Genomic DNA, 67,517 nt, shown 5'->3' on the forward strand with positions numbered 1-67,517 from the left:
ACAAAACCCTGCACCTTAAGCTTATACAATTATGTCTGTCAATTTTATCTCGATACAACCATTGAAAATAACATCCTTTATAAAAAGAGGGGAATGGAGATGGGATTAAGATGGCAGAATAGAAGGACTGGAGTGCAACTGCTCTCCTAAAAACAACAACATTTACAACCAAATGCTGAGCAATCCTCAACCAAATGGTCAGGAAACTTTCAAAAAGTTATCCTACTCCAGAAGACAAAGAGGAGGCCACATCAGACTGGAAAGTAACTGGTTCACAGAGAGTCACCTACAGGAGTGAGAGTTCTGAGCTCCACATCAAACTCCCACGTATGGGGATCTGGCACTGGGAGAAAGAGCCACCAGAGCATCTAGCATGAAGGCCAGTGGGGCTTGTGCACAGGAGCTCCATTCTTAAAAGGCGCACACAGACCTTCACATACACTGGGTCCCAGGGCAAAGCAAAGTCTCCATAGGAATCTGGGTCAAACCTGACTGCAGTTCTTGGAGGACTTCCTGGGAAAGCAGGGGTGGATGTGGCTTGTTGTGAGGGAAGGTCATTGGAAGCAAAGTTCTCAGGAATATTCAGCAGCATGCCTTTCTCTGGAGGTGGCCATTTTGGGAAAATCCGACCCCACTCATCAGTGCTGAGAAGCCTCAGGCCAAACAACAATCCAGGTGGGATCACAGCACCACCCATCAGTAACTGGCTGCCTAAAGACCCCACCCCCCAGGCACACAGCTGTCTCTAATCTCACCCAGAGAAAAAGCCCCATCCACCAGAGAGATAGGAATCAGCTCCACCTACCAGTGGGCATCAGTCCTTCCCATCAGGAAGCCTACAGCAAGCCCCCGTACCAATTTCAACCACAAGGGGGGCAGACACCAGAAGTAAGAGAGGCTACAATTTTTACAAGTAAGTTACTTACAAGTAAGAGAGGCTCAAAAAAAAAAAAAAGATGTAAAAAGGTCACCACGCCAAAAACCTATAAAAATGAAAAGACAAAGAACTATAACTCAGATGAGGGAGAAAGAAAAAAGCCCTGAAAAACAGCTAAGGGATCGGGAGATTCTCAGCCTCCAGGAAAAAGACTTTAGACTGTTGATGCTGAAGATGATGCAAGACATTGGAAATAAACTGGAGGCAAAGATGGATAGTTTACAGGAAACCCTGAGCAAAGTACAAGATATAAAACTTAAGCAAGCAGAGATACAAAATACAATAACTGAGATAAAAAAATTCATTAGAAGCAGCCAACAGCAGAATACAGGAGGCAGAAGAACGAATAAGCAAGGTGGAGGACAGATTAGTGGAAATCACAAACGTGGAACAGAAAAGAGAAAAAAGATTGAAAACAAATGAAGAGAGTCTCAGAGAACTCTGGGACAATGTTAAACTCACCAACATTATATTACAGGGGTTCCAGAAGGAGAAGAGAGAGAGAGAAGGGGACAGAAAACATATTCAAAGAGATGATAGCCCAAAACTTCCCTAACATGGGAAAAGAACCCCTCACTCAAATCCAGGAAGCACAAGTACCATATAAAATAAACCCAAGGAGGAACACCTGGAGACACATATGAATAAAACTGACCAAAATTAAAGACAAAGAGAAAATACTGAAAGCAGCTAGAGAAAAGAAACAAATAACATAGAAGAGAACCCCAATAAGTTTATTGGCAGATTTTTCAGCAGAAACTCTACAGGCCAGAAGGGAGTGGCATGATAGACTTAATGTGATGAAAGGAAAAAACCTCCAACCAAGATTACTTTACCCAGCAAGGCTCTCATTCAGATTTGAAGGAGAAATCCAAAGCTTCACAGATAAGCAAAAGCTAAGAGAATTTAGCAACACTAAACCAGCTTTACAACAAATAGTAAAGGAACTTCTCTAGGCACAAAAGAAAAGGCCGCAACCAGAAACAAAAATACCACAAATGACAAGACTCACCAGTAAAGGTAAATATACAGTAAAGATACGAAATCATCCATGCACAATTATGCCACCAAAATCAGAAATCATGAGACATGGAGGGTACAGATGCAGGGCACTGGAGATGCACTTGCAGTTAAGAGACAAACAACTTAAAACAAGCTCGTATATATATATATATATATATATATATAGACTCATATCAAAACTTCAGAGTAACTTCAAACCAAAAATCTATAATTGTTACACAAACAAATAAGAAAAATCAACACAAATACAACACTAAAGATAGTCATCAAACTACACGAGGAGAGAACAAGAGAAGGGAAGAAAAAAGAGCAACAAAACCAAATCCAAAGCAACTAATAAAATGGCGATAAGAACTTACATATCAATAATTACCTTAAATATTACTGGACTAAACGCCCAAACCAAAAGACAGAGACTGGCTGAATGGATACAAAAGCAAGACCCATATATATGCTGTCTTCAGGAGACCCACTTCACTTTGAGGGACACATACAAATTGAAAGTGAGAGGATGGAAGAAAATATTCCATGCTAACGGGAATCAAAAGAAAGCTGGAGTAGCAATTCTAATATCAGACAAAACAGACTTTAAATGAGGAATATTTTGGAGTTCCCATCATGGTTCAGTGGTTAATGAATCCAACTAGGAAACGAAGTTGTGGGTTTGATCCCTGGCCTTGCTCAGTGGGTTATGGATCAGGCATTGCCATGTAGGTCGCAGACGCAGCTCAGATCCCCTGTTGCTGTGGCTCTGGCGTAGGCCCAGCAGCCACAGCTCCAGTTAGATCCCTAGCCTGGGGACCTCCATATGACATGGGTGCCACCCTAGAAAAAGACAAAAAAAAAAAGAGAGACCTGTACTCTGAAAACTATAAGACACTAATGAAAGAAATCAAAGATGACACAAACAGATGGAAAGATATACCATGCTCTTGGATTGGAAGAGTTAATATCAAAAAGACTATACTACCCAAGGTAATCTACAGATTCCATGCAATCCCTATCAAATTACCAAGGACATTTTTCACAGAACTCAAACAAAATATTTTACTTTGTTTGGAAGCACAAAAGACCCAGACTAGCCAAAGACATCCTGAAAAAGAAAAATGGAGCTGGAGGAATCAGGTTCCCTGACTTCAGACCATACTACAAAGCAACAGTCATCAAAACCATATGGTACTGGCACAAAGACAGACATATAGATCAGAGGAACAGGATAGAAAGCCCGGAATTAGGAGTTCCCAGTTGTGGCTCAGTGGTTAATGAATCCGACTAGGAACCATGAGTTTGCGAGTTCAATCCCTGGCCTTGCTCAGTGGGTTAAGGATCTGGCGTTGCCATGAGCTGTGGTGTAGGTTGCAGACTTGGCTTGGATCTGGCATTGCTGTGGCTCTGGCATAGGCCAGTGGCTATAGCTCAGATTAGACCCCTAGCCTGGGAAACTCCATGTGCCTCGGAGTGGCCCAAGAAATGGCAAAGGCAAAAAAAAAAAAAAAAAAAAAAAAAAGAAAGCCCGGAATTAAACTGATGCACCTACAGCCAACTAATCTATGACAAAGAGGCAAGGATATACAATGGAGAAAGGACAGTTTGTTCAATAAGTGGTGCTGGGAAAACTGGACAGCCACATGGAAAAGAATGAAATTAGAACACTCTCTAACACCATACACAAAAATAAACTCAAAATGGATTAAAGACCTAGATATAAGACCAGATACTATAAAGCTCTTAGAGGAAAACATAGGCCAAACACTCTCTGACATCAACGACAGCAACATCTCCTCAGATCCACCCCTTAGAGTAATGATGGTAAAAGCAAAAACAAACAAATGGGACTTCATTAAACTTAAAAGTTTCTACACAGCAAAGGAAACCCTAAACAAAACAAAAAGGCAACCCACAGAATGGGAGAAAATCGTTGCAACTGAATCAACTGACAAGGGATTCATCTCCAAAATTTATGAACACCTCCTACTGCTCAATACCAAAAAAACAAATAACCCCATGATAAAATGGGCAAAAGGTCTAAACAGATGATTCTCCACAGAAAACATACAGATGGCCAAAAAACACATGAAAAGATGTTCAGCATCACTCATCATTAGAGAAATGCAAGTCAAAACCACTATGAGGTACCACCTTACACCAGCCAGAATGGCCATCATCCAAAAGTCTACAAACAATAAGTGCTGGAGAGGGTGTGGAGGAAAAGGAACCCTAGTACACTGTTGGTGGGATTGTACATTGGTGTAACCACTGTGGAAAACAGTATGGAGATGCCTCAGAAAACTAGAAATAGAACTCCCATTTGATTCAGCAATCCCACTCCTGGGCATCTATCCAGAGAAAACCATGGCTGGAAAAGACACATGTACTCCAGTGTTCATTGCAGCACTCTTTGCAACAGCCAAGACATGGAAACAACCTAAATGTCTATCAGCAGAGGAGTTTATCCAGAAGATGTAGTACATATACACAATGGAATATTACTCAGCCATTAAAAGGAAAAAAATAACGGCATTTGCAGCAACAGGGATGGACCTAGAAATTCTCATGCTAAGTGAAGTCAGCCATACAATGAGACACCAACATCAAATGCTTTTACTGACATGTGGAATCTGAAAAAAGGACAGACTGAACTTCTTTGCAGAATAGATACCGATTCACAGACTTTGAAAAACTTATGGTTTCCAAAGGAGAGAGTTCTGGGGTTGAGGGGGATGGACTGGGGTTGTTGGATGGAAATCCTATAAAATTAGATTGTGATGATCATTCTACAACTATAAATGTAATAAATTCATGGAGTAATTTAAAAAAAGAAAAAAGAGAGAGGGGAATTACGTAGTGATAATGAGGTCAACTCTCCAAGATGTAATGACCCTAAGTGTTTAAAAAGAGCCCGTCCCTCCCCCCCCCCCCGCCCCGCGGAGTCACCTGAGGCTCCTCTCCAAGGGGAGGGCCCGTTAGCTCCTTTGGCTTGCTTGTCCCCATAGCAACGGGGAGGGGCCTGGGGGAGGGGCCTGGGCGCGGGTCCTGCCTGGAGGCAGCTGTGGCCTGCAAGGTTGGGGCAGGCGGCCCGTTCCTCTGGGCATCTCTGGGCATCCGAGCAGGCGGACCGCGAGGCGGTCGTCCAGCTGAGCTCCTGGGCTGCCCATGGGGAGCCCAGAGTTTCCGAGCCCTTCTGGGCTGTCGGACGGGTGTCGGATGACAGAGGTAGCCGCTGGCTCCGAATCCCCCCAGAAGCCTTTGGTAGTCAGGATATTCAACGTGCACAACCGGCCAGAGGAGTCCGAGGAGACTGACGAACAGGACCAGAGAGGCGAGAGGGAGGAGCCTGAAGAGTCCGACGAGATCCTCGAGGGCCACGAACACTACGAGCGCCCCAAGCCCTCCAGACACTGTGCACACTACAAGACCCACAAGCCCTCCAAATCCCAGGCACCCTACGAGCCCCGGAAACCCCAGAGGCCCCACGCTCCGAGTAACCCCCACAAGCCTTACGAAGCCCAGCTGCTTCCTGGAGCTGGCGTGATGGTCTCCCCATCTCTGGTGAACAGATTCCAACCGCGGATTCCGCCCTCTTCCCTGAGCGGTAGGTATTGGGGTCCCTCTGGGACACTGACCTGGGGGCTCTCATGGGGAGCATGTGCCTGAGAGGCCCGTTTTGTTTTCAGGGGAGATAACACTTGTGCCATTGATCAGCTGCTTTACAGTGCTTTATCTTGGGACCTGAGGAGACTCTGATGGGACATCGAGAGTCTGGTCATGAAACAATTTCCTCACCCTGCCCTCACTCCACCTGGTCCCTGTTAATCACTGTCTCTTCTTGTCGAGGCCCCGCTTCAGCCTTCTCTGCAGGCTGTCATTGCAGTTGCCGCTTTGAACATATCTTCATGGCAGCACTTAAGGTTTTGTTTTCTATCACTGTCTCTCTCCAGCCCAGGGACCAGGTCCTTAACGGGAGGCTATTTTTTCAGTGTTTGGCACACGGTGGCGCTCACTAAATGCTATTGCATTGTTGGAGTTGCAATAACACAACACATTGAATGAGAATTCAGGGAGTACATTTATTGAATGTGTGCTGTATGCTCAGTCTTCACCAAGTTCATGAGAAAACGGCATTGATGGGACTTGGGTCTAAACAACCTCTGCTCTGACAACACTAGCTCACTTAAGACCTCTCATTGATGACCCCAGCCAGAAGTGTTTCTTATCCATACTGGGCTTCCCATCCCTTGGCTGACCACGTGTTATCTCGTGTCCTCCTTGACTGGTCTGTCTGAGCCGAGGCTCTGTCATTTCAGTTGCTCACTTAACAACATCCTCTACCACCAGACCAGCTGTTTGGTTACTTCCCACGCCTCAGCACTGGCTAAACCTACCCCGCCCCCCAACCCGATGCTGGCATCTGAGCAGCTGATTCTTCCTGGAGCAAATCACACAATCATCCCGTTTTTTTTCAATTTCTGTTTCATGACCACAGATCTCCTCTGGTCACGTGGCACTGCCCAGCAAGCCACTTTATTCACCTCATACAGTTAACTCTAACTCTAAGATGACTAAATGCTTTCTTTTCACTCCTCCAGCCTTCACACCTTTGGCCCTAAACAGCTGAAGCCTTTGCCTCATGCTTGAGAAAACAGACGTGATGTCACGAACTGTCTTGTTTTCTTAGCACCTTCCTCGAATCCGCGCCCCTGGCTGCCTCCTCTCTTGTGTCTCAGCAAATCGTGCCTCTCTCTGAAAAGCATTTTCCTCCACCTGTGCTCTGCACTCCACTCCTGTCCTTGTCTCCTGAGAACTCTTTTTCTTTTGTCTTTTCTAGGGCCACACCCACAACATATGGAAGTTCCCAGGCTAGGGGCCCAGTCGGACCTGTAGCCACCGGCCTACGCCACAACCACAGCAGCGTAGATCCGGGCCTCCTCTGTGACCTACACCACAGCTCATGGCAACGCTGGATCCTTAACCCACTGAGTGAGGCCAGGGATCGAACCCACAACTTCATGGTTCCTAGTCGGATTTGTTAACCACTGAGCCATGATGGAAACTCTGTCTCCTGAGAATTTTGTTGGTATAGTCACCCCCTATCTCTCCGAAAGCATCAGTTTCACCCTTTCTAATGACTCTGATCTATGAGCAGACACACAATCTCTAGAATCTTCCATCTGGAAATAACCCTTGACCCAGTGTCTTGCTCAGACCCCTCCTCCCACCATCAGCATGCTTTATCTGCACATCACTGCCGAGCTTGTCATAGAGTTGTCTGCCCTCTCTGCTATCCACCTACTCAGGCTTCCTTTTTCTCTGCTCCTGATATGGTGCTGGTCTCCTGCCCGCTGTCCACCACTGACCTTGCTGTCGTGTCCTGGATGGAGATTTCAGGGTCCATATGGATGATCCCCTTGGCTTCTTAGTTCTTTGATGTCCCCACTTTGAATAAGGGGATCCTTCACCCTGTTCCAGCCCCCCACCACACCAGCCTTGGATAATGTCTGTTACTGTACCGTTCCCAAGACCTCTATTTCAGCTACATTCGTCTCTAGCCATGACCTTTCTTTCCAGCTCGCTTACAATTCCTTGTAGTCCCAGTTCTTCAGCTTCGAAGGGACGCGGAATCCGTTGATGCTGTCACCCTTTTATTATGTATCACTCGCTTCTTTCTGTCCTATCTCCCCTTACCTGACAGTCCACGGCCCACCTGTAGATTCAGCCCCTTGCAGGTGTTCTTAGCTCCCTGTCTCCCCCTCTGTGATTCGTGCCTAGTTAAATCCAATCCTTATCTGCACTTGAAAACCACATGATGGCAAGAGAAAACAAACAGCCGTGTTGACTAATCTTTAAATCCGTGACCTTGAACTTCATTGTACTTGCAGTGCTCTCCGTGCTGCTTGGCGATCGTACTGTATTTCCCTCATCTATTTGTTTTCTAACATGGAACCTGTGAAACTGCCAGGATCTACACATATCAACTCGACCTTTTCTCCTGTTAGTAATGGACAGACTATCTCTGTTCTTAACCAAAAAAGCCATTCTCTCAACCTGTGTGTTGGATCCCGTCCCACTTAACTTTAAGCTCTTTGCTCCTAAAATCAGGCCCCCCTCTCTCCTGCAATATTTTATCTTGCTCTTTACTGGGTCCTTCCATCAGCACAAGGACATGCAGCAGTAACTCCTATGTTGAAAAACCCAAACCTTCCCTTAACCCTGTGTACCCCTTCAGGTACCACTCCTGTCTCCTCCTTTTTGGAGAAAAATTCCTCAGAATAGTTGTTTACAAGTCATTATCTCCATTTCCTCTCTTCCATACTTTGAGAACCCATTTAAGCTTTCAGCCCTCTGCTCTGCTGAGTGCTCTTATTGAGGTCACAGTGACCTCTGCCCTGACAGCTCAATGGCTCTTTCTTCATCCTCATTGTCCTCATTTGACATCTTCCTTCCCTCCTTCTGGGAAAGCCTAACGTGACTCCTGGGATCCCACTGCCTTCATTGTCGTCCTGCCTCATCAGCGGTTCCCGACTCAGTTTCCTTTGCTTCTCTTCCCAGCCTCTACCCCAAAGTGGGCAATGGCTCAATTCTCTCAGATTCTTTAGAACGCTCCACATTTCCAGGATGATGTCGCTAGCTCTGTGGCTTTAACTGTATGCTGATGACTTCCCAGGTTATCCTCAGCCTCAGTTTCTCCCTTTAGCTCCAGAGTTTTGTAATCACCTGTCCCTTTAACATCTCTACTTGAATCATCTCATAGGCATGTAAAGTTTAACGTATCCATAACTGAACACTTACTTCTGCACCCAAACTCGCTCTTCCTCCATTGGTCCCTGCTATAGAAAATGGTGTCCCCATTCATCCAGGTGCTCAGATCAGAAACCTTGGAGTCATTCTTGACACCTGTTTTCCCCTTAAACTTTGCCTCTAAAACCTTAGAAAACCCTAATTTTGAAAGCTGTCATAATGATGACCACTTTTTAACATCTAACCCATCATCATGTCAGCAAGCCACTGCCCTCCCCCACTTGGCTGCTTTGGTGGCCTCCACTCTTGCCCGGGTGCCCTCCCCATGCCCTGCTCCCATCAGCTTGTGGCTAGTATAGCTGTCACAGGCCTCCTGTAGAATGCACACCGTACACACCTCCCATGCCCTCACCTCTCCTGAGGTTGGTAATGTAAAGTCCTAAGCAGGCTACCAGATCACTAGATCTAGTCCTAGTACGGGTACTAGATATACTAATGCTAGTGTGCTAGATCATTCTGTCAAAAAGACACTCTTGGCCTGCTCATGGCTCCCCTGCCCCAATTTTAAGACCGCATCTTTGAGATATAGAAGCTCCTCAGCTAGGGGTCAAATCCGAGCTTTGGTCTATACCACAGTCATGGCAACACTGGATCCAAGCCACGTCTGTGACCTACACTGCAGCTTGTGGCAACACCAGATCCTTAACCTACTGAGTGAGTCTGGGGATGTAACCTGCATCCTCATGGAGACAATGTTGGGTCCTTGACCTGCTGAGCCACAGCAGGAACTCCTGGTCTGCTTGGGTTTTAAACTCCCACACTCATGGACACCTCTGGATATATCGTAGGCATCTCAGATGTAATATACTTTGAGACGGAGGTCTTGATTTTCTTTCTAGTCTTGTTCCTCCCTCAGTCTTCCACCTGAGTGCTTCTGGAAAATAGCATCCAGCTGCTGAAGCAAAAAAAAAAAAAAAAAAAAACCAAACAAACCAAAACCCACCTGTTTCTCTCTGATTCCCTTTTCTTCAGCCTCAAATCCAGTATGTCCAGTGCAGGTTCTGTCCATGTTCTGTCCGGACGACTGCCCGAGTCCATTCACTTACACTGTGACCCCCCTTCCGCCTGTGGTTCACACCTCCCCGGGCTTCTGCAGGAGCTTGCTGCGTGTCTCCTTGATCCTGCTTTTGTTCCCTTCGAGCTCTTTACTCCTCAGCTGGAGTGAGGACTTGAAAGGATCACATATTTCCCATACTACCTGTCCTTCCTGTGGTTTCCCATTGCTTAGCACAAACCCACGCCTTCTGTAGGGCTCTCTGGCTGCACCTGCCACTCTCCTTCCTGTTTGCTCAGCCCCAGTCACACTGGATGCTTCTCTGTTCCCCTGAAAGGCCTTGCCTCGGCTTCACAATCTGCATGTGTGTGTTTCTGTCTCTAAATGCTTAATGTCTTCCCAGGATCATCTCACGATTAATTCCTGTTCAGGTCTCAGTCCATGTTTCCAGAAGACAGGAAAGCCTACCTTTTAGGGGGTCTTCCCTGCCCATATAGCCCTCCCCACCCTGGCCGTTGACAAAGTAGCTTGATTCAAGGGACTCTCTAGCCAAAGTTTTCTAACTCTTCTTTAGAAAAGACTACTTGAAAGCTTCCTGTCTCCTCAGGTTGTCTTCTCAGTTTTCCTTTTTAAAAATTCTGGTAAGTTTTTATGTTAATTCACTAAGCAACATGTATACATTTATATAATACTTACATCAGGTAGTGTAAACATGAGGCCACATTTAGTCAACGTGTCACTACGCCCCTGCTCACTCGACAGTCCGTCAGGTGGAGACATCTACTAAGATGCTCTGCTGTGTCCTGGGAGGGTTAAGATGACTGCGTTGTGGCACTTTGGCTGCGTGCACATTTTAGGATGTAATCATCACGTCCTCACTCCTGTCAGTTTATCGAGCATTTACTGTGTTCAGGGCACAGGCTCTGAGCTGTAGATGAAGCAGACATGGATCCCATCTTTGAAGGACTGTTGGTATGATGGGTCCCTAGCACGTCCCCAGAGACCATATAAAGCAGACCGAGTGCCCTCCAGGACCATCACTTCATTTTTCTGAGTTAAATGCTGACCCTTTTTCTTTTATGGCTTCTATTTTGAATCATAATTAGAAAAGTCTTTTTCTACTTCTAGGTGATGAAAGAATTCCCCATGGGTTTTCTTTTCTTAAACATTTACATCTTAGACCTATTTGGAATTTATCCTGGTGTGTGGTGGGAGTTATAAACTCAGCTTCCTTAGTGCCTGCTTAGTTGCTTGTGCCATCTTGACACTGGTGAAAATGAACAGGAAGCACATATTTGAAAGTAGAGGAAAAAAGTTGCCAAAGCGCAATTTTAGGAACGTGGGAGGAGGCACAGCTTCTTCATTAGCCTGGGGATGTGGTTTTGAGCCCCAGTTTGCAGGGAGGTGCCAGTTCTTGTTCTCGTTGTTGAGGAGGTAGAAGGGATTTTCCCTCTTCCTGCCTCTGCCTTCTCACCTGCAAGCAGAACCCTCTTGTACGCGCTCCCAATTCTTGCGCACAAGACCCTGAGCTAAGGCAGTACGGGACACAGTGCTAGGGAACTGTGCCTAGGAGAGGAGAAAGGAAGGATGAATAGTAGTCATGAGCACAGAGCTAACCTGCCATGTCAGAGGGCCTCTGCTGGCTACACAGTCATGCCTGCTGTAGAACTGGGCTGCTATCTACGGTGGTCTTCAACACCAGCGCACCTGAGACAAGCACCAGGTTTACTTGAGAAAGCCCTGAGGAGGAGTGGAGGTCTTCATACCTTCAGGGAATTCTGCCCTCCGATGCAGAGCAGAGCCTGTGGAGATGCTCCCGAGCTTGTCTCTTCCCAGGTCCCCGTCACCAGGACAGCTGTTCCCTGCAGACACCTTCTCTCTTTCTGTCAAGCTCCAGCTGGCCCCTCTCCTGCTTTTCTGCCCCTAGACCTCTTCTGAGACATGTGCGCTGCCTTTTCTTTTTAGGTTGGTGGGATCTCGCTCGGACCTGAGAGTGCACAGCTCGGACCTGGGCTTTTAGGAGGCAGGGTAGCCGGCAGGTGAATAGTTGTGTAACTCATGTTACACAGCGCCTTGCTTCTGCAGTGGCTGGAATCCCCGTGCTTTGCATGCGTGCTTTTCCCGGCAGGTGGCAGCCTCCTCCGCAGTCGGCCTGGAGCACAGACAAGACCAGCCCTGCTGTTGGTCTTGGTGGTAATCGGAGCAGTGTGGTTGGTGTGCTGGGGAGTAAACACAGACAAAATGTCCTGGTTGTCTCTGCGAGGGAGATGCTGTTCATCATCTCAAAATCCTTTCTCGGCTTCTTCCTGTTGGCTTTGGAAAGAGAGCCAGACTCTCTGAGGGGGCTCATGGTGATGTGAGCCTTGCCCTTTTCCCTCCATCACCGTGACTGCAGTCTTGCTGTGCCTTCCCTCATCCAACCCCCACCTTTATGCTTGCTCATTCCTCGGTCTGAGATGCTCCTGTTCTCTTGTTCCCCTTTCTCCCCATCATCCTGGATCTGTCACCTTCCTGGCTCTCACCTCCACAGGGAGAGGGTCATTTCCTCCCAAGACGCTGCCCCGACTTCTGAAACCAGGTGCCCCTTCCTTATGCGTGTGGTGCATCCCCGTCATGCTAGAGCGTCCTCTTCCTGAAATTGTTCACCTGCTGGTGTTCACCTGAAAGGCAACTGCCCAAGGCTGACACAGGACCTCATCTTAGCCCTTTTCTAGTCCGGAGCTTAGAACAACTAGATGAATTCCACAGAAATCCTTCATATGGACACTGTCTAGACTTACCCAGCTGTTACTGAGCTCACAGAAACCTGCCCATCGAGTATCCTCTATTCAATATTGTCTCTTTTTGCCCCCAAACCACCCTTTGAAATAAGTACTGTTTGTCCCCACTTTGCAGAGGAGGAAACTGAGAGAGAGGAGGTAAGTGGCCTGCCAAAGTTGCACATGCATGCACACGCACACACACACACACACGCACATACACACAGTGTGTGCACACTCACGCACACACTTGCATGCATGCACACACACATGTGCACACTTGCACACACACCACACACGTGCACACAGTAACAGAGCAGAGAGGGCCCAGGCGGTTGCCCACGGTCTGCCCATATCACCCCCCCCCCCGCCCCCACCTCACCCCCACCCCATGCTGTGTGCTGTGGGTGACATAGGCTAGGAGGTGGTAGAGGGAAGGAACTCAGTGCAGTGCTTGGCACGTAGTAGGTGCTCAGTAAACATTTACACCTAGTGGGAGTTCCTGTCATGGCGCAGCAGAAACAAACCTGACTAGGAACCATGAGATTGAGGGTTCAATCCCTGGCCTCGCTTGGTGGGTTAAGGATCCAGCTTTGCTGTGGCTGTGGCATAAGCTGGCGGCTGCAGCTCTGATTAGACCTCTAGCCTGGGAACCTCCATATGCCTCCAGTGTGGCCCTAAAAAGACAGAAAGACCAAAAACAAAAACAAACAAAACATTTACACCTGGTGCGAAGTAACATTGTCTATTCTGTCACCTGTGTGAGAACATTGTATGCTGTGAGGAGAACAGAATCAAGGTGAGTCTTACCACATCCTCTACACACAGGTCTTCCCATTCTTGTATCCCTCTGCAAAGTGTGTTTTTTAGAACTCAGTGTTAATTTTTTCCCTGCAAAATTTGGCTGTGTCTGCAGCATGTGACAGTTCCCAGGCCAGGGATCCATCCTGTGCCACAGCAGTAACAAGGCCGGGTCCTTACCTGCTGAGCCAGCGGGGAACTCCTGCAAAGCATTTTTGTCTTTGGTTTACAGATGAGAAATCTGAGACTCTGTACTTTGTGGACATGTAGTGGTGGGACCAGTGTTCAGATTTCCTATCACTTTGATCCAGAGCCTGTGAAGTGTTGCCGTGGCTCGACAGGTGAGCCCTGGAATGAAAGAGTGAAGGAGGGAGAAGAGAGGTACTGCTGTTACTCCCCAGGAAGATGGAGCCAGGAAGTACATCGTTAGGGTCGGGAGTGGTACTGGACTTGCAGTCAGGAAGGTCTGCCCCTCAGGATGGGCCAGACATGTGAAATCCTGCCCTCACCCCCACAGTGCTGGTACTTGACCACTGCTGTGCCCAGGTCACAGCTCCAGCCTCACCCAGAGATTGTATCTCAAGCACGTACTTGGTAGATGAGGAAGCCTGGTACCAGCTGGAGCACTGAGCCAGGGGGGCATCACAGCTGCATTTCTGTTTCCTTCCTACACTGCACACTCTCTATGCACAGGTCCAGTGCCAAGAGTCTGGATTTTAATACAGCTGCTTAATTTCATAGAGTAAGATGTTGCTAAAGTGAGATTACTATATATTCTTGAATATAAGGAAATTTGGAAAAAAAAAAAAACCTCCAGCCAACTTTTAGGGACGAAGATAAAATAGACAAATGTTTATTTAGAATTATGTTTAGTTATACCTATAAAATTAAATGTTATAAGAGTTCCCACTGTGGTGAAATGGGTTAAGAACCTGACTGCAGCAGCTGGAGTCACTGAGGGAGTGTAGGTTCAATCCCTTCCTGGTACAGTGGGTTAAAGGATCCAGCATTGCTGCAGCTGTGGTGTAGGTTGCAGCTGTGGCTTGGATACAACTCTGGCCTGAGCACTTCCATATGCTGTGGGTGAGGACATAAAAAGAAAGAGGAAGGAAGGAAGGAAAGAAAATTTTTTTTAAATGATGTAATTTAGAATCAGTTTTTCTTTTTTCCTTTTTTTTTTTTGGCTGGACCTGAGGCATGCAGAAGTCCTGTGCCAGGGATCAAACCTGTGCCATAGCTGTAACCAGAGCCACAGCCGTGACAACACCAGGTCCTTAACCTGCTGAGCCATGAGGGAACTCCAACATTTCTATTTGCTAATAAGTTAAAAACAAAATTATCATGATATTATTTATACTGAACACAATTTACAATTATTCTTTAATACTGTCTAATATTTAAGCTTCCTTAATTGTCTCAAGAGTATATTTTTACAGTTGGTTCATTTGAGTAAGCTTCAATAAGGGCCATACATTCTCTTTTGTTATACTTTAACGCTAACCCTGATCCTCTCCCCCTTTGAAAAACACCACTTCTTTGTTAGAATAGTAGGGCAAAACATCCCATATTATGAATTTGATTTGTTCTTTGTGATATATTTAACTTATTCTTCTAGCTTGCATGTTTTTTGCAAAGCATCTATATTAAGAGACTTGGCTTGGATTGAAAATAAAATGTTTTAAGCAATAATTTTTTCCCCTCACCTATGGTATGTGCAAGTTCCTGGGCCAGGGATCGAATCTGTGCCACAGCAGCAACCTGACACACTGCAGTGACAACACCAGATCCTTAACCCGCTGAGCCACCCGGGAGCTCCTGTGATGGCTGTCTGTATCATAACTTCAATTCTTACTGAGTCTAATTTTTGCCTTTTCTTTTGCAGATGTTGATCTCTGTGATTTCATAAGGAAACGGTAAGAATACAGATACAGGACCTTTTCCCAGACATTCCTGAGGGCCAGCCTAGCTGGATGGGCCACTCTGTCCGGGGCATTTGCAGTGAAAGCTTATGTTGGGGGTTTTGAGAAGGTTACTCTGCTTTCCCCTTGTCATAAGACCCTTTTCTAGTGGCAGTTCCTGGGGGAGAGGGAGAAAGGAGAAAGCGGTTGAGATGGAGATGTAAGAGAACTCTACTCACACTCACTTGGTGTCTGCTCAGTGCCTGTGTGTCACAGAGCAGGGCTGAGCCTCAGGGGACTGGGGATTCTGCATTAACAGTCTCACAGCCTCGTGAATAGGTTTGTGAAGCTCCAGGTGAACGCACCCCAAGCCTCTTGCCTCTGATTCAAATACAGCAGCTAATGACATTTCAGGAAAACGCTCTCTATGAAAAAAGTGTGTGTGTGTGTGTGTATACAGTGTACAAACTAGACACCTCCCTACAATAGATACTTACTCCTGGTTTGGCTAAGACGTACTTTGAAGAGAGAATAGAATCATTGAAGAGAAAATACTGAAGTTCAATAGTTTGTATGGATAAGAAGTTAATAATACCAGATTTTACATTTTCCCACTCTTCCCCCACCCCCATGTGGTATGCCAGGTTCTGGGTATCCACTCTTTTTTTTTTTTTTTATGCTTTTTAGGGCCACACCTGAGGCATATGTATGTTCCCAGGGTAGGGGTCTAATCGGGGCTGCAACTGCCAGCCTACACCACAGCCACAGCCATGCTAGATCCAAGCTGTGCCTACAACCTGCACCACAGCTCATGGCAACCCTGGATCCTTAACCCACTGAGTGAGGCCAGGGATCGAACCCGCGACCTCATGGTTCCTAGTCAGATTCATTTCTGCTGCTCCACGACGGGAACTTCTGGGTATCCACTCTTTTAATTAGTGGATTAAAACCATTCTTTTTTTTTTTTTTTTTTTAAATGGCCACACCTGGGAGTTACCATCGTGGCTTAGTGGTAAACAAACCAGACTAGTATCCATGAGGATGTGGGTTTGATCCCTGGCCTCGCTCAGCAGGTTAAGGATCTGGTGTTACCGTGAGCTGTGGTGTAGGTCACAGATGAGGCTTGGATCCTGCATTGCTGTGGCTGTGTGTAGGCTGGTGACTACAGCTTCAATTCTCCCCCCAGCCTTGGAACCTCCATATGCCATGGGTGTGGCCCTCAAAAGACAAAAATAAATAAGAAAATAAATAGCCGCACCCATGGCGCATGGAAGTTCCTGAGCTAGGGATTGAATCTGAACTGCAGCTGCAACCTAAACTGTGTCAATGCTGGATCCTTTAACCCACTGAGCCAGACTGGGGATCAAACCCTTGCCTCCATAGTGACCTGAGCTGCCATAGTTGAATTCTTAACCCACTGTGCCACATCAGGAACTCCTAAAATTATTCATATTAATTATTATTTCACTTATTTTGCATTTTCTGTTTACTATGCTTTCTGGTTGTTTTTGCCTCATTTCTTTCAGGCTGTAAATACTGCTAAATTTTTATGTAAATTTTTAAGTCAATTTTCAAACAAATTTTTTTTCACAAGAATTCTGAGAAGTTGATAGTGTAGATATAATCAACTAAATTTTGCTGAGAGAAAATGAAACTCAGAGAAATTGTGTCACTTTCCCAAGGTATGTGATGGCTGAATAGAAGATCCAGTAGACCTAGAATTTACTGAGTATCCCTGACTGCCCTCTTAAAATACCAAATTACTTCAAATAAGCGTATGCTGAGTGAGCAGACTCTCCTGTCGTTAAATCAACAGTGAGATTGTTTATATCTAGTTAAGTTTTTACACTGTTTTAAATCTGTGAAGAGGGTGTTTTTAAATATATATATTTTGCTGTTGTTATACTATTTCTTGCTTTTCTTCAGTTACCTTGGTGGGATTCTGTGAGGAAATTGTTCTGTCTCTATTACACATCCCTGTCCTAGCCTCTAAAGTCATCTTCTAACAAAGGTGTTGTGCCTGAGATAATTATTTGAATCACCCCTTTAGCTCAGACCTGAAATCATTTCCATAATTGTTGCTATAGAAATGTATTTATTGCTCTGCACCCAAGAGAAGAATTTCCAACCTTTCTTAGCTATTGGCAAATATGGGAGGCTGATTATCAATGAAGATGTGGAACAGCAAAGTAATCCTTATTAAAAAAAAAAATCTTCCTGCAAGAGTGCTAATCCTTCAACCACATCTTTTGTTTGTGCACAGGATCAGGACTAGGCATTGTGAGGTAACGTAACACCTGAGAGGGAGAGAGGAACTCATGGAAAAGATGAAGAGACGTAACTTGAGAATGTAGCTATGGTGACATAACATACATTGAATAAATGAAAAGGAGACAGAGGGCTCCACGCAGAATTAGCAGATGTCAGTGAGATCATTTCCAGTTGAAGTGACAGGTCACTGTATCTACAGCAATCAAGTAGGAAACTGGCAATAGTCTTATATAAAATGATGCATTCAGAGAACATTGTTTAGCTGGTGAAGGGAAGGTGGGGAGGGAAGTCTGGGCTTGGAGGAGATGACGGAAGCCAGAAGCTAAGCTGCTTGCAGAGACTAACACAATAAGACATTTTGTCTTTGCTGTGGCTGGCTCCCTCCTCCACCCAGCTGTGCTCCCTGGAAAGCCGGCTCAGGCAGTCTCCATGGCACAGGCAGTACCTGCAGGGCAGAACCATTCTGTGGTTGAGTAAGCATGTCCACTTTTTTTCTGGCAGTGGACAGTGTCTTCATTGTTTCTAGACAGTAACCCACATGGTCTGGGGTGCATCGCATCAGTTACAAGGCAGATCTCACACATTTCGCCACAAAAGAGTCTTGGCTGTCTCAGCCAAAAGCGCATGTTTGCAAAGATTTTTCGTTGTTGTTGTTCATTATATTTGTTAATTTTGTTTAAGCTAAGGACATGTGTAAGTATTAAGCAGAGTCACCTATAGCATGAAGTAACATGGAAACGATATAGTTCAGAAACAAATTTGGTGATACTTCATGTGAAAATTGAGAGTTTTTCCCATTAAGTGTGCAATTGACCTGGATTCTTTTAGGGACAACATGCTCTTGGTTATATTGTGTATTTGTTGTCTTTGTTTTACTATGTACTATATTTTTAATGATTTTAGAGGTAAAGATTTGGGGTCCACAATATTTTAGAATACTTTGAGCTTTTTAGTACTCTTTAAATCACGTAAAATAGGACATTGATTTTTTTTTCTCCCTCAGATGAGATTTGTTTGAATAGGAGCTATCTAATGTCATATTTTTCAGTATTTTCTTTGAATTAATCAGCTGGTCTTTGTTAGTTCTTTTTCTAGGAAGAGAATTCAAGATCTTTCTAGGCCTAAGAAGCAATGGGGAGCCCCAGACAGGTAAGGCAATATTCTATAGTCTTGTTTGTAATGATGGATTCCTTACATTAAATAGGTAAGTATTATTCTTACCTGTCCTTTAATGCCACACCGCAGGAGTCTCCACCTGTTTGCCCTTCCTACCTGTCCACTAATGCCCCACCCCAGGAGTCTCTGCCTGTCTGCCCTTCTCTCCTGTCCACTAATGCTGCACCCCAGGAGTATCTACCTGTCTGCCCAGCTGGATCACTGAAATAAGATGGTCACTTCAGCTAAGTCCACATAGGGAGGCAAACCCTAGATCAGTGTCCCCAAATTTGTTTGCATGTTGGGGTCACCTGGAAATTTTAAAAACTGACTTAGGCTTGGGGCCCATTCCCAGAAACCCTAACTTACTGGGTCCAGAGTGCAGCCTAGGCTTCCCGAGAGTTAAAAGGTCCCTAGCTGGTTCCAGCAGGCAGACAGGCTGGAGAACCACCTTTCAGGACATGACTTATATACTTCTTTGAAACATTTGTGTCCATCCTCCAAGTTCAGCTTTGTCACTTCCAACATCAGGTCCAGCTGCCTGTAAGCCTTTGCCTAAAGCACACCTGTTCTCCAGGTCTGCAGCAGGCTGGCCCCACTGTCTTTCCACTCATGGTCACAGGATCACCCCCACCCCGGCCCTGTTCTTTTTTGTCTCCTGAGTAAAGCCTGATTTTTTTCACTTTTTTCCTAATGTCCTATTGCTTTTTAACTTTTTTAATACATAGACTTTATTTTTAAAGCAGATTTAGGAGTTCCCTTGTGGTGCAGCAGGTTAAGGATCTGGTGTTGTCAGTGCAGTGGCTTGGGTTGCTGCTCTGGAGTGAGTTCAGTCCCTGGTCCAGGAACTTCCACATGCCATGGGTGCAGCCAAAAAAAAAAAAAAGCAGTTTTAGATTACAACAAAACTGAAATACAGAGAAAGTTTCTATATTACCACCCCTCCCTTAGAGCTCCCTATTAGTAGCATCTTGCATTTGCATAGTACATTTGTACAATTAATAAAGAAATGTTGGAGTTCCCGTCGTGGCGCAGTGGTTAACGAATCCGACTAGGAATCATGAGGTTGCGGGTTCGGTCCCTGCCCTTGCTCAGTGGGTTAACGATCCGGCGTTGCCGTGAGCTGTGGTGTAGGTTGCAGACGCGGCTCGGATCCCGAGTTGCTGTGGCTCTGGCGTAGGCCGGTGGCTACAGCTCCGATTCAACCCCTAGCCTGGGAACCTCCATATGCCTCAGGAGCGGCCCAAGAAATAGCAACAACAACAACAACAACAACAAAAAAGACAAAAGACAAAAAAAAAAAAAAAAAGAAATGTTGACACATTATTATTAACAAAGTCTGTAGTTTACATTAGGGTTCACGTTTTGTGTTGTACAATACTGTGGATCTGGACAAACACATAACATCATGTATTCACACTGCACTGTCACACAGAGTACTTTCATTGCCCTAAAAATGACCCGTGCTTTGCCTAGTCATCCATCTCCCTCTCTTCCTCCTCTCTTCCTCCTGGCAACCACCGATCTTTCAATTGTGGCCATAGTTTTACTTTTTCCACAATGTCATATAATGTTGGAATTGTGCAGTATGTACATTTTCCAGGCAGGCTTCTTCCATTTAGCCTGTGCATTTAGGATTCCCCCGTGTCTCTTCATTGCAGGAGTGTGTTTCTTTTTAGCATTGAGGAGTATGCCATAGTCTGGATGGACCAGCATTTATTTGTCCATTCACTTGCTGAAGGACATGTAGGCTGCTTGTGATTTTTGGTAAATATGAATAAAAATGCTGCATGATGGTGAGCCTCTTAGACAAGCTTATCTGCCTCTGTATCTCATCTTTCATAAAGTGTCTGTTCAGATCTTCTGCCCTCTTTTTAATGAGGGTTGTTTATTTTCTTGTTGTTGAGTTTTAAGAGCTCTTTGTATATTTTGAACACCATACTTTATCAGATGCCATAGACTGAATGCTTGTGTTCCCCAATTCATATGTTGAAATCCTAACCCCTTAATGTGTTGGTACTTGGAGGTGGGGTCTTTGGGAATTGATCAGGTCATGAGGGCGAGACCATCATGGGTGAGATGAGTGCCCTTATGGAGAGGGTCCCAGGGAGCCCGTGTCCCTTCCACCAGGGGGGCACACAGCAGGAAGAAGCCCCTCTATGAGCCAGGAAGTCAGTCCTCAGCAGACACTGAGTCTGCTGGCACCCCAATCTTGGACCTCTCAAACTCCAGAGCCAACAGATGCAAATGTGTGTTGTTTATGAGATGCCTCATCTGTGGTGTTGTAGCACCCCGAATGGACTAAGATTTCAAATATAGTTTAGCAAATATTTCTCTCAGTCTGTGTCTTTTCATTCTTGTAGTTGTATCTTTTGCTGGCTGAACAAAGTTTTTAATTTTAATGAAGTCCAGCTTATTTTTTCTTTCATGGATCTGATGTATTATTTCATGGATTCTGATGTATTATAAAATCCATTGCTAGATCCAAGGTCACATAGATTTTTTTTTCCTGTGTTATCTTCCATAAGTCCTTTAATTTTGCATTTTGTATTTTAATCTATGATACATCTCAAGTTAATTTTTATGAAAGGTGTAAGGTGTGGATCTACTTCTAGGATCTATATTCTGTCCCATTGATCTGTTTGTCTATTTCACCACTATCACACTATCCTGTTACTGCAGCTTTATAGTAAGTCTAGAAATCAGGTGGTGTTAGTCCCCTGATTTTCTTCTCCTTCAATGTTGTGTTGGCTGTTCTAGGTCTTTGCCTCTCCATGTAAACATCAGTTTGTTAATATTCACAAAGTAACTTGTTAGGATTTTAACCTTGTTTGCACTGGATCTGAAGGTCAAGTTTGGAAGAACTGACATCTTAACGTTACTGCTTTTTCCTATCTGTGAACATGAAATGTCCTTCCATTATTTAGGTCTTTTATGTCTTTCATCAGAGTTTTATAGTTCTTTTCATGCAGAGCTTGCATATATTGTTAGATTTAGACCTGTGTATTTTTTTTGGTGAGAATATAAATAGTGTTATTATTTATTTTGGCTACATTTGCACCTGGGCACATGCTATTGATTGAGTCTTGAAAGAGACTCTACCTAAGGAAACTCAGACCAGGCAAGAAAGGGCTAGGAAAAACAAGGAAGAGAATTATTAGAAGAAAAGTGGATCCTATGAGGACATATTCAAAGAATTTGTGGTCGGTCAGACTTTCAGAGAAAGATTCAACACTGACATCTATCTCCAAGGACGTAAAGCAGTCTAAAGAGATAAAAGCAGAGTTCCTGTCGTGGCACAGTGGTTAATGAACCCGACTACTAACCATGAATTGTGGGTTTGATCCCTGGCCCCGCTCAGTGGGTTAAGGATCCAGCGTTGCCTGGAGCTGTGGTGTAGGTCACAGACGCTGCTCGGATCCCATGTTGCTGTGGCTGTGGTGTAAGCCGGCAGCTGCAGCTCTGATTAGACCCTAGCCTGGGAACTTCCCTATGCTGTGACTGTGGCCCTAAAAAGACAAAAAACAAAAAATAAAAAACAAACAAAACAAAAAAGAGATAAAAGCTAAATAAATATTTGTTACAATAGAAGAGATTATAAGGATTTCAGAAAATAACACCCTGGACATAGGCTGATGAAAGTTGCTTTGCGTTGTCTGACTCAGGGAAATTGTGAAGAGATGAGAGATTTAGCTGCTCAGAAAGCAATGACAACACAGAAATCACTGGGAACAAGAGAACCCATTTAGTTCCATTATCTAGAATTCTGGGGTGTGCCTGTGCCAGGCTCTGTTATATCCTGAACCCTTCAGATGGGTATGGTATGAACAAGGATCCTGTGCTCTGTGGTCAGGTCCTTGACAGGGACCACAGAAGATGAAGTTCTTATTTCCTTGCTGTTGCTGGTCATGAAACAGCAGCTGGTAATGCTTCGGTACTACCACAGTAAGTGAAGGACCATGTGTGTAATAAGCTGCTATAACAGGTGGACTGGTCTCCCCGCTTCCTGGTGAACTGCATCCGTATTTTTCTTGACTGGACAGTCTCTGCCCTTTCTCCTCCCTCTGCTCCTCTCTTTCCTTTTTTTTTTTTTGGTCTTTTAGCCATTTCTTGGGCTGCACTGTGGCATATGGAGGTTCCCAGGCTAGGGGTCTAATTGGAGCTGTAGCCACTGGCCTACACCAGAGCCACAGCAACGCCAAATCCACAAGCCATGTCTGTGACCTACACCACAGCTCCAGGCAACGCTGGATCCTTAACCCACTGAGCAAGGCCAGGGATCTTACCTACAACCTCATGGTTCCTAGTCGGATTCGTTAACCACTGAGCCACGGCAGCAACTCCTGCTCCTCTCTAACTTACTTTGAGCAAATCATCTGCCTTTTACATAATCCTCAATACTTTTGGCTTTATTGTGTGTTTTCTAGTTTTTATGGCCCAATTATTTAAGCAGCTAATAACCTCCTGAGTATTCAGTTCCTGGAAGGCATTATAGACTCTATTTTGTGGGTTTGATTTAATTGTGTCTAAATACCTTCTGCTTTGACTCTGAAGTGGTGACGGCAGTTTGTGTGTGTCATACCTGCTCGCTAACCCCGTCCCTTCGCCTCTCCTCACCCACCCAGAGGTGTCCTGCACATCTCTCTTAGGCTGGGGACAGTCTCATGGCCAAACCCTGTTGTCTTTTGCTCTTCAGTTTCCATTCTTTTTGATGTCTAAGTTATATGTGCTGCTTTTTGATGCACCTTATCTTGAAATCTTCCCCTCCTTGACTTCCATTCCATGGCACTCTTACCCACTTTTCTTTCAGAAGTGTGTATTTCCCTGTCACTCTTACCCTGGTGCTTGTCACCTGAGGCCCCCACTTCCTTGTTAGCCTCTTATTCTCCCTGCACTCTTTTCTGTCATCTTTTCCACATCAGCGTCAGGCGAGCGCTCAGTTTTCACCATTAGTTCCTTCATCAGATATTGGTTGAGCACCAGTTGTGTCCACTGCTACACTCTGCCAGGGGGAACCTCCAGCAGATTAAGACCTGATCCCTCCTTTGGAAGAACATATGGTTGGAGAGGCAGTTGTTCTTTGTTAAAATTGTGGAGGTCTTATAAGCCGTAATACGGGGCTGATACTTTATTGTAAAGCTGATGGGAACCTTTGAAGTGTCTTAAACAAGGGAGTGAGCTGATCAAGTTGGAGCTGAGCAAGTGGAAGTGGTGTGGAGGAAGGGTGAGGATAATGGGATCTGGAGAAGGCAGGTAGCAACAGAGGTGATGAGAAGTAGACAGATTTGAGCCATAATTAAGAAACAGAATCAGCAGAATGTAAGGATGGGAATATTAATTGATAAATTAATAAATGGGTTTTTTTTGGTTTTTTTTTGCCTTTTCTTGGGCCGCTCCTGCGGCATATGGAGGTTCCCAGGCTAGGGGTCGAATCGCAGCTATAGCCACTGGCCTACACCAGAGCCACAGCAGCGCAGGATCCGAGCCGCGTCTGCAACCTACACCACAGCTCCAGGCAACGCCGGATCGTTAACCCACTGAGCAAGGTCAGGGATCGAACCTGCAACCTCATGGTTCCCAGTCAGATTCATTAACCACTTCGCCACCACAGGAACTCCTAATAAGTGTTTCTAATAGCGATGCTGTCTGAAGCTTACAGTGTAGAGAAAGGTTATATACAAAAATATAGGCAAGGGAGTTCCTGTTGTGGCTCAGTGGGTTAAGAACCCAACTAGTATCCATGAGGATGTGGGTTCTATCCCTGGCCTCGCTCAGTGGGTTAAGAGTCTGGTGTTGCTGTGGCTGTGGTGTGGGCCAGTGGCTGCAGCTCTGATTTGGCCCCTAGCCTGGGAACTTTCCTATGCTGCAGGTGCAGCCCTAAAAAAAAAGAAAAAAAATATATAGGCAAAATTGGAAGAAGACCTGATTGGGGCCTTTTAAAGAGGTAAACTTAATTGGTTGTCAAAATCAGTTTCGTGAAAAAGTCATGCTACCCAGGTGCGTTTTTTGGACTCCTCAGCCAGCCTCCGAGGCCCCCCTCCCTGTCTAGCACCACAACCTCTTATTTCACAGAATGGCCCCTGCTCTGCCCCAACATGCTTTGTCTAGTACTTGATTATTGCCATTTCTCATGCTGACCCCCGCATGGAAGAGGCCTCATTTCTGGCAGTCTGTGCCTTTGCTTTCTCCCATGAAGCCTTTGCAGGTTCATTCTAGACTGATTTCAGCCAGTATTCATGCCTGTGTCACAGGGCCGTTGAGACTAACTAATTGAATGTATGGAAAACACTCAGCCCAGTGCCAGGCCCACAGAAGGTGTTCCACCAATAGTGACAGTATTCTGTCACTGTTGTATTTTCCAGTGCTTCACCCCAGGTGGGGGCACAGTGTCAGTGACTGGCGTGCCCATTTTATGCCAACCTGACTATAAATTGCAGTGTTAATGACACGGCGACAGAAATAGAACCGTGTCTAACAGGTGCATTTTTGGTCATCACCTTTCCAAGACAGTAGATAAAACAGTCTTGTTCTTTTTTTTTTTTTTTTGTCTTTTTGCCTTTTCTGGGGCTGCTCCCACTGCATGTGGAGATTCCCAGGCTAGGGGTCGAATCGGAGCTGTAGCTGCTCGCCTACGCCAGAGCCACAGCAATGTGGGGTCCGAGCCGCGTCTGCAACCTACACCACAGCTCACGGCAACACCGGATCCTAAACCCACTGAGCAAGGCCAGGGATCGAACCTGCAACCACATGGTTCCTAGTTGGATTCGTTAACCACTATGCTATGACAGGAACTCCAACAAAAGAGTCTTGTTCTTATTGTAACTTCCCTAAGTAGTTTACCTGCTTCTGATGCCTGGACACTGTAAAATTCTATAATAGAGATAGTTGGTTTTTTTTTATTTTTTCCCACTGTATAGCATGGGATCAAGTTATTCTTACATGTATACATTTTTCCCCCACCCTTTGTTCTGTTGCAGTATGAGTATCCAGACATAGTTCTCAGTGCTACTCAGCAGAATCTCCTTGTAAATCTATTCTAAGTTGTATCAGATAACCCCAAGCTCCCGATCCTTCCCACTCCCTCCCTTTCCCATTGGGCAGCCACAAGTCTGTTCTCCAAGTCCATGATTTTCTTTTCTGTGGAGATGTTCATTTGTGCTGGATATTAGATTCCAGTTATAAGTGATATCATATGGTATTTGTCTTCGTCTTTCTGACTCATTTCACTCAGTATGAGATTCTCTAGTTCCATCCATGTTGCTGCAAATGGCATTATGTCATTCTTTTTTATGGCTGAGTAGTATTCCATTATGTATATATACCACATCTTCCTAATCCAATCATAGAGATAGTTCTTAAAGTGAGACGTGAAAGCAGTAGAGAAGCCACCAAGAGCCATTTTTTAAGATGTCAATTAGCAGTAAATTTCTTACCATTGTATTTTTCTGTTTTTAACAGAAAACTGCTTTGGGGAAACCAAGATCCTATCCGCCCTGTTTCCCGGGGTGCTTTGAAGGCTCAACTGACAGAAAGACTGGACAACCTTGCCCAGCCTAAGGAAGTCTCCCACCGACATGTGCCCAACAGGTTATGTGTGTTAGCATGTTGTGTGTTAGCATGTTATATGTTAGCATGTTGTATGTTAGAGGTGGTGTGTTAGAGGTGGTGTGTTAGAGGTGGTGTGTTAGCGGGTGTATGTTAGCAGGTGGTGGGTTAGCAGGTGTGTGTTAGGTGTGTGTTAGCAGGTGGTGGATTAGCAGGTGGTGTGTTAGAGGTGGTATGTTAGCAGGTGGTGTGTTATGAAGGACACAAAATTTATTGAGAACTAGGGATTTTGTATCTGTTTCCAGTCTAATACTACAGTAAAACTTTTCCAGAACAATATCTAGTATTTAGCTACTACAGACTTGAATTGTATCTTACAATGTTTTGGCTTATCAGGATTTTGATTTTTTTTTTTTGTCTTTTTGTCTTTTCAGGGCCACACCCATGGCATATGGAGGTTCCCAGGCTAGGGGTCTAATCAGAGCTGTAGCCACCAGCCTACACCACAGCCACAGCAACGCCACATTCTTAACCCACTGAGCGAGGCCAGGGATCGAACCTGCAACCTCATGGTTCCTAGTCAAATTTGTTTCTGCTCTACCATGGCAGGAACTTCTTGATTTTCTTTAATAAAATGAGGGTCTTATGCAAGGATGTGTACCGTATATAACACTGATGTGGGAGAGCTGATGTATAACATGGAACTCTGAACTGTGTGTATCAGCCATGGGCTGGGTACCCTGAGCCAATCAGGGCATCTAAAGGTAACAACATCGTTAAGGCTTTTGATGCCCACTGCAGATTTGTTTTCAGTGCCTGCATGTGGAATGACTGCACTTTCTCTTGCTTGGCTCTTTGAGGAAAGCTGTGGGGAGCAGGCAGGATGGGTATAGGCAGCGCCTGGAGTTTGTTCAGTGAACGAATCAGGAAATGTGTTTCCAAAGTGTTGTTATCTCTAAATGGCAGGATAATATATCCTTTTTGTTTTTCTCTTTTCAACTTTCCTTCCTCTTACAAATTTTCTATAATAAATATTTATCTCTTTTACAAGGAGAAAAATGCAGTGCACTCTATTTTAAAATAATATTTAAGCACCTGCTATGTTGCTGGAATTATGAGAATTGGGTGTGTGGATGACATAGGAGGGGAGAAGCATATAAAAGCAGTAGCTCTACTTCCTATTAATTTGTGGTATCTATAAGGAGAAAAGATATGCACACATGAAATTTAAAATTAATATACACATTGGTTAATAATAAATTTTACTTGCATAGTGCTTTGTAAATTATAAAAGGACTTCGCACTCTCTTATTTAATCTTCTGAACCATCATGAACTATATTATTTGCTCCCTATTCTAGAACACTCATGCACCTCTGGTTATTGGCAGCCCAAGGCCTAAGTATTATAGTCAGTACATAATAGTCATGGCATTTGGTGGTGGCTGCCCTCACCTGAGAGACTTTTGAATAATTGAGTTCTGTCTCTGGTGTCCTGGAGCCTTTGTCTTCGCATTCCCTGCCCAGGCTTCTACCCTTTGCCCTGTCCTCTGAGCTGCTCACCCCCTCCTTCCTCTCCATCTCTGAGATGCCTGTTGCTCACTTCCCTCTCTTTCTCCAATTCCCAAACTCAGCCGCCAGATCCTGCAAAAGGCAGATCCAGGTAAGTGTTGGAGCTTCTCTGCTTGTTTGAGCTGTGCAAGTAAGTGGCTGTGGCTGAGTCTGTTCGGTCAGGTGGTAGAGCAGGGCTGCACGCTCTCAAGCCCCTTGAAAGCTAGTGTGTGGCGGTGTGGACGAGCTTCAGGTCCAAGTTGCTGCAAGCAGGAGAAGTACAGGCTTCTATTAGCAACCAGCAGGCGGAGGGCTGGATAGACGAAGGCAGACCTGCATCCAAGAAGGTCCTAAAGGAGAGAGGCCTTTGGAAAATCATGGAAGCAGAAGTGGGGCTGATCTGAATGAACACCTTCCCCAGAGGAGCCAGTACCACTTCCTTTCCCACTAATGACTCTACTTTGATAAAGGAAAGATTGAGGGACAGGAGTGATAAGAAGAATATTATTATTAAATCTTAGTAAACACAACCCCATAATGATTAAATAATCTGCATACCATGGTCAAGTAGAATTTATTCCTAAACTCAGAGTTCTTTAACACAAAGAAAAACATCTATGTAACTCACTCTCTTAACTAAAAATATAATAAAAATATTTAAATTGTCTATGTAAATGCTAAAGAAAATATATTCTTCAAAAAACAGCACATTTTCTCTTCAAATAAAGATGAACTTTATTTATTACAGAAAGTTGTCTGTTTTGGAATAGGAGATAGAAGCCAGCTGAAATTTGTTGGCTGTCTCCCTACGTAAAAACTAGCACAGCAGTGAAGGGATAAACTGTGCTCCCTGCTCCCCTCCACCTGGGGGTCAGTGTTAGAAATTCTGTGCTCATCTGAATTCATGCCTGTCTCACTCACTTCTTTTCTCTTCTCCAACTTGCAGGGCTCACTATTTTTGTAGCTGCGGTAGAGAGTCTGTAATCTGGGAGATCCCTCCTCCTGCGCTGCTTTGCCGACCTTCCAAAAGGATCCAGAAGCTAGCAGAGCCCAACAGATTCAAGACAGGGTATCTAATAAATAGGTAGAGTATCTTAGCAAAACATTCTCTGATATCAGCCTTACAAATGTTCTCTTAGGTCAGTCTCCCCAGGCAGTGGAAATAAAAACAAAAAAACCCAATGAGACCTAATCAAACTTAGAAGCTTTTACACAGCTTTATGGTTTCCATAAAAAAAATGAAATGACAGGAGTTCCCGTTATGGCTCAGTGGTAATGAACCCAACTAGTATCCATGAGGACGCAGGTTTGATCCCTGGCCTCACTCAGAGGGTTAAGGATCCGGCATTGCTGTGAGCTATGGTGTAGGTCACAGATGTGGCTCGGATCTGGCGAGGTTGTGGCTGTGGTATAGGCCAGCAGCTGTAGCTCTGATTCAACCCCTAACCTGGGAACCTCCGTATGCTGCAGGTGTGGCCCTAAAAAAAGCCAAAAAAAAATCCTACTGCAGGAGCTCAGGTCCCTGTGGAGGGAGGTTTGATCCCACCCAGCTCAGTGGATTAAAGGATTGGGTGTTGCTGCAGCTGCTACTTGGATTCACTCCCTGACTTGGGAACTTCCATAGGTACCTCAGGTACAGCCATGAAAAAAGTACATGTGAGATGCTAGGTATCATCAGGTGTCTTGGAATTGCACATTAAAACCATGAGACGCTACATCCTACCTGTAGAATGGCAATGATAATACTTAATAAACAGGAAACAACTTGTTTTGGAGAAGATGTGGGGAAACCAAAACCCTCATACATCACACACGGGAATGTCATGGGATGCCGCTTATGAGGACCGCTCTCCAGCTGCTCAAAATGTTCAGCACAGAGTTATCATATGATCAGCATGGAGCCCCCAAACTGAAAACATGTGATCACACAAAAACTTGTGCATGGGTATTCACAGCAGCATTCCACAATAGCCAGAAAGTGGAAGCAACTCACATGTTCACCCATGGGCACATGGTAAACAAAGTGTGGCAATTCCATGTGAGGGAGAACATTCAGCTGTAAGAGGAATGACACAGGGCTACATGGGTCTTTTCTTTTTTTCTTTTTTTTTTGCTTTTTAGGGCTGTACCCGTGGCATATGGAGGTTCCCAGTCTAGGGGTCCAATTGGAGCTGTAGTCGCCGGCCTACCCCACAGCCACAGCAATGCTGGACCTGAGCTGCGTCTGCGACCTACACCACATCTCACGGCAATGCCAGATCCTTAGCCCACTGTGCAAGGCCAGAGATTGAACCTGCGTCCTCATGGATGCTAGTCAGGTTTGTTACCACTGAGCCATTACAGGCACTCCTGATACGTGTATTTTGAAAATATGCCGAATGAAGGAAGCCAGTCACAAAAGGTGACATATTTGTATGACTGTTTATTTGAAATTTCCTGAACAGACAAATCCACGGAGGCATAAGGTCAATTGCTCATTCCTAGAGGTGGGTGGGGTGGGGGAATAGGGGGGGATTGCCCATAGGGATGGCTTCTCTTGAGGGCGTGGGAAACGTTCTGAATTGAGGTAATAGTGATGGTTGCACAATTTTGTGAAAATCCTAGAAACCACTGAATTGTATATTTAAAAGGGTAAATCCTATGGTATGTTAACTATATATCAATTAAAAAAATGAACAGACTACCCCTAGAGGGTAATCATATTTATTTAATAAAAACTTTTTCCTATATTAGGTTTGTAGGTTTGTTTGTTGATAGGTTTCTGTTTCTGGGAAGGAAGATGTGGGGGAAACCACCTCTGAACATCAGCCAGGGTGCTGGGAGCTGTGACCAGCACCGTCTCGGCCTGCCCTGTGTCTGACTGCACTATGGGCTGGGCTGGCCGCCATGGAAGGCTCCTTGGTAGTGACTGGAACTTTTATATCGGCGTTTCAATATGAGGTTTTGGTAGGAAGTAGTGTTTTTTAAACTGCAAGTCTCAACCTGTCAGTGGCGCATGAAATCAATTCCAGGTTTTTTAATGAAATCAAACAAAAATGGGAGTGCATTGCCTGGGGAGAGCATCGTTGCGTGATTGTTTTGTTTCACACGCACAGATTTACATACGTACATTGCATCACAATGTAAAATGTGCTTCTGGAGTGCCTTGGTGGCTCAGCAGATTAAGGATCCGGTGCTGTCACTGCTGGGACATGGGTTCAATTCCTGGCCCTGGAGCTTTTGCATGCTGCAGGCGCTGCCCAAAAAACAACCAACCAACCAACCAAACTGTACTTCTTACTGTGGATCATAGTGAAACAACTTGAGAAACACCAGTCTAGTAGAGAGAGGAATATGTGTTCCTAAGATAGAAACAGTATATGTCATTGATTGGAGGTTGGCTATAGCAGTGAAGACTGCAGTTACTCTTCCTGTCATGATTGTAATATTTCATCTTTCACTTGCATGCAGGCCCTTCAGTGATTACTTGACAAGAGAGTCTCTTCAAATCTCTGGCCCTTCCCCCCGGATATTACGACTCTCAGTAGCCAAAGGCACCAATCCAAACTATGTTCCTCCAAAAAGCGTAAGTGGATCCATGTGACAGAAGCAGTTCCTGGTAAACTCTGTAAAATGTAGCAAGTTTGTAGCTGTAACGTGCCCCCCTCTAGGTGTATATTTTCCTTCTCTTCCGGTTTATTGTCCCCTATCATCAAATGTCTGTCTCCCATGAGCCTAAAGTATCAGCCAGGATTTGATGAGAGAATGGGAACCACTGTGAGTAATACAAAAGGATCCTTGAGTGGCTGTGGGAGCTGGTGGAGAGGCTGTGCAGGGCTGTTAAGGCTATTAAGTGACTTGGGTCTGGTCATAGATCTAAAAACAGTGAGAGCCTAGGGGCTGGTCAGCAGTTTCCTAGAAGGTGTTTCCTTCCGGGGAAGCCATCACAGGCTCTCTAGGCAGGGAAGGCTCAGCAGTGTTCAAGGGTCTGAATTGCCAGCTTCAGTGGAATCTGCCTGTACGTCCACATTCTAATTTTCAGGATCCCTTTCCTTCCCAGTCATTTCCAAGACTTTAATATAGGAGATCATGAAGTTTGGGAATTTAGTTAGCACTGTCATGCACCCACTCACAGAATTATATTTGACTTTGGTTCTCAGAATTTTCAGTCCTATGACCATAGACAATAAGGGTTTCTTTAAGGTTCCTGTCGCAAAGACTTTCTTGTCTTTAACTACCCCTTCAGGTGGGAATTTAAAGGCCTGAGCTGATGGTCTCTTTCCTCAAGTTCTCCAGCCCACTTACTAGCAATGAGCAAAGCCCACTGTACTTGTTTATTTCGCTAAAATGATTTCTGTCAACAGCTGCCTGGTCACCTAAATCTCACTTTCTGTTTAGCCAGCGCCTGCTGTGGACCACCAGTATCTTTTCTTATTTTATTTTTTAACCATTGGCTATAGAGTTATTAATACTTTTACATTTAATCAGTTCAGAAAGCAAATTCCAGATAGTTTAGAACCAATGCAAGCATACTTCAGAGATCTTGTGGGTTTGGTTCTAGACTACCCCAGAAGAGTGAATACCATATAAAAGTTATGATTACACTGCTGTAGTCTGTCAGGTGTACAATAGTATTATGTCTAAAAAAGCAACGTACATACCTTAATTTAATAAATGCTTTACTGGAGTTCCCATTGTGGTGCAGCGGAAATAATTCCGACTAGGAACCATGAGGTTGCGGGTTTGACCCCTGGCCTCTCTCAGTGGGTTAATGATCTGGCGTTGCCTTGAGCTGTGGTGTAGGTCGCAGATGTGGCTCAGATCCCCTGAATTGCTGTGGCCGTGGTGTAGGCTGGCGGCTGTAGCTCCAATTGGACCCCTAGCCTAGGAACCTCCATGTGCCACAAGTGTGGCCCTAAAAAAAAGCAAAATAAATAAATACATAAATATTGCTTTACTGCTAAAAAAAAAAACAAAAACAAAAACAAAAAGAAAAACACTAATCATCATCTGAGCCTTCACTGAGTCAATCTTTTGGCAATAGTAACATCTGAATTGCTGAGCAGCATTATGACTATAATATACTCCTAGTGAAAAAGTCTGAAACACTGTAAGAATCACCCAGATGTGACACAGAGACACAAAGCGAGCAACACACCTTCAATTGGTAAAGCACCGACCCTACACAGGGTAGTAAAACCCAGTGTGTCTGAACAGAGAACTCATCCTTAGAGTTCTGATCTGATTCTCTGTTGCTTTGTACCAAACCACCCCAAACTCAGGGATGGAAAACACCAGCCCTTATCATGCTCCGGGACTTTATGAGCTAGAAGTTCTGACAGGGCAGACTGGTGTGGCTTGTCCGCTTCCTGATGTTGGGGGCTTCAGTTGGGACACTGCTGAATAGCTTGAGTGTCTGAGATGGTAGGGCCGGGAGTCAGCTGAGGGCTTCTTGATGTGTCTTAGCCGGGGCTGCTGGGATGAAATACCAGAGCTCACACAGCGGACATGTATTTCTCCCGGTTCTAGACACCAAGAAAGCCAAGCTCTGATGTCTATGTGTGGTCTTCTTGATGAAGTCCCTTCTTGCTGTGTGCGTGGCACATGACCCCAGTGCAGGTGGGCACAGAGGAGGTTCTGCTCTCTTCCTTGTCTTGAATCACACCACTATGGCGGTCTCACCTTCATGACCTCATATAACCCAGTCACCTCCCCCAACCATCGCTTTGGGGTGTTAGGACTTCAGCATGTGAATTTGGCAGGGGCCAGGCTGGGCGGGTATAATGTCGGGTCCGTAAGGACACCTATTGGTCATGCCTCAGCTGGGATGGCTTCTAGGCTGGCCCCAGCTGGGAAGACCTACTTGGCAGCTGCCTGCCCATGGCCTCTCCTTGTGGCTTAGCCTGCTCAGTATGGCAGTGAGTTCCAGGGAGAGTACCCCGAAATGGACTGTCCTGAGGGGAAGCATTCCCAAAGAATCAGGGAGGCCCAACATTTTTGTCATGATTTAGCCTTGGAAGTCACATTGTGTCACTGCAGTCATGCTCCATTGGTTGATGTAGGTACAAGTCTGGCCAAATTCAAGGGGGTAGGGACACAAATACCACCTCCCAATGAGAGAAGTGGCAAAGAATTTATAGGCACTTAAGAGAAAAAACTTCCACATCCAATGATGTGAGTCTCTTGGTTCCTTGAGCAGGAGTGTGTATGCTCCTGATTTAAATAATTAATAGCCAGTTTTTAAATTTTCAAATTAGAAAATCTCTTTCTTAGGCTTTTTAGCTTGGAAATCTTATGTTATTTATAATTCTAGCAGTTTTTGACAATTACTTTTGAGTCCTAAATAATGTTTGGTTTCCAAACAATTAAATACTTTCAAACACTTTAAACAATATTTATAAATAGATTTCTTTTTCTTTCTTTCTTTTTTCTTGCTCTTTTAGGACCACACCTGTGGCATTTGGAAGTTCCCACGCTAGAGGCTGAATCAGAACCACAGCTGTCAGCCTGCACCACAGCCACAGCAACACTGTATCCTTACCCCACTGAGTGAGGCCAGTGATTAAACCCACATCCTCATGGATACTAGGCAGGTTCTTAACCCATTGAGCCACAACAGGAACTCCTTAAGTTTGATTTATTTTTAAAGTATTTTACTTCAACCATCTACATTAACAAATAAAACCTTCTCAAATGTTAAATAATTATTTTATTTTTTAAATAATTATTTAAAAATCTAATTCAGTAAACTTAGAAATACAGTGAACCTGAAGTTTTTTGTTTTGTTTTGTTTTTGTTTTTGTTTTTGTTTTTACCATTGTAAGAATTGATGTTGACTCAGATTCTTGGATTTTTTAATCACTAGAAATTGATAGGAGGCCAGGTGAGGAATTCAGGCCAGGCTGTACTGGGGCTGGGGCTGCAGCAGGGACAGGTGAGGGGGACAGGACACAGGTGCCCCTGCTTGCTCCTTGCTCCCGCAGGGGAGGCAAACTTGTTCCTTACCTGGGTGAGGGTCGGGGCAGATCAGTGGGTCAGGCTGGAGGGGTGGCTTAGGTGGTCTGCCCTCCCCTGCCACCTCCACCCCGCCCTGCCCCCCGTGGTGTCTTGTGCAGGGACCACATGCAGTCCTCTCTCTGCCTCTGCTCAGCAGGTGGTTTTTTGTATCTTATTGTTCACACTTTGCCCCAACTTTGCATATGCATGTAGTTATTTTTAATTCGCTATTGTCCTTCTGCTGCTCAGGAGACATTTGTCCAGGTGCTGGCATGCCAGTAAACGGTCCCAGGACCCAGCCTATCTCAGAATGACGTAAACTTAAGATTTCAACTTAATGTCAAAATTCTAAGTCAAATAGACATTTCAGTTTGCAGTTGTAAGGTATCATACTTAAGGCCAAATTCTCTTAAAACATGTACCTGCTTTTTATTTTAATAACATACATGTACTTTTTGTTTCAATGGCAATTTCAAATTTACTGAAAATCTGCAAAAATCAACATTTCGGTCTGTTGGCATTGTCATTTTCGCTCCTTTGTGGAGGGGGTGTGTGTGTATGTATTTTCCTCTGAATCATTTATGGGATGTTTCCAGTTGGGGCTGTTTGGAATAAGGTGGCTGTGCATGTTCACATACAAATATTTTTGTGGACCTGTGTTTGAATCTCTCTCGAGTAAACTCCTATAGGAGGGATGTCTGGGTCATAGGTAGCCGTATATTTAGGTTTATGAGAAACTGCTCGGGTATTTTCCAACATAAGTGTACCGTGTTGAATCTCGCCGGCAATGCATAAGTGATCCTGATGCTAGGCAGACTTTCCTATACTGGTTTTGTCCGTGTTTAAATCGTGTTTAAATGTTTAGCCATTTTAGGGAATGAATAGTGGTATCTGGTGGCGGCTTCAATGCACATTCCTGGGTGACTATCAGTGCTGAGCACTGGTCATTTGCTTGTGGGCATTTGTGTACCTTTCGGCATTTAGTGGGTTTTTTTTACATTCTTTAGGATTTTCTGCAGAAAAAATCATGTGTATTAATGAAATGGTTTTCTGACTTATCAAGCTTTTACCTATTTAAGAAATTAGATTGGGGAGTTCCCCGTCATGGCTCAGTGGTTAATGAACCTGACTAGTATCCATGAGGACGTGGGTTTGATCCCTGGCCTCGCTCAGTGGGTTAAGGATCCAGTGATCCTGTGAGCTGCAGCATAGGTTGCAGATGCGGCTCAGACCCAGTGTTGCTGTGACTGTGGTGTAGGCCAACAGCTGCAGCTCTGATTCAACCCCTGGCCCGGGAACTTACATATGCTGCGGGTACAGCCCCAAATATCAAAAAAAAAAAAAAAAGAAAAGAAAAGAAAGAAAGAAAAGAAAAAAGAACTGCTTTTGCAGCATCCCATAGATTTTGTATGGTTGTGTTTTCACTGTCACTTGTCTCAAGGTATTTTTTAATTTCCTTTTTGATTTCCTCATGACTCATTAGTTTTTTAGTAGCATGTTCTTTAGTCTCCAAGTAGTCAGTTTTTTCTCTTTTCTTTTCCTGTGGTTGATTTCTAGTTTCATGCCATTGGGGTAACAGAAGATGCTTGAGATAATTTCTATACTCTTAAATTGGTTAAGGTTCTGTGCCCCAGTATGTGGTCAGTCTTTGAGAATGTTTCTTGTGCACTTGAATGTATATTCTGGGTTTTGGGGATGTAATGTCCTGAAAATATCAGTTAAGTCTAACTGTTCTACTGTATCCTTTAGGACCTCTGTTGCCTTGTTGATTTTCTGGCTAGGGATCTGTCCATTGTTGTAAGTGGGGTGTTCAAGTCTCCTTCTGTTGTATTCCCATCAGTTTCTCCTTTATGTCTTGGTTCCTCATAGTTTCTCGTTCCTTTTAAAAGAAATCTGCATTACTATTGATACCATTCTTAATTCCTGAGTATTTTCTTCACCTCCTCATGAACTTGGTTTCTATTAGACTCCAGAGGTCTGCCTCATTGTTTGCTCCTTCAGGGGAATTCTCCTCTTCTTTTAACTGGGAAGGTTCCTGTGCTTCTTCATTTTGCTTATATTTTTCTTACTCAGTGAGATTAGGGAAAACAATTATTTACTGTATTCTTGGAAGGCTGTTTATATGGGGGAGAGCCCCTGGGTGCCTGCATGGGTTTACAATTTTTTATTTTTTATTTTTATTTGGCATGAGGGCTGTTTTTGATTTGGATACTTGCTGTCGCTTTCCTTCTTGTGTGCAGACTATTACCCCTTACAGTGGGTGTGCAGGTGCACAACCTGTGTCTGCTTCCAGGGTGGGGGCAATGGGCAGCGCCTGTAGGCGGCACCTGGTTGCCAGGTCTTTGACAGTGGTGGGGACCCATGCGGAGGTGGGGGCAGTGCAGTGCCCAGAGTCCTTGGCAGTGACAGTGGCAGGGCACGTGTTGTGGGAGGGGTGGGGGTGGAGGGAAGCGTACTGCTCTCAGTTGCAAGGCCCTCCGCAGTGGAGACCCCTGAGGTGACTGGTGGCCGCAGTGCCTGGTCATAGGTTCTTAGTGTGGGAGGCTGTGGGCACCTCTGGAGTCGAGATGCTGAAGCGATCTTGCCCCTGTCGTCCTAGCTCGTGCACAAGGCTCCCTGCTACTTGAGAGCCCAGGTAAGCCCAGAGAAAGAGGTTCCTATGGAACCCGATAGGAACCTCTCTATGGCAGTTCCACTCTCCTCCCTCACCCTCCCCAGCAGTGGTGCCTTGCTTCCTGAGTGGGCTCAGGCCCCCTTCCAGGCTCCCTTGGCCACGGAGCACTGCTCACTAGCCCCACACAGCCAACCCCATCCTCTTCCAGAGCTGACCTCGGTTTCCCAGGTCTCAGCACCCAGCCCCCACCTGAATATCCAGGCTGTGCTGTCTGAGGCCGTGGTGCCCATGGTCTGTGCAGCTCTCTCTCTGCTTTGGCCTCCTCAGTCCAGCTGCAGCATTTTTTCTCCAGGTCTTGTGGTCCCTCCGTCATCTGGGCTGGTCTCCCCATCAGTGAAGGGGCCTGAGGGTGCAGGTTCCTTTCCTCTCTCACAGCTCCCTCTCTGGAGTGCTGCTCCGTCCTGATTCCTTTTTACCTCTTCTTCCTTTTTCCTTTTTGTTCTCCCAAGTTGTGTGATGGGTTTCTTGCCCCTTGGAAGTCTGAGGTCTTCTGCTGGTGTCCACTGCATGTTCTTTGTGAATCGTTCTCCATAGACTGGGGTTGGTATGTGCAGGAGAAGCTGAGATCCACTCCCAGCTGCTCTGCCGTCTGGGTCTCCCCTCCTTTCTTTATTTCTTCATCAGCCCTGTTTGGGATTAGCAAATTAAATTTATTAATCTTCCCAAAGAGTCAACCTTTGTCATTCCAACTTCACATTTAGTGAGATCACCTTGGTAGTTTATTTATTTATTTTTGTCTTTTTGCCTTTTCTTGAGCCGCTCCCGAGGCATATGGAGGTTCCCAGGCTAGGGGTCGAATCGGAGCTGTAGCCGCTGGCCTACATCAGGGCCACAGCAACGTGTGATCCGAGCCGCATCTGCAACCTATACCACAGCTCATGGCAATGCTGGATCCTTAACCCACTGAGCAAGGCCAGGGACTGAACCCGCAACCTCATGGTTCCTAGTCGGATTCATTAACCACTGTGTCACGACAGGCACTCCTCACCTTGGTAGTTTAAAACTGACCGTGGTGGGAATTTTTATACTATAGAAATTGGCAGCATTACAGAGTAGTCTTTTTCTCTGAGGAGCTAACTGTTGAACATTTACATGCAAACTACCAGTCCTCTCTATTTTCCTGTAGTATTTTTGTGATTTCTTTTTATTTTTAAAATAGCTCATTCCTCAGTCTATTTGAAGTTTATTTTGTAATCTACTCTTGCCCCAGCCCTTATTTATTCACTGTTGCAGTTATCATATACACAAGGTTATTTATTCTAGGGCAATGGTTTTTTAAAATGTGGCCTAGGTATGCATCAAGGTTCCCCAGAAGCTTTTAAGTAATCTGCACTCCAGAATCATACTCGAGTAAAAGGTCCCTTCAATGTGCAGGCGGACCAGTGGATGGTAACGTGATGGAGTGTGAAAAGCTCCTCGACAGTTACAGGACATTGCAGCTAGTATTTTCTAAGAATCTACACTTAGTTAAGTTTTATTTTAGTACTCAAGAATATCCCCAGTTATCTGAAAAGACTCTTAAAATATGCTGTTTTCCAACTACTGTGTGAGACTGGATTTTCTTCATAGACTTCAACTAAGCACGTGACCTCTTAAGCTGGGTATTAAAGAGATTTGCAAAAATGTAAAACATACCAATCTTCTCACATTTTTTGTTTTGGAAAATATAGTTTGTTGTCATAAAGATATTTGTATTACTGTGTAATGTTTTTTTTAGATGAAATTATAGATTTTCTTAAATGTCTCTGGGAGCTCTCAGTCACTTTTTAAGAGAATAAAAAAATGTTCCATATCAAATTTATTCAATTAAAAAATTAAAAAGGGGCTCTAGATCAAAGAAAATTGAGAACCACTGTGCTAGATTATATTTCTGAATTCTCTGTTTGGTTACATTGATCTATTCTTATTCAGGTATGCTTTTGCTTAAATTGTTGTCACTTTAAAAGTATTTTAGAAGAAGGCAGATGAGATATGGCCTTGTTTTTCTTCTCTTGGCCATAACTTCCTGTCTTTCCCACTTCCCACGTCCCTGCTCAGTCCTTCTCCCCTGTTCCGGTTCTTGGCTGGCTGTGCACAGCACCCTCCACGCTGACCTAATCGCAGAGGTGTTTGCCAGACAAGGTTGGCTTCCTTGCTTCTGTCTAGACTTTCCTTCCATCTCCCTCCCTCCACTCTTCCTAACTTTTCTCCTCCCTCCGCTTGTCAGAATCGATCCTTCCTTTGGGGCCCCATCTAATGCTTCTTTATTCATGAAGAGAAACCTTCTTGGATCCTCCCATCCTTCCTTTGTAATTCCTCAAAACTTTATCTGTTCTCTTTTGTGGATATCAAGTGATCAATGATTTGCTTATAGGCTTATGGTTCCTTTGAAGGAAGACTTCTTTAAGGAAAGGTACCAGTTTATTATTCTTTGTTGTATCTTACATAATATAATTGATTAAGAAATATTTGGAGTTCCCTGGTGGTCTAGTTGTTAAGGATCCAGCATTGTCACTGCACTGGCTCGGGTTTGATCCATGACCTGGGAACTTCTTCATGTCATGTGTGCAGCCAAAAAAATTTTTTTAAAAAAACTTGTTTAAGGGGGTTGCCATCATGGTTCAGTGGTTAACGAATCCGACTAGGAACCATGAGGTTGTGGGTTCAATCCTTGGCTTTGCTCAGTGGGGATCTGGCGTTGCCGTGAGCTGTAGTGTAGGTTGCAGATGTGGCTTGGATCCCAATGTTGCTGTGGCTCTGGCGTAGGCCGGTGGCTACAGTTCCGATTCGACCCCTAGCCTGGGAACCTCCATATGCCACAGGAGCGACCCAAGAAAAGGCAAAAAGACAAAAACAAACAAACAAAACCCCCCCCAAAAAACCAAAAATCAAAACAAACAAAAAACTTGTTTAAGGAAGTGAATTAATGAATGATTGTTTTATTTCTTTTGTGATGGTAAGCCTTAATTGAAAGCAGTGGTTGTCATGTATTTCTTTGGTTTCCCAGACCCTGACGGGAGACAACGCTTTGCTCATTGGAACTGCTTGATTAGCATTTCTTAGTTTTATGCAGATACATAGGACCTTTGTTTGAATAAACTTGAACAGACTGCTGAACATCACCATTTCTTGGTTTCTCCGTTAGTGAAGTAGAAATGTAAATGATAGCCCAGATGAGGAATGAATGAATGAATAAGTGTAACTCGAGGTCAGTGCTACTATCGTTATCATCCTTGTTTTAAACAAGAAGAGGTTTGGAGCACACCTGGTGTGTGACTTTTCCACCCACGGTTCAAACCCTGTTTTATATCCAGTTATTGATTCGATTCCCCCTCCACGTCCTGTGGTAGATTTTGAGTTTGGATATAAGTAGTTTCAGTAGGAGACCATGTCATTGGAACCCGTTTCCACAGTTGAGGGGTTAGGAGTATGTTGGGGGCTAGTTCACCACTGGCCATGGGTATGCACTGTTGTCTCCCTCTCGGCCTCTGGTACGTGGTCTTACCTGTTCCAGTTAGAAGAGAGCCGCTTCAGTTCATCTGAAGCGTGGGGATTGTGATCATGTGAACCTTGGTTTCCAGAGGGCAGCAGAATTATGAATGAAGAAGATCTCTCCCAATAGTGTTCTCATGTGCTCAGGCCAAGCCCTCCTGTGGCTGAGTTTGTCATTGTAATGATTAGCATGGCCATTTATCTGTTACTCATTGTGTGTACCTGTCACTCCCTCCCTGTCTTTAGTTTAACAGTAAGTTCCAGAAAAAGCTAGATTGGAATCTAGACAGCCTACTTTGAGAAGGCAGGAAGCTGATCCTTTCAGCTCTGAGCACAGGTACCTTCAAGATTCTTAATCATTTCTGCTGGCCTTAATGAGAAGCCTGGTCCCCACAGCTTTGTCATTTTCATCCAGATAGTGTTTATTGTTGGATGCTGGTAGGGACTGTTTTCTTGTTCTCCCCTAGATTGAAACCAAGATTTCGACATCTGCCCTGAATGCTGTTGCAACTCCAAGAATTGTAGACCTTGCCCAACCCAGGATTAAGATCGAGGGTCTGTGCTTTGAAAGAGAAAGTAATGAAATGCCCATCCGTCCGGTAAGCCATCACTGCCCTGGCCTCCCCAACCCTGACCCTTCCTGCCCTGGCCCCTCCTGCCCTGGCACCATCACTGCGCTGGGTCCTTTCTCACCATCCCCCTTCCCACCCTGTCCCCTTCCTGCCCTTGGCCCCTTCCTGCCCTGACCTCTCCCACCCTGACCCCTCCCACCCCCCTCCCGCCCTGGCCCCTTCTCCCCCCGCCCCCTGCTGGCGCACTCCCGCGTGGCCCTGGCCCCCTCCTGCTGACCTTCTTCTTGTTCTGAGGGTGGGGCTTTACCTCCACAGCATAGACCAAAGTCACTGGAAAAGAGAGCCTGGAAAGCATGGTGTGTGGCAGGAAGGAAGACCTGGCACCCATGTGCAGAGGGCTGGGGTGGGGGGTGAAGAACATGGACTCTGTGTGTGCCAGGTACTGTGTCCAGGACACAAAATAAACAAGTAAGCAGATGAGGTAATGCCAGGGAGTGATGAGTGCCATAAAGAAAATAAAATAGGAAAAAGGGGCACCTGTGGCCGGGTGGGGGAGTAAGCCGCTTTGTGTGTGGCGGTCAGTGAACGCCTGTCCGAGGGAGGGCATTTGAGCCAGACCTGAGCACTGAGAAGGAGGCAGCTGAGTGAGAACGTTCTGGTGAAAGGAAGAGCACACGCCACACACGCCACCGCCCTCCAGTTGGGGCAGCCCTGGATCGAGCCGAGCGAGCCGGGCTGTAAAGATGGCAGCTCTGGTTCCAGGCTGGAGGACCTGTGATCGCAGGTAAGGCAGGTGCTGAGTGGGGACCGGACACACACAGGGCCTGCTGTCTGCCCTGCTCCCTGACACGCGCCCCCACCCGTGGCTGTGACTACCTGGCCCCATTCCCAACGGGGTTTCTAATAAATACCTAAGGATTGTGTTGCTAAAGGAGGTCAGACCAGTTTCACGTTCTTTTTGTCTTTTTAGGGCCACAGCCATGGTATATGGAAGTTCCCTGGCTGGGGGCTGAATTGGAGCCACAGCTGAGGCCTATGGGCAGCTTGTGGTAATGCTGGATATTTAGCCCACTGAATGGGTTTGAACTCAGAGACCATGTTGGGTCCTTAGGTTGCTGAGCCACAACAGGAACTCCAGAAGTCAGACCAACTTCACCCTCATTACAGGAACCTGGGGATTTGATATGGAATGCTGTTAGGAAATTCCCTAGGAAATAAAAAACCCTTGGGAGTTTGCCAAAGGGACTTACCTGGTGACCTGTGGCAAGTCACTTGGTTCTCAGTTTCCTTCATGTGTAAGATGCGAATTAGAGGCAGCCTTTTTATTTGCTAGGATTGTTTAGAAGTTTAAAAAGTTTTTTTTTTTTTTTAAGTGATACTACTGCAGGTAATCATACTCTTAGAACCCAAACTCATCTGTATCAGATGATACAGATTAGGGTCAGTGTTCAGTATAGAACATTTTCAAGGCTGCTGAGTGGTATTTGCTGTCGTCCTAATTCTTTTAATGAGCAGGTTAAGAGAGAGGATAGTAGCTCTATGCCATGGTTCCTGTTTTACCATTAAAGCAACGAGATAGGATAGCCTCCTGGCAGAGGTGGTTTCCAAAGTAAATGCAAAAGGAGTCAGTCAGTCAGTCGGTCAGTCAGTCGGTCAGCCAGTTGGTCATTTAGTCAGTTGATCGGTCAGTCAGTCAGTTGGTCAGTCAGTCCATCATTTAGTCAGTTGATCAGTTAGTCACTCAGTCATTCAGTCAGTCAATCAGTCGGTCAACTGAATATAGGTATTTATTCAGCACCAGTCATGCACCAGCACCAGCCCAGCTTCTGGCAATAAGGCCTTCTCTCAGACAGCTGCATCCTAATGAGGAGAAGCAGATAAGACATGAACTAGCTGGGCTCAGTGAGGTGTAGGTAGGGCCATGAAGAAGATGAAGTAGGTTCGGAGGAGGAGGGTGCTCAGAAAGGGAGCTTGATCTTGGCCAGTCAGGGAGGAGCTCCTTGAGGACGTGATGTTTGAATCTCAAGACCTGAGTTCCTCAGCCATGGCGAGACAAGGAGAGAGCGCTTCACACAGAATCAGCCGGTGCACAGGGCTTGGGTGGGAGGGACTGGGCCAGGGGCTGCCAGTGGCCAGGATCACACCACCAGGGTGGAACAGAGGAAGAGGAGGTGCGTTCTGAGGCCTGCAGCAGATCCTGGGGCCTTCCAGCCCCATGAGGAGCCGGTGGAGAGCCACTGCAAGGTGTCAGAGTCAGGAGTGACAGGGCTGGCTCGGGCCTCAGAACGCACCTCCCCTAGAGTTGTCGGTGACAGGTGTCACAGATACAAGGCACTTGTAGCCCTGGCTCGTGGTGCGCACTCACTGAAATGCCCCTTCCTCCCTCAGCAGCACAGAGACCACTTAGGAGGGTCTGGAGTGGAATCCGGAGCGGGGCGACAGTGACTCTGTTAGGGCTGTCGCTATGAAGGGGAGACGTGGTGAAATTAGGGGCACACTCTGTGTCTTTCCCCTCTAGGTATCCCGTGCTGCCCTGCTAGCCAGCGCGAGCCCTCGGACGCTGGCTCTAGCGAGGGCCAGGCCCCCGCATCGGGATTACCTACTTCCCCGTGATGTCCATTGGCCTGTGTCTCGGGCTGCTCTCCATTCCAAAATATCTCCCAGAATTCAAGAACTAGCGAATCCCAATACAAGGTATGTCAATTGAAGGCTGAGGTGGGACAGGAAAGCCTAGGGTTGCCAAGGAGAGGGAAAAGTTGACCTACTAATTTCAGCGAAAAAAAACTGTAGAAGTGGAAGAAATTTTAAAACTCATCTCCCTTGTTCCATTTATTGGGCTTCTTACTTTAAATATAAGGCTATAGTTAGAAGTGTTAGTGGACTAGTATTGGGCTTGAGACCTAGGTGTCAACTCCGTAACTATGGGTGTGGGATTATTTATCTAACATATATTGTTAAGGGAAACAGGCTACAGGACAGAAACATAGCATGTTGCAATTCGTGTAAGAAAGAAATATATACGTGCCCTGTATTTGCTTCCATCTTGGAGGAGCAGACAAGAAGCTAGTAACATGGTTCTTTGGGGGCCTAGAGAGCTGGAATGGGAGGGAGGCTTATTTTCACTAAATAGGCTTTTGTGTTTTTCAGTGTTCTGGTGTCATACACATGTATGAACCTATTTCAAATAAATCAGAACATATTCAACAAAGAAGAAATTGCCTCTAACTCCTGTTCATTTTTTAGAAGACCCCATAACTTCCTTGGACCTCAATTCATGTTGTTACCTTTGAGGGTTCATGCCTGATCCTCCATTTTATTTTTATTTTGTGGCCACCCCATGGCATATGGAGTTCCCAGGCCAGGGATCAGATGTGGTCCACAACGCTGGGTCCTTTCACCCACAGTGCCAGGTATTGAACTCCCATCCTAGGGCTGTAGAGATGCCACTGATCCCATTGCACCACAGTGAGAACTCCCTGATCCCTCCTTTTCTTGATTTAATTTTTAAGAGATTTTTATTTTTTCTATTGTAGATGATTTTCTTTTGTTTTCTTTTTTCTTTTTTATTTATTTTTTATTTTTTATTTTTTTGCTTTTTAGGGCCCAATCTGTGACATATGGAGGTTCCCAGGCTAGGGGTTGAATCAGAGCTACAGCTGCAAGCCTACGCCACAGCAACAGCAATGCGGGATCCGAGCCGTGTCTGTGACTTACACCACAGCTCACGGCAACGCTGGATCCTTAACCCACTGAGAAAGGCCAGGGATAGAACCCGCAACCTCATGGTTCCTAGTCGGATTTGTTCCTAGTCGCTGCACCATGACAGAAACTCCTATAGTTAATTTTCAATGTTCTGTCAATTTCTGCTGTACAGCGAAGTGACCCAGTCATACACACGTTGTATACATTCTTTGTCTCACATTATCCTCCATCATAAGTGACTAGATATAGTTCCCTGTGCTATACAGCAGAATCTCATTGCTTATCCACTCCAAATGCAGTAGTTTGCATCTACTAATCCCAGACTCCCAGTCCATCCTGCCCCCTCTCCTTCCCCCTCCCCACTGGCAACCACACCTGATCCCCTTTTTAAAGCACCATCAGCAAAACCTAACTGAAGAAGCTGCAGTAGTCTCGAGCTCAAGGAATAGGAAATATGTTTGGTTTTATTAATGAAATATTTGAATATTTTTATAATACGTTTTTCCTTGAAGAAAATGTTCAAAATCAAATGAAATGACAGTCACTCTCTGTACATTGACAAAGGAAAAGAGTAAGATCAAGTTCTAAGATTCTACTCAGGTAGCAAAATTATTATTTGGTGGTCAAGGTTAAGGATGGAAACTTCAAAACATTGATTTCTTTAAGTTCCCCGAGGACTGACTTTCTGGCTTGCTTTAGCATTGCTAAATTATTAACAAATTTCCAGAATTTACTTTCTGTGCAAAGAGGAAAGACTTTGGAATCTGACACATATCCAATCTAGATTTGGCCATAGGTCATTCTTACAACTTTCCTGAGCCTTCATTTCCTTATCACCAGGAGGTTATGATACCTATTTTATGAAAATCCAAATGGGACAGTGCCATGATGCCTAACGCATAGCAGGTGCCTGAAGAGTGTTTGTTCCTCTTTCTTATTTCAGGTTGAATTTTTTTTTTCTCCATTTCAGGAGTCCTATGCACATTATATACTACGATCCAGAAGTCTTTAAGGTCAAGCCAGCTGCCTTGAAAACACAGTGTTCTCCAAGGCTCCAAGAATTGGCAGAACCTCTCAGGCGTTAAATACACAAGCCACGTCAGTCCACCAGCAGTTATGTTTCTAGAAGACATAACAGATGCCTTAGTTCCCTAGTCTGGTTCTGTCCAGCAGTATCCACCCCCGACCCCCACCTCCAACACACAGACCAGGAACACCACTCTGACCTGGAATAGCAATTGCTCCTGTCACCTGCAATCACGTCAGGTCTGGGGCCTCCGACATGTAATAAAACAGAAAACGGCAGCCTGCCTTCTGGTCCTCACGGTCTGCTCACATGCCCCTGGGCTGTCTCACTGCTCAGACGTGAAGAAACACTTTCTTACATTTGCCAGTTTTGCTTTTCCCTGCGAGATCCGAGTTTTCCAGTAGGTGATTTGGCCTTGGCACCCTGAGAACTGAAATCATGATCTGTGTCACTTTTCCCGTGTCCCCTAATTACCGAGAAATAACCTAGAAACAGAAAAGCCTTTGTGGGTGAGTTAAAATGGTTTTTATAATCTGTAGATGAAATCTAGGGAGCTGACTGCCGTGACTTAGCGGGTCTCCTCCACTGATCACTGTTCCCGCCCATGTGCTCAGTGTCATTTATCAATGTCAGAAAAAGCAAGACATTTGCTAAGTGGTCTGAGGCTTTGTCCAGATGCATCTGCCCATAGTTTTTTAATTTATTTTATTCTCTCCATGGATTAGTATTATGCAAATTAAACTCTTATGGCTTATATAGACTTACAGGAAAATGAACTTATTTGAAAACCACTTTTACAGATGAATGAGTTCTCTCTGAGGCCTTTGTGTTAAGGAGATAACTAGTGCCATGAGGAGGCAAGACCATACAGTAGTGCGTTTTTTTTTTGGTGGGGGGGGGTCCTGGTTTTGGGTTTGGGTTTCTTTTTTGTGTGGGGGGGTGGTTAGGTAGGAAAAAAGTTGGGTTTATTGATTAAAATGAAATATGGGGACTCAGTTCTTTTCCTAGATCTGATTAAAATAGGCCAAGTGCTATAGGCTTTTTATTTGTATTTATTTATTTTTGCTTTTTAGGGCTGCACCCACGGCATATGGAGGTTCTCAGGCTAGGGGGTCCAATCAGAACTGTAGCCACAGGCCTACACCACAGCCACAGCAATGCGGGATCCCAGCCGCGTCTGTGACCTACATCACAGCTCATGACAACACCAGATCCTTAGCCCAATGAACAAGGCCAGGGATCGAACCTCAACCTCATGGTTTCCTCTGTGCCATAACGGGAACTCCAGTTATATATATTTTTAAAATACCCTTTTCCATTAAGGTCCCACAGGCCCTTGCGTGTGTTTCTCTGTGCTGTGCACCAGGACCTGGTTGTCTGTCCCCTCTGTGTGTAATCGCTATTGGATTTGAATCCAACAGCCAGGGCTGGTCCCTTTTCACAGTCCACACCCTCCAGCCGGGCCGAGGTAGGAGGTTTGTCTCCGCTCTGGTTGCACAGCAGATGAATTTTCTGTGCTTTTAGAGTAAATCACCTAAATCCCCCACATTGGGCCCGCAGGTCAAAAAGTCCAAGTGGACTTTGTCTGGGATTCAGATAAATTATGAAATTTATAAAACCCAAGCACATTTCTGAGACACCTTCAACGTTTGTAAGTTTGGGGACATGGTGAATGTACCTGTGTAGATGTGCTCCGAGGAGATGAACTTCTGGCAAGATGGCTGGAGGAATGCCAGTGATCACCCTCCTCTAAAATGTGTAATATTGTTATTATCTTAAAATTACAGTTTCTGGAAATGGCCCTTGGGACAAATAGCTAATGAAGAAACATCTATTCAAGGATATCCATCAAAATTCAGTAAGTGGGAGTTCCCGGGTGGCCCCACAGTAAAGGATCTGACATTTTCACTGCTGTGGCACGGTTTCTGTCCCTGGTCTAGGAACTTCTGCATGCTGTGGACACAACCAGAAAAAAAACTGAGTAAAAGCTATGTGAGAGCCTGTGATATTTGAGCCACATTTAAGCAGATTGTTTGTTTCTTGCCTCAATTTCAGTTGTGTTTTTAAATTGCTAAATTATATTTCCCTTCTGCCTGTTTCCTCCCTTTGACTTGGGTACAAGCATCTTAGAGCCTAATGAATGTGACATTCAAATGTGGTGATCCCCCCACCTCCCAACAAGTAACATTCCCAGCATCGTAACTCATCATAGCAGGAAACCAAGACAGGACGGCCACACAACCGTCCTTACCTGCACCACCACCTCAAGTGAGAGACAGCCCATCTGCATCCCTCTTCTGCCTGGTTTCTGGTTAGTTGTATATTTATTTTTCAGCTGTGCCCTCAGCACGTGGGCGTCCCTAGGCCAGGGATCTAATCCAAGCTGCAGCTGTGACCTATGCCACTGCTGCAGCAATGCTGGGTTCTTAACCCACTGGAACGCCTCTGGTATTTAATCTGAGTTTATTTTTACTTTCTCAGTGGAATATACACACTCATTTCGTGCATATTCATATATGTATGTGCCTGTGTTTGTTTTTATTATGTATTTGTGTGTAAATTGAAAACTTCCTAAAGAGTAAAACTTCCAAAAACTACCTTTACAGAAATAGTTAAGGAGGAGTTCCCTTCGTGGCTCAGCGGTTAATGAACCCGACTAGGATCCATGAAGACGTGGGTTTGATCCCTGGCCTTGCTCGGTGGGTTAAGGATCCAGCATTGATGTGATCTGTAGTGTAGGTCACAGACTTGGCTCGGATCCCAGTAGCTGTCGCTCCGGTTCAACCCTTAGCCTGGGAACCTCCATATGCTACAGGCGTGGCCCTAAAAAGAAAAAAAAAATTAGTTGTTATAATTGAATAATCTCATTGAGGAATACTGCAGAGGCCTACGATGAACTACCAAATTTATAATAACCTCACTGAGAAGTTCGGTGATGTTCTCAGCCCTCTTAGCTACCTGTAATTGCTGTAAATGCCCACCTTTCTGCAGCTTTTACCCCCAGGTGATTGTACACCTGCTCCTGTTATAGCCAGTGGTGATATTTAGCTTCCTGTTAGAAGGAGAAAGGTGGAAAATGGGATTCTCTCCTTAGTAGAAAAGTGAAATTTAGGCAACTTAAGATTTTCCATTTTGGGAAGTGATGTCAGTGAGACCCTTCACGGTCCACCGCAGCCATAGCTCACAGCAACACTGGATCCAAGCCATGTCTCTGACCTACACCACAGCTCACGGCAATGCTGGATCCTTAACCCACTGAGCGAGCCCAAGGATCAAACCCAAGTCCTCATGAATGCAGTTGGGTTCTTAACCCTCTGAGCACAACAGGAACTCAGTATTAAAATTTGTGTGAAGAAAATCAACTGCCTTAATGTACCAATATAAATAACTATTTAATAAACATTATCGTTTTTTACAGGGAAGTAAAAAGGAAAGCTTCCCATTGTGAATGGTCTCTTTTGTTGATGGCAGTTCACCGCCAGTTGCAGTGTTGGTGTTTTCGAGAGAGGAGGTGGGCGGGAGTCCTTCTACTCCACCGTCTTTTCTCCTTTTTTCCCCCATGTTAATGGGTGTTTCATTTTACTAAATAGTGAACTGATGAGTAATAATTGACCACTATTTTTTTGGCTGCGCCTCCAACATATGGAAGTTTTTGGGCCAGGGACTGAAACCGAGCCACAGCTGTGACCTGCTCTACAGTTGTGGCAACACTGGATCCTTAACAATAATTGACCACTATCATTCTGGTAGCTGTAATTGAAAAGCAGTAGCAGGAAAGCACCTCACATTTAAGTAGTGATTTTAACTTCTTCGGTTCCCAAATACTACTAGTGTTACCATTAATTACACTCTTACAATGAAGTGATAGAGAAGCCATTATTCTACCTTGTTTTGATTTCTTACTGAAAAACAAAACCAGAAGTTATATACCAAAGTGCTAAACCACGGATCTTCTGGGTGTTGTTTTATTGTATTTAATTGTAGATTTGCTGCTTTTCTTGAACAAAGAAATGTTCTGTACTCTGGAGTTTTATCTGAAAGACTGAGACTAAACATGTTGAATGATCTCCCCAGATTGTTTTAAAAATTAGTAACAATTCTAAATAGCTTCTTTTGGAACCAGAAGGAACAATTAAATATGGATATATATTAAATATAAATACATGTTTTTAAAATTTGACCTCAACTATTTCTTTTTTATTTTTTAATTGAGGCAAAATTGGTATATATCATATGGTAGTTTTGAACTTGAGTTTTGGAATCAGGCAGACCTTGGTTGGTCACTAACCAGTAATGTGATTTTTAAAATTGATTTTTTCTTTTTTTAGGGCCATACCCTTGGCATATGGAAGTTCCCAGGCTCGGGGTCGAATAAGAGCTGCAGCTGCCAGCCTACACCACAGCCATAGCAACACAGGATCTGAGCCGCTTCTGCAACCTACACCACAGCTCACGGCAACACCAGATGCTTAAACCTCATCAAGTATGTACACCTCAGCAGAGAGGAGTTTATAAAATCCCAAACAGTAAGCCCAGAATATAAGCTTAACTAACTCTGTAGGGGAAATGGCTCCACAGTCCTGAGGCTGTTCTGGAAGGGCCTTGCTCACCTCCAGCTCCACGCAAGACTAAAGGACAATGGCGCCAGATCCAGAACCCCTGGGTGTCTCCCTTTCAACCCCGTGTGTCAGTCTGCTCAGGTCTGCTAAGGTGCACTTACCTCCTTGACAGTGTGCTTGACCCAGGTTCTCAGAGAAATAGAACCACTACATTTTCTTCCTTTCTTCCCTCCCTCTCTCCTTTCTATTACTTATAGTCTGTCTGTCTATCTATCTGCCATCTGTCTTAGCTATCTATAAATCTATCTTATCTATCTATAAATCTATCATCTATCTACCATCTATCTATAAATCTATCATCTATCTATTTAAATGGGTTTTCTTATGAGGAGCTGGCTCATGAGATTATGGAGCATAAGTTCTAGGGCCTGCCGTCTGCAAGCTGGAGACCCAGCAGAGCCGGTGGTGTAGTTTGGTTGGAGTCTGAAGGCCTGAGACACAGGGGAGCTGATGACGTCAGCCCCAGTTGGGGGGCCTGAGATTGTGAGATGAGATATCCCAGCTCTAGCAATGAGGCAAGAGAAGAGAGGCCAGTTCCACCTTTTCCTGCGTTGGGTTGTCCTCAGGCCCTCAGCGGACTGGGAATGCCTGCCCACGTGGCGGAGGGCGGGCCGTCAGTACGCCAGTGCGCCAGTGCGAGTGGTTAATGTCGTCTGGAAAGATCCTAACAGACACACTACAGAGCGTCGTGAGCCTGAATGCCCACGGACAGTCAGGTTGATGCGTAAAATTAGGCGTCACATCCAGTCACGGGTGGGAGAGAGAGGCTTCATTAAGGACCAGAGAAGGAATCCGGTTGTTCTGGAACTCCCACAGGAGCCATGACGTGCCCTCGAGCACCCAGAGGACCTGCACTGAGTCACCTTCTCTGCGCGTTTCCACAGCACGCCGACGGGCTGTAGACGCGCCCCCGCCGCACCTACCGCCCTGCGAGGCCACGGGGCAGCTGGAGAAAAAGCACCTCCCCCTGCACCCTCCACCAGCTGAGCCAGAATGCCGAGGGGAGGCCCGGGCCCCCCTTTTTCAGCGGTTAGCCATTCTGGTCCCTGCGGCAGCCCAGCTCCAGCCCAGCGCTGCCCCCGTCAGCTGCCCCAGCTCCTAGGGTCTGCTTGGAACCAGATCCCAGGTTTTCACTCCCCAGGGATTCGGGCTCAGCAGGTGTGGGGCAAGGGGGAAATGGAGCCCTGTGCGCTGCTGCTGCTGCTGCTGCCGCCGGTGATGCGGAGGCTCCACGTCAGCCTCCGAGGTGCGGAGGCTCCACGTCAGCCTCCGAGGTGCGGAGGCTCCACGTCAGCCTCCGAGGTGCGGAGGCTCCACGTCAGCCTCCGAGGTGCGGAGGCTCCACGTCAGCCTCCGAGGTGCGGAGGCTCCACGTCAGCCTCCGAGGTGCGGAGGCTCCACGTCAGCCTCCGAGGTGCGGAGGCTCCACGTCAGCCTCCGAGGTGCGGAGGCTCCACGTCAGCCTCCGAGGTGCGGAGGCTCCACGTCAGCCTCCGAGGTGCGGAGGCTCCACGTCAGCCTCCGAGGTGCGGAGGCTCCACGTCAGCCTCCGAGGTGCGGAGGCTCCACGTCAGCCTCCGAGGTGCGGAGGCTCCACGTCAGCCTCCGAGGTGCGGAAACAGGACTGCAGCTGGGCCTCCACCTCAGACTTAGGTTCCCCAGTTCTGGAGGCAGGGAAGCCGACTTCTCAGCAGGGCTGGTGTCTCCTGAGGCCTCATTCCTTGGCATATAGAGGCAGTCTTCTCCCTGTGTCTTCCCTCTGCATGTCTGTGTGCAGAGTTCTTCTGAAAAGGAGACCAGTCATGTTGATTAGGGCCAGCCGTAATGACCTCATTTTAACTTAATGATCTTACAAGACCCTACATCCACATACAGGTGCGTTCTGAGGTCCCGAGGGAGGCATTTTATCCCTGAAGGCGCCACCTGCTAGGTGAACACTTTACTACTTTAGGTAGCAAGGCTCTAGATGCCACAGGTGGGAGAAACAGTGGTTCGCCAGTTGACAGTTGTTTATAGGCAATAGGATCTCTCGTGGCTTCTTTTACGTATTCCTTTAATATTGATGAGACCTCTGTGTTCTCTTTGCCCTGCTTTCTGGAGTGAAGGGAGCCCTGCGGAAGGGGTACACAGAGTACTCTGAGGTCAGGAAATCTGCAGGAACCAGGCTTTGTTCCTAACCTTAGGACACGGGGACCACAGCGACAGCCTGCCTGCCATTTATGCAAAGCAGCCTCTCAAGGAAAAGAAAGTTGTAGCCCGAGAATCAGACTGAGTCGTGCACAACCAGGATGACTCTAAATTAATTGCTGTTGTCCAGCTTCTTGGAAGTTCCCAAGATGAAAAAAAGAAAACTCTCGGATGTTAACTAGATTGATTGTGGTGATTATTTTGCAAGGTATACAAGTCTCAAACAATTAACCTGAAACTAATATAATGTTGTGTGTCAACTATACCTCAATCTTTTTGAAAAAGTTTACATCTGGAGTTCTCATTGTGTGGCTCAGTGGTGACAAATCTAACTAGGATCCATGAGGATGTGGGTTCGATCCCTGGCCTTGCTCAGTGGGTTAAGGATCCAGCGTTGTCATGAGCTGAGGGTTAGGTCGCAGACTCGACTCAGATCCAGTGTTGCTGTTGCTGTGGTGTAGACCGGCAGCTGTAGCTCCAATTTGACCCCTAATCTGGGAACTTCCATATGCCATGGGTGCAGCCCTAAAAACAAACAAACAAACAAAGTCTCATTGAAAGATTATTAAAACCATTTTAAAAATTAAAAAAGTTTACATTCCACAACAGATTTTCTTTTCTTTTTTTTTTTTTTTTGATGATCAGATAAAATGAGTTGTGGCTTTAAGGGAACAAAACAAACCTCTAGTGTTTTTAAGGCACATGAAATTCAGGGGAGGGGGCAGGCTGAGGGCTGAATTCAGCTATGGAAATGCATAGTAAAATAATGTGATTTGTGTGAGTCTAAAATGTTAGGAAAGGGGAGTTCCCTGGTGGTCTAGTGGCTATGATTTGGCACTTTCACCACTGTGGCCCAGGTTCAATTCCTGGTCTGGAAACTGGGATCCCATATCAAGTCACTGCATGTGGTGGCTAAAAAATAATTTTTAAATAAAAAAATGTTTAAATTAAAAATAAAATGTTAGCAAGGACAAATTTTTCCTCTGCTCTGTTAGGTTTAGTGTCTTTGGGCCTGTGAATTAAACTGACACAGAGAGATTGACAGGAGAAAAATGTTTATTCCCATGCTCATGAAAACCAATCAGAGCAGCAGGTGGCTCTTTAAATGGTTAAAGTTATAGGTTTATAGACCAAGGGAGGGAAGAGAAAGGCTTTGTGGGAAGACAAATTGGTTTCCTCAGGAAAGACAAGTGGATTTTTTAGGAAAACAAATGAGAAATAAAATTTGTGGTGCTGTCTGTTTGTGCAGGTACAGTGGTCTTTCTCCCTTCCTAGCTGTGACCCTCCCTGCACGGGTGTTTATAGCAGCCTCATTGCCCAGAGGTGGCTGCTTTGGGTCAGATGAGGGAACCTCTGAGACAGCTGCTTTTTGCATCTGCTGAATCTCAGATATCTTCAGCTTAAAATAATCTTCATATCAACTCTAGGTTCCACAGTTGTAGTGTGATACGGAAATATTGCCTTGCTGTGTAAGAAAGTGACCAGCAGACTCTTCTCTATCGCTGCCAGCACCACGCAGTGCCCCTTCAGCTGGCAAAGCTTTAATCCTCTTCGTCTTCAGTTTCAGGAGAACTGTGGTTATTTGAAGACATCTGAAATCCTATTTGTGATTTTAGCATTTATGACATTGTTATTCTGGCATTTGCTCTTACTATAATTTAAGAGATTTTATAAATCCTATAAAAATATTATTCAAGTTATGGTATTGCTAAAACCAGGGCTTGAAAACTACCTTAAATCAAGAAGTTTGCGATAAAAGGTAGATAAATTAAAATAGTGCTTAAAAATTAAAAGCAGCATTAAGTAAAAATGTGCTCCAATAGTTATAGATTTTTGTACTCCAGGAAGGTATTCATCATACTCTATTTTTTTTTCTTTCTTTTTTTTTTTTTTTTTTTTGAGGGCCGCACCTACAGCATATGGAAGTTTCCAGGCTAGGGATCTAATCTGAGCTGCAGCTGCTGGCCTAAACCACAGCCACAGCAACACAGAATCTGAGCCACATCTGTGATCTACACCATAGCTCATGGCAATGCCGGATCCTTAACGCCCTGAGCAAGGCCAGGGATTGAACCCACATCCTTTGTTCTTGACTTGCTGAGCCACAATGGGAACTCCCTCATCCTCTTTATTTATACCTTTGGGAAAATGAGCTCGATTTATAAGAGATCTCCAAAAACTTGTTCCTTGAGTGAAATATGACTTCTGTATAAAAGGGTGGACAAAAGCTAGACATCCTTTAGTTCATGAGTAAAGAGTCAAATTGGAATTCAATGACAACTGTTTGTGTAGAAGTAGAAGGTGAGTTCCCTGGTGGCTGAGCAGTTTAAGGACCCTGTGTTGTCACTACTGTGGCTTAGGTTCCATCCCTGGCCCAGGATTTCTGCATGCTGTGGGTGCATCCAAAAAAAATTAGGACAAGATTAGAGATGGTAAGTGGGTGAATTCTGCTTGCCTGTGGAAATAGATCTATGAAATAATGTTGATTGAAAACAATCAGAATTCAAAATAGTTATTTCAGCTATGGACAAAATATAAGCTTGTCTACTGACAAAGATGGGGATTTTAATATAAATCTGTGTAAATACTGCTTATATCCACTGGGTCCTCATTTGCTTCAGAGTTGTTTGTGTTAATGATAAAAGCAAATGGAGTGGTTTCAAGGTTTGGGAGGGGAAGGAAGTGAGGAGGAATTGATGGAGCACAGGGGATTTTTAGGGGAGTGAAACTGTTCTGCATGATACTGTAGTGGTATATATGTGTCAAAATCCATAGGCTGTACAACAAAAAAAGAACCCTAATGTAAACTGTGGACTTTAGTTAATAATAGTGTATCAATGTTGGCTCATCAGTGATAACATTGTACCACACGACGTACAAGATACTAGTAGCTGGAGAAATTGGGGGAGGGGGAGTAGGGGTGAGGGAGTATATGGCTGAAAATGTAAAACTGTCCCCAAATGAGAAAGTCAATTGATTAAAGAACAAAAGTAAATTGGTGGAAAGGAGATTGCTGATCCTTAGGGAAATCTTGACTCATTCAACACAAATCAGGCTAAACATGCTTTTGGTTCTTTGTTTACTTTGCATAAAGGTACTTTGTTTATTTTGCAAGCATATAAGGATTAAGAAAAAAATGAAAGCAGTAGAATGTCTTCCCGCAGTTGCCAAAATAAGCTTTCTCTTTTGGTTGACTATGCATGGACATGAACCAGTCTATTCAGAGGAATCAATTTCACCCTCTATAGGAAAAGTTCCAAATCTTCTTCAGTTGATTTAGCGAGTAAACACTATCTTAACAATTCTCACTCCAGGATTCACCACCACAACAAATGTATTCGAAGGTATTCCACACGGTGCTTTATTGCTGGTGTCTTGTGAGTCTGCAATCTCACACTGAACTTCAACTGAACACCCAGCTGTTGCTCGGGCACAGAACAAGGTCTGTAGCCCTCTTCCTGCAATGGAAGCACTGTAATCCTGGAAAATTCAGACTCCCTCTCACAACCACACCCCCATCTTCTGCCCTGGAGCCACTCTCATTGGCCACTTGCCATCTTCTCTGCCTTACATCATGGGCGTAAACTCAAGTCAGCTTGCTTTCCGACCTCAAGCCGTATGCCTCTGAGCTGATGGCTAATAGCATCCATTCTTTCCTCGGCTCTGGAAGCCTCCGAGTGCCAGGGTGCTGAACGGCTGGGGCGGGCTGGGGTGGGGAAGGTCCTCTGGCCTTGGTCCCTGCAGGTACCAGCTAAGACACGTGCCCTGTCTTGGAGTGTCCCCACAGGTCCCCTGTCTGCCGCTGGCTGTCGTGACAGCGCGGGGAATCCTCAGCAAGGCTGCCTTTGATTCCGGCTGCCCCCATGGACATTTTCTGTCTGGGACAGTGACTGTGCTGCAGACTAGGCACAGGTCTTTGCTGCTCCTGGAACCCATGACCTCTCATGTTTTCCTCTTGATGCCATCTGTTCAAAACTTTCCAGTCTGAGAATGACATGGCTTGTCTTTCTTTAATCTTCTCCACTTCGCTCCAACCCCAAGGTTCCCTAAGGGCCTAAGCTTTTGGAACAAGAAGCTAAAATACTTTGTCTTTTTAGGGCCACACCCGGCATATGGATGTTCCCAGGTTAGGGGTCAAATCGGAGCTGAAGCTGCGGGCTTCACCACAGTCACGGCAACACCTGATCCTTAACCCACTGAGTGAGGCCAGGGATTGAGTCTGCGTCCTCATGGATGCCAGTGGGGTTCTTAACCTGCTGAGCCATGACTGGAACTCCAGAGTGTGTGGAATTTTAAAACTGTGTTTCATAAAACGGAAAGGCTTTGGTCGAGATCATGAAGAGGACGGAGGATGAAGTGACCATCTGACTATGGCAGAGAAGGGGTTAGACACCCTAATAGAGCACGTCTCCTACCCCAAAGGCCACCATGCTTCTCCTGCCCCTCGTCCCTCACAGCAGCTTCTCCTCTAAGCAGAGGCACCTAAGGCCTAGCTTAAGGTGTAAATGTTCTATTGGGTGATGATTTTAGGTGACCTTGGCTACCCAGCAGAGAGCAAACCCTGAAGGAATGAGACACAGGACAAGTGTGTTCAGGGTTTTGGCTGTGCAGCAGCTTGATGTGGGATCTCAGTTCCCTGACCTGGGATTGAACCCACCCTGCAGATGAAAGTGCTGAGTTCCAACCCCCAGATCCCCAGGGAACTGCCAGGACAGGTGAGTTTTGGTGGAAGAAGGTGGGAGGGGGATGGAAAAGGCCACAGCCTAGCCTGGGCGGCTGGGGTGAGACGTAGAAACCACCAGGTGGGTCGATGCTTGTGTCTAGGACGGTGGGCCCAAGTTGGTGCAAAAGGGATCATAGGAGCCATCAGCTTTTCTGCGCGCTGTCCCATGAAAGCTTGATCCTTTCTCCATTCAACTCCGCAGGGGGTGTGCAGGGGCTCCATTAGCTCCCCAGGGCTTGGCCTTATGGGGGGGCCCCTCCCCCAGAGGGCTGCACGTTGGTGGGGGAGGGGAAGCAGCTCTTTTCTGCTCCAAACCCGGTTTCCCACGGCTCCCCTCAGTGTTCTCCACACCTCCCCACCTCTCGCAGCCCTGAACTTTGGCTAGACCTTTAACTCTTTGTATTTTTCCCCCAGATGTAGCAAATGAAACTTTTTAATTGAGACAATTGATTGACAATTAATCAATTGAGACAATTGATTGCTAAGGTTATGACTTTCAGGCCTGCAGCATAAGGTTCACTGTGTATACCAAACACAGACAGGGCACTGAACGGCCTGCCAGCCCAGGGTCCCCACCCTGGAGCCACTGGCTTAACGTTTGCTCAACTGAAATGGACCTGCAGTCAGACCCTGGTGCTGGAATTTGGGTCATCTCACCAAGCTTTTTAATATCCTCCCACAAGCCTCAGGCTCTAAAATGGATAAATCACTCTGACGCAGGAGGTTCTCATTCCTTGTCTTGGCTTTTCTAACTGCTCCATCCGGCTGGCCCACCCACAGGCAGCAAAGAGCCGGTAGCAAAGGAAACGGCCCTTCTTGTCCTGGGGCTGGTCATTCACATGCTTTTACGGAATAAGCATTTTGGGCCAGGACTGGACAACAGAGCGGATTCCTGATGAGAGATGGCGAAAGGAACCATGTGCTGGCCAGGGCGAGGGTCCCAGGCCCTCTGCCCTGTGGACAGGCGGCTGCTCAGCTGCTCTGGCTGCGTCAGACCTGTTCCTGCAGTGCCTTCCCCAGACCATGACCGTGAAAGGCAAGTTCCCTGCTTATTATCCTTGTTTAGACTCAGCTCCACTTGTACCGCCACCTCTCATGTTGCTCCTATTGTTTTGGAACTTCCCGGGCTTTGAAGATGATCTGTGACTTATTTATTAATTACTAGCCTCAGATTCTTGGCTCATTAACTCTTTCACCCTTACGGCTCCCCATTGTTGGTGCAAGTGGAATAACTTAGTTGAAATGGATTTGAATGATCTAAACCTGCAAAGGGTTCTGGTGGTTGCTGTTTGACCTTGTGGTGCACCTGTGACAAATGTTGTCTGAAGCCCAGACAGGACACAAGAAAGGAGATTTTAAATCCACTGTCCTGGGAATGGGTCGAATGGTCACTTTATATATATTGCATATTATTTGGATAACGCAATCATTTTCCTAACCTTGTTTTCCTCAGACAGATGTTATAACTTCTTGTGTAACCTCACACCAGAGCAAAGGCCCTACATGTAGTTGTGGGAAAGAAGGGGAGAGAAAGCTGACTCAGGTGTTGCGAACGAGTGTTTCAGAGTTATAGGTGTTCCTGATCTGAAATTATATTTTATTGTAGTCTTTCTATTATATAACATGTATTAATATAATATAGAAGTATATATATACTTTATGTTAAATTTAATGTATTATATCAATACGTGTTTTAATTTATTATTTGATATATTTATTACATTAATTTATTTAATTTATTAATAAATATATTACTTTAAATTTGACATGTTATATCAAATATAAATTGTATAGAATTAATTAGAAGTCCCTTTAGAAAATGAAACAACTTTTGACGGCTTAGTGAATACCATTGGGTTAAGCACTCAAATTCTAGTTGCCTTACTTTAAAGGCAGGAGAGCTTTGCTGCCAGGGCTTTAGTTTTATTATTTTTCCTCATTTTGCTCTTGCAGAAAGTCATTATATGAGTTTCTATTGCTGAGTTGTGTTACCCTACAACTCAGTGGCTTAAAATATAAGCCCTTACTGCTCAGTTTCCGTGGGTCTGGAATGTGAGTACAGCTTAGCTGGGTGCCTGGCTATTGATGGGAAACTGCCCTCAGTTCTTTGGCACATGGGCCTCTCCCTAGGGCGGCTCACAATGTGGCAGGTCATGAGTAGGAGGCTGAGCAGAAGAGAGCAGAACTGAAGTCCGTCTTTCTGTAACCTAATCTTGGCAGTGACTTTTGGCCCTTGTCTGGTCAAGGGTGTGGGAAGCGGGGTGGGGGAGATTTCACCGGAACGTCAGGCACAGGGATTTGGAGCTAAAGACAGAAAAGTTGCCATTTTATTTCTCACAATTAACCTGGCCTAGATAGAACACCAAATACACAAGCAATCAAAGAAATCTAGGTGAATTGGACTTCATCTAATATTGTTTATGAGGTGTCTGCACCCTCACGTTCATGACAGCGTCATTCACAAGAACCGCAATGGGGGATAACCTGTGTCAGTCAGTGGATGAACATGGATAAATGTGGTATATGCACTTTCCACGAAAGAATCACTTTTTTTTTTTTTTTTTGGTTTCTTTGCCTTTTCCAGGGCTGCTCCCACAGGGCATATGAAGGTTCCCAGGCTAGGGGTTGAATTGGAGCTGTAGCCGCTGGCCTTCGCCAGAGCCACAGCAACACAGGATCCAAGCCTCGTCTGCAACCTACACCAAAGCTCACGGCAACGCCAGATCCTTAACCCACTGAGCAAGGCCAGGGACCGAACCCGTAACCTCATGGTTCCTAGTTGGATTCGTTAACCACTGCGCCACAGCGGAACTCCAAGAATCACCTTTTAAGAAAGGAAACTCTGCCATCTCCAACAATAGGGGTGATCTTGGGACGTTACACTCAGAGGGATAGCCAGTCACAGACAAACACTGCGTGATCGCACTTACATGTGGAATCTGAGAAAAATCAAGTGCCTAGAAAAAGAGACTGGAATGGTGGCCACTGGGGGCTGAGAGGCAGAGGAAAAGGAGGGATGTTGGTCCAAGTCTTTTTGAGGCGATGGAAATATTCTGAAACTAAATAATAGTGAACAGCCCTGTGAACATACTCAAATCCATTGAATTATGTATGTTAAAATGGTGAATTTTATGTTCTATGAACTTTGTCTCAGTAAAAATTCTTCTTTTAAGAGTGCTATGACCGGAGTTCCCATCGTGGCTCGGTGGTTAACGAATCCGACTAGGAACCATGAGGTTGCGGGTTCGATCCCTGGCCTTCCTCAGAGGGTTAAGGATCTGGTGTTGCCGTGAGCTGTGGTGTAGGTTGCAGACGAGGCTCGGATCCCTCGTTGCTGTGGCTCTGGCGTAGACCGGTGGCTACAGCTCTGATTAGACCCCTAGCCTGGGAACCTCCGTATGCAGCGGGAGCAGCCCTAGAAATGGCAAAAAGACAAAAACAAAACAAAACAAAAAAAAACAGTGCTCTGACCAACCAACAGCAGTAAGTGTTTCCTGAGCATTTGGTAGCCGCTAACTACCCTGCTGGGTCTGTGCCCTAGAACGCAGCTTGGTGGTCTTCACCCTTGGCTGCACATCAGAACCACGTGGGAGCTTTAAGAACTCACGACGCCTCAGTCACACCCCAGACCAATTAAATCAGAATCTTGGGGTGGAACCCAGGCCTCCGTGGGTTTTAGGTACCACATGAAATTCCACGTGCAGCCAGGGTTGGGGAGCACCGGCCTGGGGCATCAAGACTTCTAAGCAAGCTGAGTTCCCTCGAGAAGTGGCCCTGTCATGCCCTGTCTTCTCTGCCTGCAGTGATCAGTCAAGAAAGCGGCTTGCCCTCCTCCAAGGCAGGAGGCCCCGAGTTCTCTTAATTTGGCACTGTTCTCCTTTCTGTGGGGTGCTCAGAATGTTGGGTAGAGAGGAAATGTTTTTATGCTTTGCAGTTTTTTATCTCGCTTTGGATTAAGTTGCTGTGGTTCAACTGTGGGCAGAGGATCATTAGTTCCACTTTGGAACAAAAGTTGGATTCTGTCCAAATGGGTTGGCCCTTTTGCTCTGAAAAATCCAGATTTTATAGATTGTGAAGTTCAGAGTGAAATAGTGAGAGGCGAGGAGCTGGAAGCACAAGGACTTTTGCACTGGGCCTGCGCCCTGTTCTGTGCTTGGCATCTAACCGTAATGCTTCTGTGTATTTAACTGTCTCCCCCTTGGCGCCCCAAGTCCCAGCCTTCGGCGCCCCAAACTGCTTTTGTGCAGCGTTGACGCTGTTTGGCAAACCTATATGGTCTTGTGTCCCAAACCACAAGTGGATCTAGTTAAATCTACCAACCAATGAACTAACTTTTTTTTATTTATCCCCAGAAGCTGAAGCTAATTCGTGAAAAAGGTGGAAATGGGTTAAAAAAAAGAAAGAAAGAAAGTAATTAGAAGATTTAAAAGAGCCATAAAGAAAGGATTAGCCCCAGCTCCTTTGGCTGTAGAAGGGTCAATGAGGTTTTAGCTAGTAACCCACCCGGGGGGTGGGGGGTAAATATAGCTGGCCCTCCGTACCCTGGGGTTCCATAGCTACAGATTCAAACAACTATGAACCAAAAGATATTTGACAGAAAAATCCCAAAATGTTCCAAAAAGCAAAGCTTGAATTTGCCAGGCACAGGCAACTGTTTACATAGCATTTATACTGTATTAGGCATCAGAAGTAACCCAGAGATGTTTTAAAGTAGGAGGATGGGCATAGATGAACTATATGCAAATATGATGTTATCTTATAGGAGTGGTTTGAGCATTACGAGCATTTTGGTATTTGCAGGGGGTCCCAGAACCAATCCCTCAAGGATCCCAGGGGACAGCTATGACAGGACTGGCTCTGATGCCACTCATGGCAATGAGGAGAGAAAACTCTAGAAGGGAGACTGAGCAGACTGGCAACTGCAGAAAACTTCTGCTAAGGGCACAGAAGGTTGCAGAGGTCCGTGCAGTGGAGGAAACCCAGACAGGAAAGACCACGAGACAGTGGTAGAAACCAGCCATCCTTCTAGAATTAAATAAACTAGAATGCTCAAGCCTTAAGAATATAGCTCACTGAACTTGTACCTCGAGACACCTGTGAAGTAGTAGCCAGATCAACACTTGGGATATTTCTGTCTTCCCAGGAAATTCTCTCCCGCCCTCCAGGTCAGTGGCCTCCCCTCCTTACCCAGAAGCCCCTGTTTTTAGTCATGCCACTGTAAGTTAGTTTGGCCTGTTCTTTTTTTTTTCTTTTCTTCTTTTTTTGTCTTTTTAGGGCTGCATCCTTGGAACATGGAGGTTCCCAGGCTAGGGGTTGAATCAGAGCTATAGCTGCCGGCCTACACCACAGCCACAGCAATGCAGGATCCGAGCCAGGTGTCAGGGCGCACCATAGCTCATGGCCATGCTGAATCCTTAACCCACTGAGTGAGGCCAGGAATCGAACCGCAACATCATGAGTCCTAGTCAGATTTGTTTCTGCTGTGCCATGATGGGAACTGCCCTGGCCTGTTCTTAATGTACATGGAATCACACAGTGTGTTCGTTTGAGTGTGCCTTTTCTAGCATATGCCACAGGGTTTTGAGATCCATCCATATTGTTATGTGTATCAACAGTTTGTACTTTTACTATTGCTGTGTAGTATTTCATGATAGAAATATGCCTTAATCTTACCCATTCCTCTGTTAATGGACACTCTGGTGTTTAAAGTTCAGGGCTGTTATGAACAAAGCTGCTGTGAACGTTGGGGTCCACGCCTTTTCATTGACATACATATTCACTTTCCATGGAGCTGTATGTGGGAGTGCGCTTTCTGGGTCATAGGTAGATATATGTTTCACTTTCATAGAGAACTGCCAAATAGTTTTTCAGGATAGTTGTATCATTTTACACTTTTACCAGCAAAATTCCAGTGGTGGTTTTGAGATGAAAGGAAAGTTAGCAAACACCCTAACCTGGGCCGGTTCCAGCAGCATCAGATCTGCAAGCACCTGTGAGCCCTGCACTGGCCAAGCTCTGCAGCTGAGCAGTGAAAGGAAAGCAATACCCACAGAGGCAAGGGAGGTGCCTGGAGCTGCCCCACCCCAACTGGTGCCAGCAGGAAAGAAGCCCTGCAGATATTTTGGAGGATTTCCTGGCAGGGACATTCGCTGGTTAAAAGGAAAAGGGATTTGACAGAATGAGAGATGCAAAAGTTGTTACCAGCTAACGTGTTGAAAAACAGTAATTTTTTAAAAAGGCAAACTAGGTAGCAATGTTCCTCCTCCCTTTCTGGGCAGGAGAGCTGGTTAAAACTCCAGTATTTGCATTTTTAAAGAAATACTGCAAGTGGTATAATAAAAAACTACTCCACAGCTGTACTTACAGGTTCAGCAACATTGACATGTGTGTGCTGGGTAAACAGCAAGAATGTCCTGACCAACTTACATCTTGGCTGCTTGTGGCTGATCTATTGGACCCCTAAATGTTTCCTTGAGTATCCCTTCATTTATTTTTTATTTATTTGGGGCGAGGGGTGTGCCCACAGCATAATGAAGTTTCTCTCCATCCTGAAGTATAGGCCAGTAGCTGGTTGGAAATGTTTGTCCTGGACCTCACCTGTCTCCTGCCTCAGGAAGGGTAAGTACAAGAAGGTGCAGGTGTCTGTCCCGGAGTCTGTCTACCTCCTGCCTTAGTACTAGACGGGAGGGACACCTGACCCAGGCTGGGTTTAAGCACAGAGAAGATTATGAAGGAGCTGAAGCCTGGGCTGGGCAGGAAAAAGGTCCATTTCTATCTAGAATATGGTACCTTGTCCCCCTGAGATCCTACTCACTTGCATGAACAATTCAAATCTACCCCCTTCCCCCAGGAAAGTAATCATTAGAAAATAACAAGCCCTTTCCTGGGCGCAGCCCACCCTCGGCTTAGAGGAGAGACGGTCCTGTGGTCCACATGCTGTTGGCTCCTGCCCCAGAGCCCAGTCTTCCTTCTTCCTTGATGACAAAATGCAAATGTTCTTCAGCCATCAAGCAACAATGCTCTCTGGAAAATGGATTCTAGGAAATGGACTGTAATTAGTCTAAGGCAACCATGGTAAGCAGTTCACCTTTCATTTTGCTGACAGACGTTCAGTGAGCTCCTGCTGTGTGGGCTGTCCTGAGGGCTGTCTGTCTGCCAGTTCTAAGCCCAGGGCAGGGGCTGTGTGGTGTGAGTCCAAACGAGGAGCGGAGGGAGCCTGGGGGCTTGTGGGGAAGGCTTTTCCTCCCTAAAAAAATAACACAAGAGGAGTTCCCGTCGTGGTGCAGTGGTTAACGAATCCAACTAGGAACCATGAGGTTGCGGGTTCGATCCCTGCCCTTTCTCAGTGGGTTAAGGATCCGGCGTTGCCGTGAGCTGTGGTGTAGGTTGCAGACGAGGCTCGGATCTTGCATTGCTGTGGCTCTGGCGTAGACCGGTGGCTACAGCTCTGATTAGACCCCTAGCCTGGGCACTTCCATATGCCGCGGGAGCAGCCCAAGAAATGGCAAAAAGACAAAATAAATAAATAATTAATTAATACAAGAGTGGCCTGAAGAGGAAGCCAGGCTTTTCCTTCCGTGTCTGGCAGTGGATGCAATGCTTGGAACCAGTGCAGTGATCTTGTGACCAGGAGGAGACAGAGAAGACAGCCTAGGAATGGAGGACACAGAGCCCTGGTCTTGTGAAGGCGAGTCAGCTGGTCCTGGGACCCCCATCTTCCTGCCAGAGGACTCAGGGCCTGATGCTTTCATATGGCTCGTTGCTTACCAGTAGCCTCCTGACACATATGCCTCGGTTTGTTTTGGATTAGAATGAGTGAACATTGTAACAAGTGGATGAGGAATCTGAGCTTTTTCATTTTCTTCTCAGCTGTGTTGTGTGATCATAGAGGAGTTCCAGCCCCGGACAACTTGATGGATAAAAGTCATTCCTTGGTCTCTCTCCTCCTTTGGCCACTGCAGAGCCTCCCTCTGGAATCTGAGGGCTTGGTACAAAGCCAGTTCCCTTCCAGGTCCCCTGGCTGTGTGCCCCAGGAGGGGGGCACTCCAAAATGAGGATGTTTTGGTTTTTTAATGTCCTCCCTCTCCCTCCCCCCTTACTCTCTCATTCCCTTCTTTCACTCTCTCCCCACCCCCTTTTTTTTGGTCTTTTTAGGGCCGCACCTGCAGCATATGGGGGTTCCCAGGCTAGAGGTTGAATCAGAGCTGTAGCTGCCGGCCTACACCACAGCCACAGCAACACAGGATCCGAGCTGCGTCTGTGACCTACACCACAGCTCACGGCAACGCCAGGTCCTTAACCCACTGAGTGAGGCCAGGGATCGAACCCACAACCTCATGGTTCCTAGTCGGATTTGTTTCCGCTGCGCCATGACGGGAACTCTGCTCTTCCCTTCTTTCGGTCTCATTCCCTCTTTCACTCTCCTTCCTTCTTACACCAGGATGAGCTGAGAGTTTAGGGGAGGCGCCCTGATTCTTGTTCAGACAGAAACCTGGCAAAGTTCATGTTCTAACAAAGCTTCCTGGATGAACTCAGTGGAACTCCAGTTAAGGAATTAAGTTGGTAATCCAGTGATATTTGAAATGAATAGTAGAGAGATATTTAGGGATAAGCTTTAAATTTAGAATAAGCATGTCAAATAACTTTCGTTGGAATGATTTGGTGTAAGGTTGCAAATATTTAAGATGCTGCTTGGGCTTCTGAGCATCTTGATGAAGCCAATACAGGAGGATTCCCGTGCTCGGTGACATTTGGGTACTAACACCTATTTGACCTGATTCTTACATTTTTGTTGTTGTTGTTGTTGTTTTGTCTTTTTAGGGCCTCACCTGCAGCATATGGAAGTTCCCAGGCTAGGGGTTAGTTGGAGCTACAGCTACTGGACTAAACCACAGCCACAGCAATGCTGGATCTGAGCCACATCTGCAACCTACACCACAGCTCACGGGAAAGCCAGATCCTTAACCCACTGAGAGAGGCCAGGAATTGAACCTGCGTCCTCATGGATACTAGTCAGATTTGTTTCCACTGCGCCACGATGGGAACCTTGTTGATCTGAATCATCATCCTTGTGGGATTGTCATGTCTGCCCATCTCTTATGTCATTGGTGGTCTTGACTGTGAGCTGGAAGTACAGACTGATTGGGGTGCTGATGGGAAACGGCAGCAGAGGGAACTAAGACAAGTCCATGAAGGAACTCTGTGAAGGCGGACAAGCTTGAGGGAAACCAGCAAGGCCGTGAGACCCCAGGGCTGGTCACATGTCCCGCCTCTAGGGTTAGAACTGGTCAAGGAGCCGGAGAGGCTGCTGGAAGCTGCAGAGACTCAGCTTCAGAGACGCCTCCTGACAGAAGCTGTGGCCTCGGCCAGAAGAACACAGTCACTGTCCAACTGTGACTCGGGTGGGCATAGGTGGGGACAAAGAAGACCTCACTCCGTTTTCCTGCTAGTTAGTGACTGTCACAGCTAAACCCCCGCAAGAGGTTGGGCAGGGAACCTAGGGTCACATCGCCCTCCTTGTCCACAGAGCAGGATGGAAAAGCTCTGGAAGGACAGACAGGACTATCCACGCATGCCTTCGTTTTCCTTGCCCTGCCGTTAGAGTCAGTGAGTAGGCAGAGCCTAGATCCACTCCTGCATCTACATGCCCATCGTTCAGGATAAAGGCCCTTAGGCGCTATGATAAGAGTCCCCAATCTGCAATTGATCAAGGCGGAAGTTTACTTCTCTATCAAGGACCATCCTATAGAGACGCCCAGGGCAGTGCTGACGGCAGTGAGGGCTTTGGCAGATGTTCCTTCCACTGCAAAAGCATTTCCAGTCTTTCTCCTCTGGAAATAA

General features: G+C 45.6%; 1 protein-coding gene across 1 annotated transcript; it reads left to right on the top strand.

Moving 5' to 3' along the window:
* The first annotated feature begins 5,113 nt into the window (after positions 1-5,113).
* THEGL (theg spermatid protein like) lies at positions 5,114-46,206 on the top strand. Its single transcript, XM_047798115.1, has 9 exons — positions 5,114-5,556; positions 11,878-12,105; positions 18,574-18,627; positions 26,092-26,220; positions 28,674-28,811; positions 31,178-31,292; positions 41,315-41,446; positions 43,938-44,113; positions 46,092-46,206. Exons 1-9 carry the CDS (start codon positions 5,114-5,116, stop codon positions 46,204-46,206), a joined length of 1,530 nt encoding a protein of 509 aa, XP_047654071.1.
* The last annotated feature ends 21,311 nt before the right edge of the window (positions 46,207-67,517 follow it).

The sequence above is a fragment of the Phacochoerus africanus genome, chromosome 10, assembly GCF_016906955.1.
Source record: "Phacochoerus africanus isolate WHEZ1 chromosome 10, ROS_Pafr_v1, whole genome shotgun sequence".
Lineage (NCBI taxonomy): Eukaryota > Metazoa > Chordata > Mammalia > Artiodactyla > Suidae > Phacochoerus > Phacochoerus africanus.

What these genes read in the sequence shown, in the direction of transcription:
- THEGL (XM_047798115.1), top strand. Translation starts at nt 5,114, where the DNA reads ATGGGGAGCCCAGAGTTTCCGAGCCCTTCTGGGCTGTCGGACGGGTGT. An exon ending in CAATGGGGAGCCCCAGACAG is followed by an intron (nt 18,628 to 26,091) that starts GTAAGGCAATAT and finishes TGTTTTTAACAG; the next exon opens with AAAACTGCTTTGGGGAAACC. An exon ending in ATGAAATGCCCATCCGTCCG is followed by an intron (nt 41,447 to 43,937) that starts GTAAGCCATCAC and finishes TTTCCCCTCTAG; the next exon opens with GTATCCCGTGCTGCCCTGCT.